The 72,089-nt window shown below is 45.6% G+C and overlaps 2 protein-coding genes across 3 annotated transcripts in view; one reads left to right on the top strand and one right to left on the bottom strand.

Annotated features, from left to right (window-relative positions):
- Window positions 1-6,198, top strand: part of lamp5 (lysosomal associated membrane protein family member 5) — a 7,614-nt gene extending 1,416 nt beyond the window's left edge. The window contains exons 2-7 of one of the 2 annotated variants that reach the window (XM_056295118.1): window positions 1,973-2,020; window positions 2,436-2,682; window positions 3,126-3,257; window positions 3,389-3,485; window positions 4,327-4,515; window positions 6,023-6,198. In XM_056295118.1, the coding sequence (XP_056151093.1) occupies window positions 1,973-2,020; window positions 2,436-2,682; window positions 3,126-3,257; window positions 3,389-3,485; window positions 4,327-4,515; window positions 6,023-6,198 (889 nt within the window). Of the gene's footprint in view, window positions 1-1,637; window positions 1,696-1,972; window positions 2,021-2,435; window positions 2,683-3,125; window positions 3,258-3,388; window positions 3,486-4,326; window positions 4,516-6,022 lie in introns of those variants that run through there. The other variant, XM_056295119.1, reaches the window with a different exon arrangement.
- A 5,590-nt stretch (window positions 6,199-11,788) lies between these two features.
- On the bottom strand, window positions 11,789-59,155 carry pak5 (p21 protein (Cdc42/Rac)-activated kinase 5). Its single transcript, XM_056294642.1, has 11 exons — window positions 58,937-59,155; window positions 57,172-57,216; window positions 37,405-38,244; window positions 31,683-31,892; window positions 31,363-31,504; window positions 30,177-30,331; window positions 25,858-25,991; window positions 15,763-15,889; window positions 14,871-14,996; window positions 14,216-14,350; window positions 11,789-11,944 (listed from the first exon to the last, which is right to left on the bottom strand). The coding sequence occupies exons 1-11, from the start codon at window positions 59,138-59,140 to the stop codon at window positions 11,789-11,791; spliced, it is 2,274 nt and encodes a 757-aa protein (XP_056150617.1). The 5' UTR covers window positions 59,141-59,155.
- Between the last annotated feature and the right edge of the window lie 12,934 nt (window positions 59,156-72,089).

Raw genomic sequence — 72,089 nt, 5'->3', positions numbered from 1 at the left:
AAGCACCCGCAGGTGGGCAGCAAGTCCAGCATCGACAGCATCAGCGCGGTGAAGTGCGAGTTTGACTTCCGAGTCCCAACACCGCCCACTTAAAGCCGTGCGCGTCGTGCGTAAAACGCTGACTGGCGACTTGGAAGCCCTGACTCTGATGCCCTTCATTAGAGCGTCGCGTGCGGCTTATGGAAGGGTCAAAGTTTAAAGGCTGTGTGGCTGATGTTTCTTCTTTCCTCTTCACGGCACGTCCTTTGTACAGCAGGGTGGGGATGGAGGGGGGGGGGGCTTGGCAACATCCATTTCATATGAGATTCATACTTCTTTCTGCGAGATAAAGCGGCCGTGTGAAAACTCTCACGGTATCTTTTAACGCATCAAAGTATATTTACATCCGTCTGCTCTTGTGTCACTTGGCTTATTTGTTTTCCACCAATAAATAATGCACTTTAAAAGAGCACGTCATGCTGCATTTGTGTCTGTATGAACACCTTTTTTTTTACGTCATCCCTAAACCTGAGCTCGCACTATGACTCCCATTTCTTACTGAGCGCCTTCCCCTTATGTGGATCCTGTGGGAGAGTTGCGGAGGTGCAACATCCATCACATCCCACCTGCCACACAGTGCTCAACTGTAAACTAAGCGTATACCGATACGCCTCCCAGAACAACCAATGTTCCCACACATGACGATAAATTCCAGCCTCAGGAATGTCGTGGATACCCCCCCCCCGTGAAGGTTTTCTTTGGGTTACCGAGTTTGTGTGTTGAAACACGCTGTCGTTGGTAGAAGACTACTTGGAATTTGGAAAGGCTGTCACTTGGTCTTCAAACGTGGCTGCAGCTGCCGAGTTCTTGTTGTTCACTTCACCTGCACACAGCCCGCCCCCTCCCTTCACACACATCAACACAAACTCTCGGTCTCTCTCTGTCTCTGTCTCTCACACACACACACACACACACACACACACACACACACACACACACACACACGGGGGGGGGGCACATTTCAATGCAAATACGCGTACACAGCACAGTGCGCTGTGTCCTCACGCCTGAGTTCACTCAGCAGTGGACCGCGTCGCCAAACCGCAATCAACACACAGTCACAGCTGCAGCCCTGCAGGATCGGACTGCGAAGGGGGAGAGGGGAGAGGGAGGGGTGTCGGCATTTTCCTTCAGACATACATCATTTCGGTTCGGCCTACACCTTTCTGCTGTGATGGAGACAACAGCACTGCGGGAATAGCTGGAGCTGCGCGCCGCCGTCCTTTGTTACGCCAAGCCAGATTCAGGCGGGACTTTACCAGTGACGGTGCACATTTGCCGATGCTGGTAATATGTAGAAGTCAGTGTCTCAGTTGACACCTGGTTAGACGCTTCAGTCGTGTCGTAGCCCTCGCAGGCGGCTGCTTCTCCAGTGGCGACCGGATGCTGTGACACGTCTACCTGGAGAAATTTGCTGCATTCATGATGATCTGAGCGTGACTCCTGGGCGCTGAGTAGAGGCATCCCTCCTCTCTCTTTTCTCCTTTCTTTTCCCGCCCCCTCCCTCTATCCATCTTTCTTTCACTCTCTTCTCAGCGTGGCTTCGCAGCACCGGCTACCCGTCAGCGAGCCTCTTTAGTGTCGGGGATCGGTTTGCGATGGAGCGGCTTGGTTTCAGAACCGCGGATAGCGCCCGAGTCCTGCTCTGCGTGTTGGGTAAGGGAAGCGCAGACATGAACGTGTTTGTCAATCAGTGTCGTGACTCCTCGCTGCAGCTCTGACTGTCAGTGCAGTGTGTGTGTGTGTGTGTGTGCGCGCGCGCGTGCGTGTATGTGTGTATCTCCAGAATTCCATTGAGTGTGTCTTGGTGGGGCATTATGAGTGTGTGTGTGTGTGTGTGTGTGTGTGTGTGTGAGAGAGAGAGAGCACGCGCGTGCGTGCGTGTACGTGTCTTCAGAATTCCATTGAGTGTGTCTTCGTGGGGCAGTATGAGTGTGCGTGCGTGTGCTCGCGCGTGCGTGTACGTGTGCGAGCCTTCCGAATCCCATTGAGATGCTGCAGCTCAGCCATTTCTCGCCTTCACGTCTCTAAATATTGGCGCGAGGCATTCAACTCATTGTGAGAGTTGGCATTTTCCATTCGTTTCAGTCGCTGTTCAGACTGATGCATCACTCGGTCGGCGGTGCGCCGCTGCTCCCCTGACACTGCAGGTTTTTAGTCTCCAGTGTATTCCAACCCAATTTCGTCTTGGTGTGAGGAATTAGAGGAGTTGGTGAATCTTTTTTTTTTTGGAGGGACAACAGAACTCCTGCCGAACTCCCATAACTCTTTCTGCTGACCCTGCATGTTTTAGAAGTGAGTGCCCTACGTTACGTGAGGGGTTGTGGCCCTTCATAGCTCAACACCATCCTTCACCGACAGCATTCTGTCTCACTCTCACCTTTGTTCCCCAAATGATCAACGCTATTCTGCCCTCCCCTATTCTGTGCATGTGCTATGCTGAAGATATCCTCTGTTTCGACAGGTCTCCTGGCTCGGTCTGTGGTTCTGGCGGAGCAGGAGGGAGAGAATTTGTCGGGTCTGTCCAACAACCCGGACAAAGGCATCTTCGCAGTCCGGGAAAACGGCACCACCTGCCTAATGGTGGAGTTCGCCGTGAGGTTCCTTGTGCCATATGACGTGCTCGCACTCAACGGGATAGACGTAAGGAATCCCCGCTCTTTGACGCGAGGCTAATGATGGTATCGGTGTAGGTTGAGAAGAAGGAATTTTGGCCTCCAAAAATACCGCGGACGTGTTCAATTTGGAGGGTTTTAAGCGAGTGTTGGTACCAAGTCTCGGGCGCGGAGGTACGCCACGCGTAAAACCGCGCACCAAGGGCGCACCGTATGCAAGCGATACACCATGCACATTTTGGTGTCTTAACATTCTTGACTTTATGAAGATCAGACAATTTCTATAATTTTGGACACCGCTTAATTGTTTAAGCGTCAGCAAATGCTTCACCGTCCGTGCGCAAAATGCTGATTAGTCGGGGGGGGGGGGATCCTCCAGCTGTTGTAGGATGTGACTATAATCATGTCCACACATGTCCCCCGGTGTTCACCTGTTCACGTAGGCCTCCTGTCCGTATTCTGTCTCTTTAGTTAATCACGGAGCAGGCGTCCCTGTCTCTCCCCCGTGGCGCAGAAATCGAGGGGAGGTGTGGGAGCACGGAATCGGAGATCCACATCTCTTGGAAGAGCAACACCTACGTGCTCCGCATCTATTTCTCTAAGGTGGGCGAATTGTCAAATTGTCCAAATGACTGTGTCCAAACATTTGAGTGTTGCTAACGCGGCACGCCAGCGCCGGTCCTCCGCTGTGGACCCGGCCTTGACGCGCGTGTCCGGTTGCGTGTGCGTTGCAGGAGTTCCGGGACAAGGGAGCGGAGCTGTGGGAGATCAGCAAGGTCCAGTTCGTGTACGACACCTCGGAGACGTCGCACTTCATCAATGCATACAACCGTAAGTCCCAACCCATGAGCGCGTAGGACCCAGCCTCTCCCTCCAGTCCCATTTAACATAACAGTAGAGCCCGCGTCCACTTCCAACTCGTGCAAGTGTTTATTGGTTTTTATTGCCAACGTGCAGCCTGTTGAAAATAGCATCATTGTTTTTTTAAACAGTTTTCTAGAAACGTTTTTGTGATCATTTTTAGTTATTCTTGGCAGCTTCTAACGCCATTTTACCAGCATATTATTATCATTATTATTACTGTTATTATTATCGTTGTTGTTGTCGAGTAATAATATTTAAATTGTTATGAAATGAGGACGTGAGTTCGTTTCAGGTGTATTAAAAGAAAACGCTCTGACAGATCCCCTTCTCCCTGAAATCCCCACTTTCCTTTTATACACAAGAGAGCAACTTTAGAGGGCTCGTCTGAAGATATTTTTACCACCCATGAATAGTTGGGTTTTTTTGTTGTTGTATTTTTCTATTTTACTTAATTATTTATCTATTGCCGCTGCGGCAGTATGAATCTCTCTCTCTCTCTCTCTCTCTCTCTCTCTCTCTCTCTCTCTCTCTCTCTCTCTCTCTCTCTCTCTCTCTCTCTCTCTCTCTCTCTCTCGGGTCTATGTATCTGAATCACTGTGGTGCATAAATTACATTTCAACACTTCTCCGCCATATTTTGTTCATCGCGTATTCTACAGTAGGCCTTCTCGCTGCGTGTATGAACTGAACCTCCTCCGTCTCTCTAACTTCCTCGTTCCTTTGCTCTGATACACGCACACGCACAGCTACATGACAACCCCGTCCTGCGTACTGCCTACTGACCAGGGTGTCTGTGTGTGTGTCTGCAGCTGGGAAGCACACAGCCAGCACCCACCGCCTCTCAGCTCTGCTGACCCCCGCCGGCCGCTCATACGTGTGTGCGGCCCAGCAGACCCTCACCCTCATCTCCAGCGACCACCAGAAAGGCGTCACCGTCTCCATGTATGACATCCAGATCCAACCCTTTGACATCACCTCTGACTTCATCTTCAGTGAACGTAAGATAACGCCGCCAAATGCCGGTTTGTGAGGAGCATTCATGACGTTAGACCTGGTCCAGCTTTAGTCTGCCGAACTGGCCAACGTGGAACTAACGTCCGGCCAAACATTACCCTTTAGTGTTACAAGTGCAGCATAAGCAGTGGCAATCGATGATGATGATGATGATTAGTGCTACGACAAAGCCTAGGGGTACTGAAAATATGAGTCCCTGAAGAATCAGTCCCTCTTGCCCCCCCCCCCCACACACACACACAGTCTTCCTCTCCTCATATGCAAAACCTACCAAACGGACACATGCAAAAAAATACACCTCTTGGGGGGGGGGGGGTTGCTGCAATGTGAGAAGAAGGGCTGCAGAGAGGATGGGAGACAGAGAGAGAGGTCATTAGGACTTTATGAGTTGCAGTTATATGCTTGCCCTCAATGCAGCTTTTATAGACGTACTTAGAATATGTACCTTGCTGTCCTCTGAAGCCAACCACCTTGGAGGAATCACCGACACTGAGGTGATGTAAACTGGGCTGCAACCCCCCCCCCCCATTATATTCTCTTGCCTGAGGACATTAAGGACGTTAAAGACAGATTATGAGTCAATGGGCCCCTGAGCATGGACCCCCCCCCCACACACACACACAGCACAGGTAAAGCTAACAGCACATTCACTTCAACAGGAATTACACAACACACTCAAATAAAGCCAAAAGCACATTAACAAAAATATACACCTTCCTCTACCACAAATCGTTCAGATCAAACCACCTTTAACATCACCAAAGACAAATCCTGTAAAAAAAAAAACCCAAAACAAAACAGCAACAGCAAGCTGTTTTTTAGATGACCCCCCACCCCCACATGCACACACCCAGAGCCCTAGAAAGAGAGAGTTACATCAACTCCGTAGACGTCAATGGGCCAATTATTTAACAGCAATGGCGGATCATGGGAGCCCCGGATAGTTCCAAACTGTGCGCATAGAATATGTGTCACGTTGGAATATATCTATATCTATATATAAATGTAAAAATCTGAAAATATTGGTTAGTAGTTACCAGAAATCGCGGCTAAGCAGTTCATTTAAATGACCCGCCAAGCTTCGTTCGGAACTATTCGGCGGCTACATGAACCACGTGACCCTCTCGCGTTCTGACCCCTCATTGACGCAACTCTCTCTATCTAGGGCTCTGCACACACCTAACTCTCTTGGGTCCCTGAGCCTGTATACCTAGTAGGACCGTTCATCAATCCATCCATGATAACTGATGTAATTCTACTTTAAATTATCAATATAAGTTTTGACTGTACGCTGCCACAATCTCACTAATCACACCAAGAACAGCTATACTCAAAAAGCGCCCGGGCACGTGCACGCTGGCGCATTTGCGCACTCATTGCGCAGACTGACAAGGACCGCGTGTGCGTGCGTGCGTGTGTGTGTGTGTGTGTGTGTGTGTGTGTGTGTGTGTGTGTGTGTGTGTGTGTGTGTGTTTTTCCCCGTTTCTGCAGCTTACAAGTGTATCACCGACCAGAGGGAACGGCTGGAGGAAACTCTTCCCCTTGTCCTGGGCTTAATTCTGGGGCTCATCATCGTCATCACGATCTCCGTCTACCACTTCCACCTGAAGCTGACGGCGAGCCAGCCTCAGCTGCCCAGAGACCGCTCCATGTACAAGAACATGTAAGCCGTCCCAGCATGGGCATCGACCACTCGCCGATTCACCCAGCTCTCTCCAAAGCCAACCCTGAGAAAGGACATTGCGCCTACTCCGGATTTTTTAAAGCCCCCCCACCCCCACCACCAAAAAAATAATCAGCGATTACAGTGTTCCACAACGGATTGATTGGTTAATTGGTTAGTTGGATGGCTGAGAATACGTAGGACTGACTTGACATTGCGAGTTGTAAGCTAAAGTGTGTGGTGACGGGAGTGTTAAAAAAAACGGGGCTCAAAGTTGATCATTTCACTCATTTTTACGGAATCCTCCTCTTTACACAAGTTTCCGAATTTGCATAAACGTCTGCTCGCGCCTTCACTTTGTCCGTTCTCTCTCTCTGTCCCCGAGATTGCTGCTACATAACTTTCAATAGGCCTATACATGGTGGTTCGATATTTGCTATTATGATATATTTATTTTTCAACAAAATGTTTTATCGTTTCTGATTTCGATCAGTGTTGACAGTGGATAGTCCCGTGCTGTGTGTGTGTGTGCAGGTGTTTTCAGTGCCATTCCAGAGTTATTGATACGTTGCAATACATCTGACAAATCTCTTTATCTGTCACCCGGTCTATGAAACATATTCAAAATAGCTGAAGAAATGCCTGGAAAGAAAGAAAAAAAAATATCCATAGAACTTGCAAAGAAAACATTTTGAAAAAAATTATTTCGCAGCACAAGTGCAAAGAGGTTATTGGAGAAATAATAGTGTATATGTATTATATTTTCGACAAAGTCTATGCATAAACCTCTATCGATGCAAACTTGTGCAGCAGTTCTGTTCGATTAAATAAATCCAACTGGTATCATCTCTTCAACCCTGTCACATTATTTTTAAAGTTTATCGTCTTATGCCGGAATAAAAAAAATATATAAAATAAAATAAATCTCAAGAGAAAATGCTTTTTTTGTGATCGATGCACCTGTCAGGGGGAAGATGAAGTAAGTATTGATCTTGTTGTTTGACTTCATAGGAAACATGATGTGAGCAAGTCTAATTGAAAAGCTACACTACACCACCTAACATCATACGTCATACAAATCACCTCCCGTCCGGCGTTTCCACGTTTGTCAACGCTGAATTTTGTTTCGATTTTGCAAAGCGAGCCAACATCGCGACGCTGGTTCTGTAACCACTCTACAGCTTTGGGTTATAACGTTGTTGTTTTCAACGTCGAAACTACAACTGACGTTATTTCAACCACATGTCAGTGGCGATTTCAGTGGCGAAGACAACGCGTGTACTTCAGTTTGTTCGTTTGTTGTGCAGTTATTCGACGATCAAACATGGGCAGAGTCAAGGTTTTCGACGTGTGTCCGTTTCTTCGCGTTAGTGTACCGGTAATGTAAAGATTTTACTGCTATTTGTGGCTCAACAAAAAGTCCCGCACATTATGATCGGCTCTGTGCGTAACTGTAGTCCGCTGACTTCCGGTTTCGACCGTGGCGGTCATATCAGTTTCCGTTTTTTTTGCCGTATGCTATCGTCAATGGCATATTCGCGACGCCTACAAGATTTACCACGGACACGGATAAATGTCAACAACGTATACAGAATTTTTTGACGCGCTTTCAACTGCAGCCACCAGCAAAGGGGTGAAAGGTTTCAAGCTGTACATGTCGAGTTACATCCACAATTACAAGGGTGAGTAATCAAAAACTCTACGAAGAAAAACAACAAGTTTACAAACATCAAGCTAGGCTATAAGCTAGGCTAGAATATAGGCTTAATTACTCACCCTTGTAATTCTGTCGACGTCGTTGACATTTATCCGTGGTAAATCTTGGAGGCACCGTGAACAACGTGCCACTGACGTTAGCGTACTAACAGGAAACTGGTATGACTGCCGCGGACTAGTTAAGCAGAGCGCCGCTCTCAAAGCGCGATTGTCCGTCCTTGTGGGGCCACCGTAGTTTATGTTATCGCCATTTTGCAGCGTCAATTTCAGGTGATTTATATTGCTTTTGGTATCAAGGACTGTTATTTTGATTTGTACGAATCCTTTAACACGTTTGTGATGCTACCGCAAACAAGTCTATAGCATGAAGCTGGCCTGTTCAGGGGGGAGGCTGCCTGACTTTGTGGACATCATCTTTTGGGACAAGAGCAAGAAGGAAAGCAATAGCGGGGTATATTCAGTACTTGGGTTGCATATGGGATTTCAAGCAGAAGCGGAGGACTTAAATCTCGGTGGTCTCATGACCAATACAGTGACACATGGAACCTTTCAGTAGTGTTAAAAGGTAGACACATGGAGCAAATCTGAATCGTGCCATTCAAGTTTTTTTTCCCTTTTCGTGCCACTCAAGTCATCGGGGTCGACCCTGTGTCCGGTGACATCATCATTTGAGATTTACCTATGTGGTGGTGTTGAGACCCTGGCAGAGGGTCATCTTTTGTATGGAATCGAAAAAATAGGTGCAGCAGAATGGCATTGCCAAATGGGTGACCTTTCATGAGGCTTTACTGACAACCAGGGTCATTGTTGACAGCGCAATAGCCACATGTATAAATCTGACGACTACTTCTGCAGTGTCACTACCATACTTTCAAATTAGGTGACAGTTGGGCAATAATGTGGCAACCCCCATCCAGTTGCATCCATGCCATTCAGGGTTAGTCACAGAATCTTAAATGTTATCCTCCTAAGGGCATCTGCATGCTCTGCTGGTAATCCAGGCATGCAGATTATTATCTGGCTGTCCAAGAACGCAAGGCTGCAGCCCATATGTCATTCAATCATTACTTCACGTATATCTCAGCAAAGACCTGTTTACTGAAGGTGAACCTTCATATATATTTGTTATATTTAGAGTGGTGCAAGTCCTCAAGAGAACACAGTACCACTGCTACCATCCTATATGACAGATGTGCCTCATGGATTCACTCACATTTGGCACCAGGCCTCACACAGATGTGTTAATGTTAAACTAAAGTAATAACGGACCTGCTCATCAAATTTAACATTTCCTTGCACACCTAGTTGTAATTCATACCTAGGTTTAGGCTCCAGCTCCAGCATATAGGTTTGGAATGAGTGCATGTGGCATAGATCTTATAAGAGAATCTCGACCATGGTCAGTGTGATCCGCATTGATGCCCTGCAGTCCAACTGGCCCAGGTATTTGTTTTTACTGCTGGCTTATTTACTGGGCCAGTGGCAGAGGTATCTTCCTCCTGAGAAAGAAGCCCAATTCTCTCGCCGAGCGAAATCAATATCCCATTATAGTGCCTTAGAGGAAAAAGGCTTTAAGTCAAGAAAGAGAAATAACCTCATATATTATGGCAGTGCCAATCCATGGACCTGTCTTTCCAGCCCTCGCTTCAGAGGTGGAGTTTGGGTCGGAGTAGGTCGGTTAGCGACAGAAGTTTTATTTCAAGAAGGGATGCAGAGGACCCAGAAAACCAAGAGGAGTAAGGCGCTGATGAATGAAAGGAACTCCTGTGATAAATTTGAAATTGCGATATTTCAACAAAATCTTAGCTTGGCATGAGATATAGAGGGAGAGAGTGAGAGAGAGAGAAAGATAGGGGGGGGGATGAAGGAAAAATCCATGCACCACATCTCAAAATGTTTTTATGGGCGTTTTTTTTGTTTTGTTTTTTTAATTGAAACCAGCTTCACTGATAACAAACATGCAATATCACTATACAAGCCAACACAGATAAGTATTACTCATTCAAGTCTTGACACTCTGTCAAGGATAAGCTGGCAGCAGACACACATACACACACACACACACACACACACATGCACTCACATGTGCACACACACACGCATGCCCTCACGTGCACACACACACACTCTTGGACAGTGCAGCAGTACAAACACATTCCCCCTCTTTTACCTCTTTCTTTCTGACTCACCACACAAACACACAAACTCACACGCGTGCACACACACACACTAGGACAGTGCAGCAGTACAAACACATTCCCTCTCTTTTACTCTTTCTGACTCACACAAACACACACACACGCGCACACACACATAAATAGGGTCGCTCACATTTGTATTTACATATCACAGTGAATGATGGATAAAAAAATGATGCGAGAAGGGGGATTACTCCATTCTCCCGTGGCCAATCAGAGATGAGAATGGCAGCACAGTTTGGGTGATAGGGGAGTGTGTGTCTGAATGGGGCGGGATAAGGAGTGAGATGATGACAGCGAGGATGTGAGTAGAAAACGAGATCTTTTTTATCAGCATCCCAAGATCTGGGTGACAGGCGGGAGTCTCGGGTAGGTGCCCACCGGCACCTTTTGCAACAGGGGGAAAACGTCCTTTATAAAGGAAAACAGGCCAGTAGAAGAAGTGACGGTCTTTCTTTCGGTCAAATCCACTCAATATGTGCTACATTTCAACAATGTGGCTTGAATACAGTATCAATACAGGTCACAGTTAAATAAATAAGTCTGGGCTATCTATTGCTGGAGTGATATAGCAACCGGTATCGATGTGCGCCGACACGCATTTTGAGATGTAAAATTCAACAAAAAGGGAAAAAAGGCCACACTACCCAAAATTAAACCCTCAATTCGAAAAAATAAATACTTTAAAAACATCATACAAAAATCCTCACAATACCCTTTTCCCAACATTTAATGGAAGTTCTGTCTACAAATGTAAGATAATAAATATATTCATTATTTTTTTTTTATAACAGTTAAGTTTAGGTTGGTTTATTTGGGATAGCTCTTAAATCTTTAAGCAAAAAAATGGATTATAAACAGTAGGAAAGTTCTCTGCAGAAACTCTGAGTTCTATGTAATACTGCTCATATCACAATGGCTACGACACGATAAAATACTGCAAATTATCAAAACTGTACAGAAAAACTTACAGGTTTCTCTAAAATACATTTTTACCGTTAGTTTGTGAGAAGAGAGAAGTGGAATATATAGGAGAGCTCGGTTCGATTAACGGCCCTGTCCTTCAAATGGACCGGGCAAACACAGCGGCCACCACTAAGTCGGTCATCTCAAACGGTCAATCCCTCCTCCACTTCCACTCTCTCTCTCTCTCTTACTCGATTGTCCCATCGTCTGCTGCTCTGGAGCAGAGCGCACATTTCAAGGGTCTTTCCACATGGCTACAAGGCAGTGTCAGCCACTCATCGAACCCCTGTGAAGTTCAAGTCGATGGCTACTACGTCTCTACGGGGAGCTGAGACTCACAGTCCGGGGAGAGAGAAGCCTGTGGCAGGGCGAACCAGCGTACACATTTCTACTGGACATGTTAACGCTCTTGTGAGTTCCCCTAGCACAGTACACTCTACTCCAGTCCTTGTTTTTTTGTTTGTTTTGTTTTTAAATAGTGAATGATTTTTTTTTTGTCCTGTCTTGTATTCTTTTTAGTTTTTTTTTTCTCATAGATATTCCTTCAGCTAATCTACTTCACGGTTACAAGTGCTGAGTGTTACTTTAGTGGCGCACCACCGGTCGGTGGGTGTTTTGGCTTGGGAGAGGGTGTCAACGCCCTGGTGGTGGTGGTGGTAGTGGTGGTGGCGGTGGCAGTCATGGTGGTGGGATTCTGGTTGAGTTAGGGCGGCATCAGCGGTGGCGATAGTGCCTCATGAGAGGGACGATACAGGAGGGGGGTCCCGCTAGCTTGAGGAAAGGATGCTGGAGGAGCTCCTGGGCCGTGGCTCTCTGTGAGGGCTCCCTCACCAGCATCAGGTCCAGGAACGCCCTCAGTACTGCAGAGACCTTAATGTAGAGGAAGACAGAACATTTTGCAACGTTAATTAGTTCGTTCTCGTGTCCTTCATTGCGCAGTATAGCAAAATATACAATTGGATGCTGACATTTATGTGCTTGGACGCTATTAGATAAACAAAACTAGTGACATTAGAGGGAGCAACAAAGTGTGTACATGACATGGATAGATTAAAGCTACTACAAGGAGTTTTGGCTTTTCATTGAATTGGTGCGTCTTTCACGGAAGAACAACTTCATTGTCACGAAGATTTACTACATTCACCCTCTGGTAGATGGTGCAATGGTTTCGAAGAAAAGAGTGAGAGATGTAGTGGTGTTTGAGAAAAACAGGTGCTTGAAAGATGCAGTGACGAAGTAATCTATCTCTAATTGTGGCTCTGTAGCCTGCCTTTATAATGTAAATCATTTTGACAAATTTCATGGGGGAATCTGATGCAGGGAAAGGCTTTTAGAACCATTATATAGCTATATCTAATCTTCTCGCTGATGGTCTCACTTGATTATGTCACTCTAACCGAGAGAGGCATTATTTACCGTATTTCCCAGACTACATGTCACACTGGAGTATAAGTCGCACTTAGCAAAAAACGTGTTGTTTCTAGAAAAAAAAAAGTCCCTTTGGTGTATAAGTTGCATTTATATGGTGGTACAGTATTTTTATTTGAGTCGCAAGATTGAACAGTGCCATCTAGTGGCCTTAGTTGAAATGCCGTGTATTCCTCAGACAAAATTACATTGATAAGTCGCTTTGGAATATAAGTCGCAGGACCAGCCAGACAAAAAAAACTAAAAACCAAAAACATCCCCCCCCCCCAAAACAAAAACAAAACAGCGACTTATAGTCAGGGAAATACGATAGAATTAAATTAAATTGAAACTGATAATTCCTCGTGGCAGCTTTAACAACAGCATCAATTCTCAGCTTCAATAAAGTTTCAAGGCTGGTATGAGGTAATGCGGAGAGGTTTATTACATGCAGGTAGCCTTGCTGAGTCTGCTACGAGTTGATGTCGAGGTGGTTCTAGGACACTGGATGCCCCTGTTAAGCTGAAACCTGGGATTTTTCTCCATAAACAAATTGTTATTTATTTTGCACCATGAAATCAGGTTACATCAGTAAGTTGCATTTTTACAACCGCTGTTGACATTTTTTTCTCCCCAAATGTACCCGTCCAATTAACCCACTCTTCCGCGCCATCCCGATCTCTGCTCCACCCCCTCTTCTGATCCGGGGCGGGCTGCAGACTACCACATGCCTCCTCCGATACATGTGGAGTCACCAGCTGTTTTTCACCTGACAGTTAGGAGTTTCGCCAGGGGGACGTAGTGTGTGGGAGGATCACGCTATTCCCCCCAGTTCCCCCTCCCCCCCGAACAGGTGTCCCAACCGACCAGAGGAGGCGTTAGTGCAGCGACCAGGACACAATACCCACATCTGGCCTCCCACCCCCAGACACAGCCAATTGTGTCTGTAGGGATGCCCGACCAAGCCTGAGATAACATGGAGATTTGAACCGGGATCCCCGTGTTGGTAAGCAACGGAAGAGACCACTACGCTACCCGGGCGCCCCCGTTGTTAACATTTTTAACCAGGTAGGACAAACACTGGTGCAGTGGCAAACAAATTTCTACTCAAACAGGAAGTAGAACCAAAACGTGATGATAATATGGCGACGCTTCTGTTGGACAGATAATCTACTAATTGTACAATCAATATAACAGTACAGCAGTGTTCCCATGTAGTTGTTATACATTAGATCGACTGTGTTAGCTTCAGTCTGAGGATGGCATATTTTCCGGGGGGGGGGGGGGACTGTTTACTGCTGAGCTGATGGCACATAATCAACAATAGCTGCTACACCTTATTTGTAGTTCACACTGCTATAGGGAGAGGCAGATCAGGGAAATCAATGATTTCAGCTTGTCTTGTCAGCGTCCTGAAGTATCACTACCAGTTCATTTAGATAGTTTAGTCAGTGATGCTGCCTATGAAATGGGTCAGCAGATACAACATAGCCTGATGTCTTCGATGGTAACCACTCACAGTTTAGAAGTACTTTGGGTCAGAACAAAGTTTAAAGCTGTCTTGAATCTGAATGCTAACTCTTAAGTACGGCACAGGGATCATCCTTTCACATTTCTATGTGTTGCTAAATGTTTCTGGGAACATGAATCGGTAGCTCATACATATCCCTGTGCTAGCCTGTGCTCATGTTTCCTTTCAGGTAAACATGTTCAAGATGTCACAGGCCCTCTTACCTTGTGAGACTCTTTTAGCCGAGGGGGAAGGTTGTCTCTTATCCTCCTCATGGCCTGCAGAGGGGGCTCGTTGAAGTAAGGGGGCTCGCCATCCACCATCTCGATCACCATGATGCCTAAAGACCATATATCCACCTGGAAACACACATAAAACCAATTATTCTATCCACTAGCATAAGAGAGGCAAGATTGAGATGGTTTGGACATGTGCGAAGGAGAGATGCTGGGTATATCTGGAGAAGGATGTTGAATATGGAGCTACCAGGCAAGAGGAAAAGAGGAAGGACAAAGAGAAGGTTTATGGATGTGGTGAGGGAGGACATTCAGGTGGCTGGTGTGACAGGGAAGATGCAGGGGACAGGAAGAGATGGAAATGGATGATCCGCTGTGGCAACCCCTAACGGGAGCACCCAAAAATAGTAGTTGTAGTAGTAGTAGTAGTAGTAGTAGTAGTAGTAGTAGTTGTAGTAGTGTTCTATCCAATGGCAACAATCTAATGTTGCATTAGATAAAAAAAATCAACTCCAAATCACTGTATTTCAGCTTGGTGTGTTTGCGTTAACTATAGAAATATTTATCTCAATCTCACTCACTCTGTGTGGTTTTGTGTGTGTGTTTGTGTGTGTGTGTGTGTGTGTGTGTTCATGCTTCTAACCTCAGTTCCATAAGGTAGTCTAGAGATAACCTCTGGTGCCATCCAGTAGGGTGTGCCCACCAGGGACTTCCTCTTGGGTACTTCTTTGGAAACTTGGGCACAGAAACCAAAGTCTGACAGCTTGATCTGCACAGGAAAAGAAAAACAACATATGCTCAGTTTAAGCTTTTCCCTTGCTGCCGGTCAAATCTGTGGGGTGGGTGAAGAATTTCTTAGGGTTACTTAAAGACATGAGGAAGAGGTGCTGACGTTGTTGTCAGATTCTAGGAGTTCAAAACATCAGCAATTTACATTGAGAAGTGTACTGACCCCTTATGATGAGGAGCTTCCATAGAAGACACTAATCCTGCGTATTAGCGGTTAATTATCCCTCAATTAATCATGTCTTATCAGCTAGTTAAGAGGCATTAGGCAGGATTTAATTACTGGGGCCTATGAGGTAATTGATGATGATGAGTCTGGGGCACTGGCTGTTGATGAGAAGTGAGACTGGCACCAACTGAGAAGGTTAGTGTGTGTGTGTGTGTGTGTGTGTGTGTGAAACAAACTAAATGACTCATTGCCTCCACATTCCACAGATTTTTGCATTCAAAAACTACAGGAGATGAGCACACCGAGTTTGTTGGATTACATAAAATGGTATCTTCTAAGGACGTTCAAAAATGGTAGATGTCGGCAAAAATACTGCGCAGCAGCTACTTTTCACTTTGAATTTATTTGTCTTGGTCAGATTAGTTGTTGTTATTCACATCACTAAACAACAAAGGTCAAGATTCAAGTAGAACACATGCGCCTTCAAAAGCCAACCATGTTAACATCCAGATGTAGAGTATGGTCCAGTATGTGTGGTGTACACACTGTTACACACACGAGTACACACTGTTGACCTTACCCTGCCATCGCTGGTAAGGAGAATGGAGTCACTCTTGATATCACGGTGTATGACGCCCTGGGTGTGGAGGTAGGAGAGAGCCCTCAGCACTGATACACACACCGTGGCAATCTGCTCCTCATTCATCCTGTCAGAAAATGGAGACACACACACACACACACACACACACACACACTTATGAATTACCATGGAAGGACAAAGTTAACAAGCTCACAAAGAAAACTTTGTGAATGTTAAATTGAGATTATTTACATCAATATCATATGAACATTAAGAAACAAAGAAATACAGCATTTTTGAGTCTCCTGTTGAGCATCGACATCAACAGGAATGACTTTAGCGGGTGTTTACTCCTTTAGCAGTCATTTATTCCTTTAGCGGTTGTTTACTCCTTTAGTGGTTGTTTACATCTTTAGCAGATGTGTACTCCTTTAGCGGCTGTTTATTCTGTTTGCAGATGTTTACTCCTTTAGTGGTTGTTTATTCCTTTAGCGGTTGTTTTTTTCTTTAGTGATTGTGTATTCTGTTAGCAGTTGTTTACTCCTTTAGTGGTTGTTTACTCCTTTAGTGGTTGTTTACATCTTTAGCACATGTGTACTCCTTTAGTGGATGTTTATTCTGTTAGCAGTTGTTTATTCCTTTAGCGGTTGTTCATTCCTTTAGCGGTTGTTTATTCCTTTAGTGGATGTTTATTCTGTTAGCGGTTATTTACTCCTTTAGTGGATGTTTACTCCTTTAAAGGTTTTTTTGTTCCTTTAGCAGTTGTTTATTCTTTTAGCGGTTGTTTGTTGCTTTAGCGGATGTTTATTCTGTTAGCAGATGTTTACTCCTTTAGTGGTTGTTTATTCCTTTAGCGGTTGTTTTTTTCTTTAGTGATTGTTTATTCTGTTAGCAGCTGTTTACTCCTTTAGTGGATGTTTATTCTGTTTGCAGCTGTTTACTCCTTTAGTGGACGTTTATTCTGTTAGCAGCTGTTTACTCCTTTAGTGGATGTTTATTCTGTTAGCAGCTGTTTACTCCTTTAGTGGATGTTTATTCTGTTTGCAGCTGTTTACTCCTTTAGTGGACGTTTATTCTGTTAGCAGCTGTTTACTCCTTTAGTGGATGTTTATTCTGTTTGCAGCTGTTTACTCCTTTAGTGGACGTTTATTCTGTTAGCAGCTGTTTACTCCTTTAGTGGATGTTTATTCTGTTAGCAGTTGTTTACTCCTTTAGTGGATGTTTATTCCTTTAACGGATGTTTACTCCTTTAGCGGTTGTTTGTTCTGTAGTAGTTGTTTGTTCCTTTAGCGGATGCTTATTCCTTTAGCGGTTGTTTATTCCTTTAGCAGTTGTTTATTCCTTTAGTGGATGTTTACTCCTTTAGCGGTTGTTTGTTTCTTTAGCAGTTGTTTATTCCTTTAGCGGTTGTTTATTGCTTTAGCGGGTGTTTATTATGCTAATCTTCCTAAAACCCTTCAGGGTTATAAGCAGGGAGAAGAGTACTAAAGGTAAACATGGCAAACTTGAGACTAGTAAATTGAACCCTTTTTTTTTACTTTTTATGAGTTGGCTAGCCACGTGACCGTGTCTCCTTATTATAAACAACTAATTATAGCCCAAAATTTAACCTTCAAAAATGTGAAATTAATGCTGACGTGCTGAAATGAGAAATATCAAAAAGGTGATTCTGAGCTGTAGACTTTGACTAGTCATTACAATTATGCTCAAATTCGCTAGATAATTTTGGTTTATTCTTAATCTGCCCACTCGTCTTTCCACTGTTTATTGTGGGCCCCAACAACACACGAGATATTGTTTTTCATCCAAAATTGCTAAGAAATACATTAAAAATTGTCATCCCGTTGCTCACTGAATCATTTGATAAAAGTATGGAGCCAGTTGGTGTTCCAGCACTTCTTGGAGCTCACCACTTTTTTTTCTTTTTTTTTTAAAATACATTTATTTCTGATTTTTCCCTTTTTTTCTCCCAATTTAGTGGCCAATCAATCCCTATTTTAGTTCAAACACCTACTCTTGTACTGCATGTGTTCGCCAACTGCATTTCTCCGGGCGGCAGTCTCGAAGGAGACGCCTCGCCACTTCCGTGACAAGGAGACTCCAGGCCGAACCACTGCTTTTTCCGACACACACAGAGACACATTCATGTGACGAACACAAGCCGACTCCGCCCCCCTCCCGAAGACAGCGTTGCCAATTATTGCTGCTTCATCGTGTACGGCCTAGTCGGATCTGACGAGACCGGGGCGTGAACCCCAGTCCCCAGTGGGCAACTGCATCGACTTTTAAGAAAACTACAAATCTGACTGTCAGCACATGGACAAGCTCTTGTGGCATCATCAATATGAGTCCTGTTAAAGACATTCCTGTCATTCTTAAATGCTTGCAGTCGAATAAAGAAATCCTGTTTTGAAATATTCTGAAGTTGTTTCAGCCATGATGTCCAAACTAGGCAAGCAGTGGGGTCCCATATGGAAAGATGGAGCAGGCAGTGCGTCTGGCTGAGCTCACACACGATAACACAGCTCCACTGAACATTAACATCAAAACCCAGCTGGCAGGCCTATCCACAGTGCCTTCAGCTGCCTTCGCACGCACACACGTGCACACACGCACAAACACACGCACACAAAATACATATAGGATGTGCGTTCATACGCATGTTTTTACAATCTAGAATACATGGTCACACACACGCACACATTTGGTAGTACATAAACGGCAGTACACAAATGGCATGCGTTTCTGCATACACACTTTTCATACGTGGCGGAGCACAGGGCACAACGATATGCTCACACACAGTTTATATCGTCTCTGACTCACTCTCTAACACACTCTCCTCTCAAGCTTACTTGCACACACAGACACACCTTCAATCCGAAGTCAATTCATCTCGCTTTGTGCTTCAGTCCTGTCTCACTCCACAGGATCCTATTGTCTTAGAAGTCATTTGCGCAATTGTCATTAACAGGAACAGCCCTGAGGCCACACACACACACACACACACACACACACACACACACACACACACACACACACAAGCACATGCACAAACCTACTGCAGATTGCAGCAGATTTTGTTGTCACACATGTATGCATTCACATTCACAACTGATAGATGCGCCTTGTGCAAGTGCAAAACAACGGGCCACCTAAAAGTGAATGGGCTGGAGATGTGCCCACTTACACAATGATAATTCTCCTCTTACTGGCCCTTCCCAACTCTATCTCACAAAAACACATCTGCCCTCAATCACAGAGAAAACAAAGAACTGCTGAAATAGAAAAAAGTTTAGAACGTGTATGTGTAGGCCGACGCATACTTGGCCAAATAAACTGATTCTGAACAGAGTGAAAAACAAGCCTAATGAGCCTTTAAATGTTGTCAAGGTTAGAGGGGCTGCACGCACACACAAACATAAACATGCATACGCACACACACACAGGCACTCGTAAACACATGCAAGTGCATGCACATAAACACAACTGCATACATATATGTATGTTGTTGCTGCCAAACTAGTACATCTTTGTGTAGTGTGAGCCACTAACATTAACATTTTCTGAAGTATTATAGTTAAAATTTAAAACAGTTAAATGACTGAGAACAAAGATACTTGCAATGCTGAGGCACATTTGGCCATTTCCAACCTTCTCTATAGATGTGTTTGTATCTGTGTGTGTGTTTGTTTGTGTCTTGTGTGTGTGTGTGCCTGAGTGTGAGAGAGTGGGCTCTTATGCATGAGCGTGAAAAGTAACATGTGTTTGCAAAAACCCTGCAGGCTGAAATTAGCTTGCACAACAAGACAAGCTCAAATCATTTTCACATCAAAAGGCTGAATGGACACAGAAGTGAAGGACTGAGTTCATCGAGGGCAAACACATCCACCTATTTTCAGCGGCTGATTTCCTGTGCTGATGACCAATATGTTTTGAGTGGTTTTACCACATTCAGGACTCAAATTTGCAAATTCTGTTTGTCCTGCCTTTCTTCTTTTGCTTGTTCCGATTGTTGACAGTCATGTTATATTGCATTTGCATTGCAATTTTTTAAGTGTTCAAAGAAGTGCCTTGTCTGGGATCTTGACACCTCCTTCCTTCACCAATTTGTAGCATTCAGGGGCGTCTGGGTAGCGTGGCGGTCTATTCCGTTGCCTACCAACATAGGGATCGCCGGTTCGAATCCCTGTGTGACCTTCGGCTTGGTCGGGCGTCCCTACAGACACAATTGGCCGTGTCTGCGGATGGGAAGTCGGATGTGTGTATGTGTCCTGGTTGCTGCACTAGCGCCTCCTCTGGTTGACTGGGGTGCCTGTTTGGGGGGGAGAGGAAATTGGGGGGAATAGCGTGATCCTCAATTGCGCTACACCCCCCTGACAAAACTCCTCATTGTCAGGTGAAAAGAAGTGGCTGGCGACTCCACATGTATAAGAGGGGGCATGTAGTAGTCTGCAGCCCTCCCCGGGTTAATTACCCCCGCTCGGAAGAGTGGGGGTAATTGGCTGGATACAACTGGGGAGAAAAAAGGGGAAGAAATGTGTAGCCTCCATAATGCAATGGCTGCCAATGTGCGCCAGAGTAATTGTTGTACCATAAATCAGTCAATTAAGCTTGGATGGATGGATAGGTAGTATTGATGGCATTGGGTCAGCTGGAAGAACGTCAGGCATTCCCCTACTGTTTACAAAAGGAAACCTGGGATCTTTTACAACTACCGCAAGTGAGTCTTAACATCTCAGCCAAAGGTGTTCCCTATCAACTGGAATGGGCACTGTTGGTGACAGGTACACCGTCACTCAAAAGTACACAACCAAGGACTCAAACTCTCAACCTTCCAACCTCAAGCCCAAACTCAACCCATGATGCCCCGCTGCCAATGAAAAACTAAAATTAAGGCATCTAGGTGGCGTGGCGGTCTATTCCATTGCCTACCAACATGGGGATCGGCGGTTCGAGTCCCCCCTCCAGCCCCTCCACAGACACAATTGGCCGTGTCTGTGGATGGGAAGCTGGATGTGGGTATGTGTTCTGGTTGCTGCACTTGCGCCTCCTCTGGTCAGTCGGGGTGCCTGTTTGGGGGGAGGGGGAACTGGGTGGAATAGCGTGAACCTCCCACGCACTAAGTCCCCCTGGTGAAACGCCTCACTGTTAGGTGAAAAGAAGCAGCTGGTGACTCCACATGTATTGGAGGAGGCATGTGGTAGTCTGCAGCCCTCCCTGGATTGGCAGAGGGGATGGAGCAACGACCGGGACGGTTCGGAAGAGTGAGATAATTGGCTGGATACAATTGGGGAGGGAAAGGGGGGGGGTGTAAAAGAAGAAAAAAAAACTAAAATTAAACCATGTAATCTCTACCATGTAAAATCAAGTCTGCTGAAAAAGAAGGCACGCAATGCAAATCTCATTGTAACCTAGATGGAGCAAAACTTTGTGCAAAGCTTTAGTGACTCTCACACCCGCATTTAGAGCGGCTCAAAATTAAATGAACTCGTCTGGGTCATTTGACTGAATGAGTGCATGCGTTTTGAAAAAGAGAGGAAAAGTGAGAGACGTTGAGAACATATGTGCCCAATGTCCCGTTTGCCTGCATAGGATTCCCATTAGCACCTCGAAACGCTGATGGGGTATCACACATGCGAAGACATGCAGACAAACATCTGTGTGGGGGAGTGTGTCTGTTTTTAAACATTTCACAGCGACAGCAATGCTCGGCCTCACTAAAGCATGCTATTAGCATCCGACGCCGCATAGTGCTCAAGATGACACTCCGCCCAAATGACTGTAATTAAACACTCGGCTTAAAGTAAGCTTAAAGCAACGAGGCGGTAGCTTACAAAAGGAAGAGAAAGGCAGGGAAGCAGTTTGGAAAAGTTGGAGAACAATAAACCTAAAATGAACAACAATGCTGGGGAACAGCCCATCTGTTTGTGCCTTGCGGTCACCCTGCGAAGCCAACTTTAATTTCATGTTGTCTGAGGTTCTTTGTGCCGATGTGCCAATCTGCTTTGGAGTAAATGAGTCTACCATTATGATTATGAAATAAAAAACTTACAAGCTACAATCCTGAAGGTTTACCTGCCGAAAACTGTATCCTTTTATACTTTTGATTACTAGCGTACAGGTAGCCCCCGAGTTACGATCGAGTTTCATTTTTGAGTCTGTTCTTATGTCGAATTTGTATGTAAGTCGGAACCGTTACGTACAGTTCACATCTAGCATCAATTAGAAATGTTTGTCTTAGTATAGAGTATATATTTTACCTAAAACATTATAAATATAATAATGAGGTAATAATAAATCTAACTACAATACAGTATTTATAATTGAGAGAGAGAATGTGTGTATAGGTATAAAAAACTTTAAAGAAACACCCCCCCCCTTTTCTCCCCAATTGTATCTGGCTAATTACCCCACTCTTCCGAGCTGTCCCGGTCACTGCTCCACCCCCTCTGCTGATCCGGGGAGGGCTGCAGACTACCACATGGCTCCTCCTATACATGTGGAGTGGCCAGCCGCTTTTCACCCGACAGTGAGGAGTTTCGCCAGTGGGACGCAGTGCGTGGGCGGATCACGCTATCCCCCCAGTCACCCATAGGAACTGGCTCATCCGCATCTCACACAGCAGATTCTAAAATCCAAATTCATCGGCCTTCCCACCCCCAACCTATCAGACCTCAATAGCAAAGCCATGATACACACAGCACCAACCATAACTCAGGATCTCGTCATCCCCTTAACCCAATCTCCACCTGCTTCCATCTGGTTGCAGGTACAGGTCCCTCACCTGCGGACAGGCCGCTTTAAAAGGAGCTTTGTTCCCCCTGCCATTGAAGTTCTGAACTTACTAAACCTCTAAACCTTTAAACTATGTACATCATGTGGTAGCGCGTATATGTGTACATGCATTCACTGTATGTGAGGCTCTGTGCAAAGGGTGAAAACAAATCTCTTGTAGGACAATAAGCATATATAGCCCACATGTTGGAAAATATAGGAATTATAAATGCTTGAGGGCGGCATGGTGGTGTAGTTGTTAGAGCGGTCGCCTCACAGCAAGAAGGTTCTGGGTTCAAGGCCCAGGGTAGTCCAACCTTGGGGGTCATCCCAGGTCATCCTCTGTGTGGAGTTTACATGTTCTCCCCGTGTCTGTGTGAGTTTCCTCCGGGTGCTCCGGTTTCCTCCCACAGTCCAAAGACATGTAGGTCAGGTGAATCGGCCGTACTAAATTGCCCCTAAGTATGAATGTGTGTGTGTGTGTGTGTGTGTGTGTGTGTGTGTGTGTGTGTGTACACGTTTAGCTATCCTTGTGCGGACCAAATGTCCACACAAGGATAGCAAAACCTGACAGGACGTACCTTGGAGGTCCGCACAAGGAAAAGGGTCTATTTTAGGGTTAGGAGTTGGTTTTAGGGTTACGGTTAGAATTAGGGTTAGGTTAAGGTTAGGGTTAGGCATGTAGTTTGCATGGGTAACGTTAGGGTTAAGGGCTAGGAAATGAATGTAGTCAACGAGGGGTCCGCACAAGGATAGTGAAACACAACTGTGTGTGTGTGTGTGTATGTATGTATGTATGTCGGCCCTGTGTGGTGGCCTGGCGGCCTGTCCAAGGTGTCTCCCCGCCTGCCACCCAATGACTGCTGGGATAGGCTCTAGCATCCCTGTGACTCAGAGCAGGATAAGCGGTTTGGATAATGGCTGGATAAATGCTTTAGTGGCTCATGTAAATGGTTAATGTGGGGGGGGGAATGCTATGGTGCATAGCAATTTTACACCTTCACCTTTGCAACCAAACATGGATAAATAGTGTGTTGTGGTGAAAAAACAAGCAGACCGGGTTCATAGTAGACCTTTACCAACAGATATTATGACATCACCAGTTACAGTAAAACTCAACCATGTGTTATTTGTGGGCTGGTTGTGGCAGAGGGGAAGTGCTGACACAACAGTACAGGCAGCTTTGTTTTACTTCGAATGGTCAATCAAGACTGCATTTACGAGTATCACCGTTAGTGTCAGTGTGTTTAACAAAAATATTTCAAGGAATTGTTGGCTAGCCTTGCTAGCCAGGTGTGAACTTCATATCAATACATGCCAATTGACATCACTCCATTTATTCCGGTGACATATCTCTTGCATTTTACACGTATTGAAAAAAAGCAGTTCAGGCCTTAACTTTCATCCCCTTCTTCCAGGAATGAGCTCCTTGCTGTTGTTAAGAAAATTAACTCTACCTCAGTTTTGTCGTCCAGACACAGGTCCCATTTACCCAATACTGCCGGCTTTACACACCTTTACACCCAGCTTTATCTATCCACCAAGCCTACCTCCACTCTTCCGCCCACTTCCCTTTCTGACTGCTTACTAGAAATTAAATCCTGGTTTTGATACCACTTCCTCAAACTTGATAGCGATAAAACTGAAGTCCTCCTAGTAGGCACTAAATCTACTTTGGCCAAACCTGATAGTCTTTCTCTGACTATGACAATTCTATAGTTCTTCGGTCGCCTCAGGTTAAGAGTCTGGATGTCATCCTGGACAGCACACTATCTTTTGAAGCTCACATCAACAATGTTACTCGGTCTGCATACTTCCACCTACACAATATTAACTGTCTTTGGCTGTCACTTACACCCAAAAGCACAGCCATACTCACTCTCACCTTGGTTATATCCCGTATTGACTACTGTAATTCTATCCTCTTTGGTCTTCCCCTCAAGTGTCTTCATAAACTTCAATTGGTCCAGAATTCAGCTGCCTGTATCATTACCAGAACTCCTTCCATAGATCATACCACTCCTGTTCTTCAGCAACTCCATTGGCTCCCTGTTAAATACCATATTGACTTCAAGATCCTGTTCCTCACCTTTAAGGCTCTTAATAGCCTAGCTCCTTCATATCTTTCTGAACTCCTTCATATCCACATGCCCTCCCGCACTCTCAGATCCTCTTCTGCTCTCCAACTCACTACACCATCGGCCCGCTTGACTACCATGGGGTCTAGAGCCTTCAGTCATTCTGCCCCCCCACCTATGGGACTCTTTCCCACAAGACATTCACAACACTGATTTTCTTTCAACCTTCAAATCCCATCTCAAAACGTACCTTTTCAAACTGGCATATTCAGTCTGATACATGCTTCATTGAGTTTTGTGCAGATGATGAGTTCATACTTATCTGTTGTATTAACTTTTTATTGTCTACCCTGCCTTGTTTTTATTTTATGCTGTGTGATACAGTGCTGCTTGTTTTTTTTACTGTGTTCTGTAAAGTGTCCTTGAGTGCTCTGAAAGGCGCCCATAAATAAAACATATTATTATTATTATTATTATTATTATTAGTAGACTTCCTCAAGTGTCCACTTTAACGGCCTTTCTTGTTCCCTGCTCATTTCCCTGCAGTCCAGCATTCACTCACACTGTTGTGGACTGCCTTTGTATAGTTCCGCGCTCAGGAATGTGCATTTGTGTACCCCCACATTCATTGCATACTTTGTATGCAGCCACATATTGTATACACGTGTACAAATTAAAAATCCTTTCCGAGTTCCAAACATATGATGTGCAATATCTTGTTTGTTTGTTTTTTGTTACCCTCGTTTCCATCTTTTTATGTGCATTGTGTTTTTCAAAAAGCATATCATGATTGCAAAAAATGCTCCGAGAACCTGGTTTGAATACTGAACATGTAAAATGTAACCCCCTAAAAACCAGGTATGATGTTTCTCATGGCTGTCTTAACAAAAAAAAAAAATCTGACCTTGGTTGCACGTGGTCACACAGAATGACAGGGTGGCATATAGTGAGATTAATTTGTTATGAACCCAAAAGGTTAATGGAAAAGTAAATATATCCATCGTTGTCAACCTAACCTTGGCTAAGACATGGAAGCCATGTCCGTTCCAGGGTTGCTCGCTACAAATGGCTGACCCTGCACTTTGACCTCGGGAAACGTACACATCTCTCAGAGCTGTATGCGAGTCACAAATTAATCATTACACCGTGTGAAATATGTTAATTAGGGGCCTGAATAGCTCTCCATGGAATTAGATGTTTCTGTTGCTAGTCCCGCCCACAGAGTCACATGATTGGTTACCTGGTGTGAGTGACAATGTCAGTGAGGGCGCCGCCCTCCAGGAATTCCATGACGACCCAGAGCTCGTCTCCCACCAGGTAGCTGTTGTACATGTCAACCACGTTCTCATGGTGGTAGTCCCGCATGATCACCACCTGGTACACATACACCACCAAACACACACACACACACACACACACACACACACACACACACACACACACACACACACAGGAAACTTCAATATAACAAGGAAAGGAAATGAACTTCTAGCAAATGTGTGTCCCTAGTTAGTTTTTCTTTGGAGGTGATGCGAAAGAGATTTCTGTCAAACATTTTTTACGATCAAGAGCTAACTTATATATAATATGAACAAGGCTCAGCGTTTTCGGTTTTTATTTTTCAAAGCCGTCCAGCATGCCGAATTTCACCACAAGAGGGCACTGTTACATAACCTCACACGAACAGGAACAACCTTTGGATCCGCGGAAACATAAAATCCGGGTGAAAATCAGTTTACAAATCTGGGTACTTTTCAGTGAAAACTGGTAAAAAGCCGACAACACCGAGTCCTGAATATGAACTACAAATCACTTCTTTTCATATGAAGGTCATTGAATATATTTCTAAAATAACGATTGTGAGATTATACAAAGTATTTGCCCTAAACAGTATTGCCATTGTATTCATATCAATAACCTAATTCAAATTTATTAGAATATGTGAACGAGGTCTAATGAAATAACCATTGGATGTTATAACAATTTAAGTTTTTTTTCTCCCTCTTTTCTAATATTTAAATGTAATGGGGGCTTAACCATAAACGGATAGGTCCCAAACACTAACAGGATAACATAAAGCACATTAGTTTGAAATTAAACACCCACTGCTTCTCATCTGTAAGCAAGTGCACAGATGTGTTATCATTCATCTTTAAGCAAACGGGCGCACACATACACACAAACACACACACACACATAAAACCCAGAATAATGTATGTAAAATGGTATCATATATGGCAGTGGCAGCTGGCCAGTACAGGGCACTGTGGTGCTGCCCCCTTCAAACATCAAGAGATGAAAATCTACTTAAACATCCATCCATCCATTATCTTAACCGCTTATCCTGCTCTCAGGGTCGCGGGATGCTGGAGCTTATTCCAGCAGTCATTGGGCAGCAGGCGGGGAGACACCCTGGACAGGCCGCCAGGCCATCACAGGGTCGACACACACACACACACTCATGTTCATACCTAGGGACAATTTAGTATGGCAGATTCACCTGACTTACATGTCTTTGAACTGTGGGAGGAAACCGGCGCCCCCGGAGGAAACCCACGCAGACACGGGGAGAACATGCAAAGTCCACACAGAGGACGACCCAGGTTGACCCTACAAGGTTGGACTACCCCGGGGCTCGAACCAAGGACCTTCTTGCTGTGAGGCAACCACGCTAACCACTGCACCACCGTGCTGCCCTACTTAAACATGTTAAATATAATTTAGTTGTATAATGCAACTAATTATGAAATAAAAGTGTTTTTCAGTCTGCGAGCGCTTGTCAGCAGCCATTAAATATTGGTTCCAAATGGTATTTGGTTGATTTCTGTCTGAGTCCACATACTTCCTGGATGAGGGGCGCCGGCCGAACCATACCTTATGCAAGCCCTTAAACCTTTGGCGAGCAGGTGACCTGTGGCTGCTGTCTAATTGGTTTCTTCAGATTTTCCATGGGGCGCAGTTCTGAGCACCCCAGACACTCCCACTTTTATTGGCAGCGAATTGGTATTGTTTTTATGTTTTTTGATCTAATGTGTTTGGACAATTCTTGTGGCTGTCAATCATGTTCACACCCACCACGGCAGGTCGTCTCGACTGTCAATCATCCACCGTCTATGAACCCTGATAAAATCTATAGGCTACATTGTCCTTCTTAATAACTCTGTGACTGTGTGGACATTAAAGCAGCTGTCAGGTGTGCTGTGCCAAGGTAAATTGCACCCCCCCACTGCAAAAAAAATTTTTTTTAGCAACAGCTGCCACTGATATTTGGTAAATTGATCAAAACAATGTGCAGTTTACCCATAGCTCAAATCTATCTCTGATAGTATAAGTTAACTAAATAACAAATTCTGTATGCATAATCAAGCTATATTAATATTCAGTGGAAGTTTATAAAAATAAACCAAATAGATGTCAGGTGTAAGGACCAGGTCAGGCCTTGTGCTTTTACTTGTTGACTGAATGGCAAGGAAATAAGTTACGGGTTGTTTCTACAGACATGGAGTAGTAAGCAGAAAATCCAAATTATGTGATTTTTTTTTTTTTTTTTTTTTTGTATGCCCGGTTATTCTGTAAGCAGCAGCTTCTTGGAGAGAGCGACAATCTCAGGCGAGAGCTGAATATTTCGTAACACCATGTTGGGTGTATGTTCAGTGAATCGTAGGAGCTCCAATCTCAGATGGGACGTGGGAGTTGGGTGGAAAGCTTTATTTGTGTGGGTCAGGCTGACACAGTAGCACGCAGCAGGACTGAAGAGGCACAATTCGACCAGATATCTCCGAACCCTAAAGCACTCCTCTGGCCCAGGCTCCCACACAACACACCATGCAGAACAACAAACGCGAGACGGATCTAAACGCCACTCTGGTGTGCTGAAACTACTAAGTCCATCAACACCTAGTGTTAAACCTTACTACCCTTGTGTGTCTGGGGAGCTAGGTATACTATCACCTCTCGGACTTCTCAGAGGGCATTCAGGTAGCGTGGCAGTCTATTCCATTGCCTACCAACACGGGGATCGGCGGTTCGAATCCCCGTGTTACCTCCGGCTTGGTCGGATATCCCTACAGACACAATTGGCCGTGTCTGCAGGTGGGAAGCTGGATGTGGGTATGTGTCCTGGTTGCTGCACTAGCGCCTCCTTTGGTCGGTCGGGGTGCCTGTTCTGGGGGGAGGGGGAACTGGGGATAACAGCGTGACCCTCCCACATGCTACGTCCCCCCCGGCAAAATTCCTCACTGTCAGGTGAAAAGAAGCAGCTGGCGACTCCACGTGTATCGGAGGAGGCATGTGGTAGTCTGCAGCCCTCCCCAGATCGGAAGAGGGGGTGGAGCAGCGACCGGGACGGCTTGGAAGAGTTGGGTAATTAGCCGAATACAATTGGGGAGAAAAAGGGGTGAAAAAAATCGAGAAAAAAAAAGACTTCTCACAGAGACACCCCCCCCCCCCACCACACACACACACTGCTACTTTTCTCATGAATGGCTCCCCACTTGATTGTTAGTGTCATTATCAGATCTCACTTCTTACTAATAAAGTCAAATAATCTGCTTTAGGATATTTCCTCCCTAACTGATATGATATCTGCTACAGCCAGCTAGACTCGCTGCTGATATGATTGTTCTCTGTGTAGACAGCGGGGAGATTGTTAAGTGTGTGGCCCCAGTGCAGAAAGAAACAAGGCAGAATACAAACCGCTGGAAAATGTCGGCAGAAAAGCTGTGATTGATATACAACCCACGATCTGAGAAACCTTCAGTCAGTGCTCTCTGGTCAGTTACTGGCCCACACAAAAAAAACAACAAACGAACAAAACTCCTGCTCCTGCTTAATGTGCATATCCCATGTCTACACCCCCAAAATGGAAGGGGGTGCTAATTTTGTTAAACTGATTAAATCTTTCTTAATTGATTAATTAATTGTCAATATTCAATTAATCCATTAAAATCAATTAATCTTAATTATTAATTGCTTTATTTTGTTTTGAGTGAGTGTAACTAATTTGGTTCAGAATTATTTTTTAGTTGACATAAATTTAGTGTGAACATAGGTAGACGGCCCATCATGACACCCCCCTGCCCCCCCCCATCCCCGTGGCAGAAATGTTTCCTGTTTTTCCACCCAAATGGGCGGTCTCAGTCAGTAATGGTTTAGAAAAAAATACCAGTGCCCACTTAGGTTGCTAAATTAAGCACATACACACGCACGTGCGCGCACCCACTCACGCCCACACACACACACACACACACACACACACAATAGCTAGAAAATAACCTTTTTTCACTGGTTGAGTCTTTCCCATTAGACTGATGGACAATGAGATGTATCATTTGCTATTTTTAGGTGGGTACATGGTAATTGCCTGCCCACAGAGGTAGGTGTATGCCATATGCCAGTGTATACTGGAAGATCGTCTACACCTCTGCTTAGGTATAAATATGGCTGAGATAAGCTGACTTCCGTTTCTCTGGAGTGAGGGAGTGCAGCTCCAAGTCAGTGACTATGCTGTTCCCCAACCCGCAATCCCATCTAAACCCATCTCTGCCAGCCTTTCAGCACCTCGTTAAAGAGCAGCTCTCTCCTCTGTTGTTTCCTCAGGTCCATCTTCTTCACCGCCACCTGCTTGCCGCTGTGTTTCTCGCTGGCAATGCACACAATGCCGGTGGAGCCCTCGCCTATCTTGATGAAGCTGTCCAGGTACTCCCGAGGATCGCCTGATGGCCACAAGGACATTGTTAATGATTTACCATGAGACAAAATTTAATACTGAACCTGGTGTATTGATGCATGCTCAACCAGGTAAGGAAATCACAGCAAGTTGAATCAGTTCATCTGGACACAACGTTTATTGAGAGAAATGTTTCGTCACTCATCTAAGTGACCTCTGCAGTCTAAACTGGACTGCAGGTATCCCCACCCTTATAAACAATACAGCGGCATAACGACCAACAAGAGTTACAATGACCATATGTACTGTTCACAGAGGATTGGGGAATAGTTACAATCACAGCATTGTAAGATGGTGACAGATGTACTTTTAGGCCCCACCTCGGTTCAGGGATGGTCATTCCCTCTTCACATAGATGGCCTCTTTGACTCCCCATTCAAACCAGTGAATAGTACACATGGCCAATGTAATGCTAGTTAATGGCCACACCCATATTTGCATATGAAACTGATCGCTGGTTTCGGTCGTTATGCGACTGTATTGTTTATAAGGGTGGGGATACCTGCAGTCCAGTTGAGACTAAAGAGGTCACTTAGATGAGTGATGAAATGTTTCTCTCAATAAACGTTGTGTCCAGATGAACTGATTCAACTTTTTTTAATGTTCTTACCTGGATTATTGAGCATGCATAAAGACATACAGTGTAAGATATCCATAAAACAATGGTTAATGCTGTACTTTCTCCTCCATTTTCAATGCCTTCTTGTTTTACTGTGGCATCATATTGAAACTATGCCAAAGCTGTGACATTTGACTCGCAAAGCATACTTCAGTCTCTGTATCGAGACATGGCGGGTGTTCCAGAGAACTATGGTTATTAATGACAATATCCAACACAGGTTAGGTAGTGATGAAGGTTAGGGTTTGGTAGTGGTAAAGGTTAGGTTTAGGGTTAGGTAGTGGTGAACCTGCTGTGTCACACATACAGATATCGAAGGGCATGTTGCAGGTCATGAATGGACACTTGGGCAAAAAGCGTGGGTACGTGAGTAAGGGCCCCCATGGCTGATTTCTCACCCGGGTTGACCACCAGTTGTAGTGCTGCTCTGAACTGCTCATGGGAGACCCTGGAGGGCTGAGTATCTGAACTAGAGCCCCAGGAAGGAGGAGGGTAGGCCCCTGGGGGAATGTAGGGTGATGATGGCTGTGAGTAGGCCCCCTGGACAGAAAATGGACACACACACATACACACACACAGCACAGTCAGACAGGGATAGAAAAGTGCATGAAAATACAAAACATGCTACATTTCATATGTTTCGATACAGCACATTGGTCAAAATACGGCGCATCCACATCTACGTACATACAAATAAATCCAAACTCAGTGAACCTACCTGAGGGGTGTACGGTGGGCTGGGCTGGGAAGGGGGGTGGTGGTAAGGCGAGGGTTTGTAATGGTGGAAGACGGGCGGGTAGGGCAGGTGTGCCGGGGGGTAACCAGGAGGCTTGGTGTGGCTCTGAGGTAGCTTGAGAGGCCCGCGGGGGTAGGTGTCTCCACCTGGAACCTGGGGACTTCCATCGCGTGACGGTCGGTCGTAGTCGCCCTGGGATGGAGGGCACAAATGGGTCAGATACTCAGGAACGGTCTTGGATCCAGCTTGTTTTATTTGGATCAGACAGACTTCAGCCACACAGGAGATCACACTGTGTATTTTGATATGACGTTTAGCAACAAAGACTTGAAACCCCGCTTCTCTTGAAATAAAAGTGAAATTCAGCTGATTGGGCGAAATAACTTCTCTTGATATGCATTTTAACTTGCAGCAATTTTGTCGCGACACGAGTCGCTATCAAAACAGAGAGGGTAAGGCTAATCTCTATCTTAGAAACTGACTTTAAAATCTGATACCGGCTGACTTGCATTGGAAACAAGTGAAACCATCACAACCCACTGACAGATTTATTTATTTGTTTATTTATTAGGGATTTCCCCCGCTTTTTCTCCCCAATTGTACCTGTCCAATTACCCCACTCTTCAGAGCCGTCCCGGTTGCTGCTCCAACCCCTCTGCTGATCCGGGGAGGGCTGCAGACTACCACATGCCTCCGCTTCTTTTCACCTGACAGTGAGGAGTTTTGCCAGGGGGACATAGCGCGTGGGAGGATCACGCTATTCCCCCAGCCCCCCCCCCAACAGGCACCCCAACTGACCAGAGGAGGCGCTAGTGCAGCGACCACGACACACCCACATCCGGCTTCTCGCCCGCAGACACGGCCAGCTGTGTCTGTAGGGATGCCCAACCAAGCCGGAGGTAACACAGGGATTCGAACCAGCGATCCCCATATTGATAGGCAACGGAATATACTGCTATGCCACCCGGACACCCCTATACAATTTATTTATACAAGAAAATCCTTAACTGTCTTGAAAATAACTGACTGTCTTGTAAGATAGCTGCAGTGCAGGTGTGTTTGGTGTGACCCAAGGCTTTTGTGCATGTCGTACTGAATATGTTGAATGGAGATAGTCCATCAGTGACTCTGGGAAAACAATATTCTCCGCATGGATCGGCATACAGTCTGTCAAAAATGTAACTTGCATGCGTCTTGCCTATGCAGTACATTAACATATAACACGTCTCTTAGGAAAACACCCTGGCCCAACCCCCCCCCCCCCACCACCTGAACAGTGACATGTCAGCTCCGCTCCTTGGTATGTCTGTGGGTGCATTAGCCCTTGGACAGATCTAATGGAGGACATTTAATCCTCAGGACAGGGACCATACTTTATCATTAGAGTCCCACACTGCTCCTCAAACACTCATTCATCATGCAGGAGCACAAGGGGGACCCAGATCTGGGACGCATGATCCTGTCGCACCACTTGCTTAAGCCCTATCTCACACAGTTACACTCAGCGAAGCCCTTCTGTACTGCAGACTTCAACCTGCAGGACAAAAGGTTGCTTTCCATCAGCTAAAATCAATTTCATTTGAGTTTCTTTAAAAGCAACACAAACAGCAAAGAAGGCTGCCAGAGTTAAACACACATTAGGATAATTGTCAAGTGGGGAAAAGTAAAGTGAAAACAAGACTTTTGCCTGAATTGGCTGTGGGAGAAAATACTTCTGTCTCACATGCAATGGCTGTAGCTGAGCAGAACATTTGTGACTGGCATTGGAAAATATAAGCGAATATGAACGTATGCAGCAAAAGAAGAAGTGGTGGATGAGAAGTGGGAGTACCGGCGGAAGGAATACTTATAGTCCGAGGTAAAGTAAACAGAAGAGTATGATGCGGAGGAGTAATGGAGTGACAGAGGAACAAGCTGCCTCCACCCTGAGATGTGCTGACTAAATTAAATTACCTTTGCCACCCCCCCACCCCCTGCTCTCTCCAAAGACACACTGCAACCAGCAAACAGGACATGAATTATTTTCTCATAAACACCCGAGAGACTGAGAGGATAATAGAAATCTCTCTCTCTCCCTCTCTTTGTCTAACACACAAACATGCACACACACACGGACACATACACACATATGCACGCACGCATGCACCCACACACACGCATGCACACACACACATACACACACACACAGAGCAAGAGGAGGAGCCCTGATGTGTTAGGATGGTGTACAATTACACGGCATGAACTCCTTTAATCAATCACTTTCAGGCAGGCGGTAGGGGGGTGCTGCTGGGATGGCCCAGTCTCGGGCCCCCCTATCGTTGGCCAGCACCGCTGGCTGGCTGTCAGCCAAGGGTCTCCTGATCCATGTTGGTTAAACGCGCATTAATCTGAGTTTGGCAGGGTAATCAACAACCTAACTCAACTGTGAAATTGAATTCCGCGGTGGAACATCGTTCGGCCAGTTTTATGCTAAGGCTGCAGAAAGGGAAAGTGCCGCAACATCAATTTGTCACCGAGAGCTGCGGAACTGAGCTCGTGCTCACCACACAACACAGTGTGTGTGTTTGTGTGTGTGTGTGTGTGTGGCAAAGCCCCAACACTGTCTACTACAAAATCCCCACCGGCTCACAACAACAGCAAGGAAAAGGGAAGATTCAGTTCGGTGCCGTGAGTGAGCTGAATGAAAGAAAGGAAGGAGAAGGCAGAGAGGGAGAGAGAAGAGGGGGCGGCGGGTTTGTTACAAGCTCCATGAGCCAAGAAGAATAGTGAGTCTTAAGCTGCCAGATAACTTATTGTACTCTTTGTTTTTACTTAGCAGTGCCACAAATCTCTTATAAGCATCACAATGCAAATTAATGTGCTCCGTTTCCTAAGACCTTTTACTTCAGCCTATTCACCACCTTCCTTTCACTTCAAATACCATTGCATTTGAATGTAACATGTGTCTGTTACCAATACATTTCTGAATTGGTAACAGACACTATAAAATACAATACAATACGATGCTATACCTTACTATTCTGTACTATTCTGTACTTTTTTTGATTTTATGCTGTCTGATACAGTGCTGCTTGTTTTGTACTGTGTTTTGTAAGGTGTCCTTGAACGCTCTGAAAGGCACCCACAAATAAAATGTATTATCATTACTGTACTATACTATGCTACACTACACTAAACTACACTATACTATTTCTGTACGATATTATATTACACTATACTATACTATTTCTGTACTACACTATACTATACTATTTCTGTACTATACTATACTATTTCTGTACTATACTGTACTATTTTGTACTATACTATACTATACTATACTATACTACACTACACTATTTCTCTGCTATGCTATACTATACTATTCTGTACTATACTATACCACACTATACTATTTCTGTACTATACTATACTACACTAGACTATTTCTGTTCTATACTATACTATGCTATACTATACTATGCACATTTTGTAACCGCTAACTGAAGTGACCTGTGATTGTTCACAAAGTTAGCAATATTAACCTTTTCACAGTTATATACAGTAAATAAAAAACAGATGATTCATTTTGATTTATTCACAGAAATATGTAAATTGGCTAAGAACCTACAAGCCAGGGATGAGTATGCATGCCACCAGCGTGTTCCTCCCACACATCACAGCCCCGTTTCTCCCTATATATTCATTTTATATTCTGTATTTCAGTGCTAGAAACCATTCCTGCCCAAGCAAAACCAATGAGGAAAAAAAAATCATTCGGGAGAAAAATGACCTCCTACAGCACTTCCAATACTGTTACTCTTGCATTCTTGGCAACTATTTTCTGTGTGTGTGTGTGTGTGTGTGTGTGTGTGTGTGTGTGTGTGTGTGTGTGTGTGTGTGTGTGTGTGCATTTCTCCTGAGCACCTATTTACTGAGGCATACAGGTTAAATGGTTTTTCATCAAGGCACCCTGGGATCTACATCAGCAAACACTCTTCTCAGCTTCTGGCCTCGTGGTGTGTGTGAAGGGGGTGTAGTGGATGGATGTAATAGCACTACACACTAGTACTATTATGGACCTAATGGTATATTGTAATAGTAAGACTTTTCAGGATGCTATCAGCGAAAGAATAGGGATTTTATTGGAGACACCACCGGATCCGATATCAGCTCTGGTATTGAGTTACCTGGCTGACTACATCTGTAGTCTCCCCTGTACTGCATGCAGTGTATGCCAACATCCTGCATGTAGCATGTTCATTCAAATGAGAGGACACAAATGACTTGTGCTTCAAAATGGAAGGTTACATTACACAGCCTCCAGTTCGTGGAAAGCTTTGCTGTCGTGTCTGTCGTCCTTCAGTGGAGTCATCTCTCAGCTTCTTGTAGGATTGTAGGGGTACGATCACATATTGATCACATGGCTCACACAAAGAGTTGCTTTTGGCCATGAAACGTGGCCAACATTTTACCAACACTTCTAGCAACATCATTGTGTTTTCGGATCTATTTTTTTGTGATGACTTTATTTCTTATAAGTCATTATGTGAGCCAAAACAGCTATTGTCCCCATCAGTAATCTCAATATTAATGTTGCCAATCTGCATAGGTTCATACATGTTGTTCTTGTTGGATGTATGCAGGCTGTTATGTGGTCGTGTCGGCATGGTCTGCTCTGAATACACTGGGGTTTCCTTCACATCACAAATAAGAGGTTGTTACATTTCTGGGAGTGTCCTGTGAGACAATGAGCATTAATTAAGGGCTTTACTTTTAAGACAAGATAAGCTTTCTTGTACCCAAAGGACAGTTTACTGTGATTTCAGCTCTCTCCATCGCTCTAGCTCTCCCTCACACCTCTCCTTCATGCACCTCCTCTTCCTCTCCTTCTCTCTGTCTTTCCATCACCTTTTACACATTCTCCTCTATTCTCTCCCTCGCAGTGCTGCCTGGATGATGGTCAGCATGCAGCCATTAATTGACTTGCACTGAGAGAGAGTTACTGCTGTAAAGAGCTAATTGTGTCTGTGGCAGAGCCTGCTACAACCAGGTAGAGTAGATTGATAGCTGACACCTCTATCCAGCAGGAAGGCCAGTCAAATGGAGAGAGTAAGAGAGATAAGATGTACAGAGAGAGAGAGAGAGAGAGAGAGAGAGAGAGAGAGAGAGAGAGAGAGAGAGAGAGGATTTACAGAGATGTACAGAGAGATAAGAGCGAGATGTACAGAGAAAGAGAGGGATGTACAGAGAGAGTAAATAAGAGAGGATATGTATAGAGAGAGAAGATGTACAGGCAAAGATACAGAGAGAAAGAGAGAGATGTACAGAGAGGTGTACAGAGAGAGTAAGAGATATACAGAGAGAGAGCGAGAGAGAGAGAGAGAGAGAGAGGGTAAATAGGCAAGAGCAACACATCTGTGTAATTTTCTCTGCAATGTTTTTTTTTGCTCTGTTTTTTTTAAAATGCGTTTCCCGATGAGTCACTGTAATTTGGTGGCTTACATGCTCCCCTTTGGAAATGTGCCCACTATCATCTTCAGCCCTGGAATTTCTGAGATTTAAAAAAAAGGTCTTATATAAGAAACTATTCAAACCTGTGCTAAAACATTTTTTTATGTCCTAGACAGCAAATGCAAACTCAGAGTGAGGCTAGTATATAGAGGGATAGATGGGAGTTTGCACCAGAGGAGTGTGTGTGCTAATGTAATTATTGTACATATACCTTTGCTAGAATCTGGGAGTTGGTAAGACTCTCTGAGAGGCGGGGGTAGGTGTAGGAGCTGTAGGGATGGGCCTGAGGAGGGTTCTTAAAAGCCCCACTGATCCCATAGGGCAGACTGGGCTCCTGTAGCCCAGAGCCCGACCGGGACCGCTGTCGAATGGCCGGTGTGGGGCTGGTCTGCGTCACGTAAGAACTCTTGGGTCGCTTCTCATAGTCGTCCCGCAGTCCTCCATAGCTCCACTCACTGTCTGGATAGTTGATCTGCTCACTGTGGAGTGAAGCGCGAGACGGTGTGCCCACCGATGTGTCCCGGTAGTCCTGACTGGACGAGCCGCCGACAGATGCCCGGTAGTAACCGCTGGAGCCCACCCCGCTGCCCACCGTGGAGGCCACCTCATCAGCTGAGCGGCCTTTGCTCTCCAGGTAGGTATGGTAGTCTGGAGGAAGCTTGGCATAGTCTGATTTTTGGGGCATGGCATCTGGATAGAAGGGGCTGCGGATAGGGTGCGAGTGTCCGTTCTGCTTGGGGAAGCGGTAGTGCCTCCCAACAGCCCAGTCTCCATCTATGGAGAAGCCTGGCTTGCCAGGCTCCAAGGAGAAGTCCCTGCTGGAGGTGTCCAAGTCACAGGAGTAGCGGGAGTAGTAGTGGTTGAAGCCATTCTCCTCTGGTGGGTTAAGATGGCTGCCACCAGGGGGTTTAGAGCTGGTGCCAGCCTGGTGGGGGCCTGGTGGGCTTTCCTTACGCAGGGAGTTGGAGCGCGTCACTGAGATGTTGTCAAACTCCTCCAGGAGGCCATTGATAGAGGCGTCCTTGGGAGGCCGGTTCCCTCGGACAATAGTCTAAAGGAGAGACAAACACAGTGACAGTCAGCACACAAGAGAACTTGCTGGCTGATGGTTTAATGGATGTCTTGCAAATAGCCCTGATACCTTGGGTTGCAGTACATTCAATTTCAGTTCAGCCATTTGTGGCTGAAAGCTGAAGGAGATGAATTGGAATTCCTGTTCAGTCAAATCCAATTAAATTTCAGTGCTTCAATATTCGAGATGGAATTTCAATTCATGAGTATCAGGGCTTTGTGACAAGTATGAAATTAATCATCACTTGCAAGAAATGAATGCTAGTATCAGTCATCTAAAAGAATGGCAGGCATCATTCTACACAACCGCTGGTTGTTGTGAGTTAGGATGCAGCTTTAACAGTCATGGAGATAAATGGAGAGATACCTTGGACGTTAAGAGGAAACCAGTGGTAGACTGAAGGAAGCTAATTCCTGCCCCATTTCCCTCGCAACAGATTAGCTTCATTTTCAGTGGGCTGATCAGGATAAATTAATAGTCGTGATGTTTGGCGGGGTGCTCAAGAGACGCACGAACACGCAGGCAAACGTGTCCCGGTGCATGCGCGCACACATATATACAGAGTGGGAGAGAGTGAGAGAGAGAGAGAGAGAGAGAGAGAGAGAGAGAGAGAGAGAGAGAGAGAGAGAGAGAGAGAGAGAGAGAGAGAGAGAGACAAAGAAAGAAACACACGTGCTTACATCTGCTTCAAAGCGAATGAAGCTTAAGCAACGGGGGCACTGTTCATCCCCTCCTACCCGGTGCTAAACCCTTTACACGGCTGTGTCGTGAGTCACAAGGAGCTGCACTACAGCGGTCGTCAAAAAAAAAGAAAAAAAAGAAAAAGCATTGCCTGGGAGAAATCAAATGCTTCCAGAAAGTGTTTGTACATGTGTGTGTGTGTGTGTGTGTGTGTGTAAAAGCGTGTGCGCAGGTATGTATGGATGCTGCACTACATTATGCTGTCTCTACTGTACATACTACTGTACATACTGTAATGGTGTTTGGCCTGGTACTCAGCACATCATTGCAGGGAAGTACATGAGAGTAGGGGCAGAAGCCAGTGATACAGGTACTATCTATCTGTGTCCTTCCCCCAATCGGCTTTCTGGGGCACAAAAATTGTCCATCAGAACAATGGAAGGGAAGCTTGTCGTCGATAGCTGAGCAGAAGCAGATGCTATAAACTCGGTTGTGCGATCTATTTTCTATTTTTTTTAACCCACCCCCTTTTTTTCCCTCCTCATTTGTACCCTGCCAATTACCCCACTCTTCCGAGTTGTCCCGATCTCTGCTCCACCCCCTCTGCCGATCCGAGGAGGGCTGCAGACTACTACATGCCTCCTCCGATACATGTGGAGTCGCCAGCCACTTCTTTTCACCTGACAGTGCGGCGTTTCGCCAGAGGGACGTAGCGCATGGGAGGATCACGCTATTCCCCCCAGTTCCCCTCCCCCCTGAATAGGCACCCCGACTGACCAGAGGGAGCGCTAGTGAGGCGACCAGGACACATACCCACATCCGGCTTCCCACCCCCAGACACCCCGATAGTGCGCTTTACTTTCTCTTGGGCAATTTATCAGAGGGCTTTTCCAGACCACCTAAAGACAAATGTCCATATCCCTACAGAAAGCCAAACATTTTACCTTACACTGTTGCATAAGGCCTTTTAATGTTCTGCCCTTGCAGTATGGCCTCTGAATGAGTTGTAAAAATGCTGGACTTAGCTGCTGACTGTTTTATGACGCGAGAGCCCTTCTGTATGCTGCTGATAATAGCATCAGCTGGCATCTCCGAGTTTTACAAGCCTAGAAAAACCTATACCTATTGACTAGCACACACTTATCAACTTGTACAGGAACGTGAGATGCAAACTGCAATACCTTACACAAGACAGTACTGATTTGTCTTTTCCGCCTCTTCAGGTGTTTCGTTTGACACTATGCCTAGGCCTTACAGTGTCACGTCAGCATGTTCTTAGATGCACTTTGACAGCTCTCTCGCTGCCCTGTCTGTCACGCCGCTGTCATACGTGTCTCTCGCTGTAGTTTGCCCATGTCACATGTGCTGAGCCAGACCCAGAGAGAGAGCCGGGATAATCATCATCTCTCAACTATGCTTTGCTGACAGAGGGACACATCCTGGACGGCTCTACTCTGCAGCCTGCCCCCCAACACATAGTACATATAAAATCCCAACATATAATGAATCTATAATATTATATATGAATATGTAAATAAAATATATGTAGGAAATCTTACATAGGCTACGTTGCCCCAAGACATTGGTTCTTACAACTGAGTATCTAAAACTAGCAAGCAGTAGCTTCATCCTGTGATACAATGGAATAAGCATCGCTTGCAATACCACTTTGGCTGTATCCATCACTATTCACACAAAACATGTACTGCATATACGCTGTTCATTACGGCTGGGTGGAGAGTCACTATACAAAGTAAACTGTGATTAGCTGATACTTGGGGCATCAACTGGTGAATTATCCTCTGCACCAACCGAGATGTAGATACAATGCAGCATTTGGACACCGTCTGTCCTGAGGATGAAACCTGCATGTCTTCCTCTATTAGTCAGGCTCTGTATCCACAGCCGTCCCTTTTTCTATGAACACTCTCATACATCAATTCATCAAGCTCATTCCTTTCCATCCTTATGTTGCACTTTCACATATCAACAACTTTTACTTCATGTACCCCCCCCCTCCCTCTTTCTCTCTCTCTCTCTCCCTCCCTCCTGCCATGTTCTTCTTGCACTCCTTTGTTGGAAAGCTATGCTGCTGGGTGCTGTGAACTGGAACCCGAGGTGTAATGGCCTATAAACCAGTGAATAAAGTTTGGCTGAGAGGCTCAGGGGTTAGGGGAGAGCAGGACGAATGGTCTTTTAAACAGGTCACTGGGTAGACATCCATCACTCTCTGGACAGATTTTATTCGGTCCAGGCTTCGGCTGAAATGTAAAGAACGACAACAATACTAACACGGTACAATAAACTAACGATGATATATTTATAGTAGGCAGTCTTAGTAATAGTGGTAGTGCAGTTGTAATTTATCACAGTTACATTATCAATTTTAATGTTTTTTATGATATCATTACCACTATTCTGATATTTCATCTAAAATGTCGGACGGATATGTCTCTGAATCCTAAAGATGGCCGGATCCCAGTCCCGTGTGTTAAACTGGGCAAACGCAGGCGATTCAAACTTGCTTTAATCAGGCAGACAACACTAGGGACTGTCAGTTATCCAATAAAACATCATTTCTATTTGGTTCATAATCAATGAGCATGTGTCAAGGAGCCTGATGGGTGTAGAAGAGAGTGAGCGAGCGAGCGAGAGAGCGAGCGAGGGGTGGCGAGTGAAACTGAGAAGGTGCAGAGAGTGCAGAGGGGAGAGAGAGAGAGACAAGGTTAATTGTGTGCCAAATCACTGTCAAGCGGTCGGCATCAGGCCTAAAAATCTTTCCATTAATTTGAATTAGGTGGCTGAATCTAGCCTCCTTATTCCCCCTGCTCTCCCCTTCTCCTCTGCCCTTATAGCTTTGGGAGTGCCGTGCACAGGCTGTGTTGGGCGGCTGCCGTGACAGCAGCCATATTTCACCAGCGAGTGGCGTTGGCCTGTCCTGTAGTGATAAGCTGTAATAGATCTACTCTCTCCACTCACCAAGGCCTGCTCAAGGTAAGCACAGGAGAGGAGAGGAGAGGAGAGGAGAGGAGAGGAGAGGAGAGGAGAGGAGAGGGGAAGAGAGGACAAGAGAAGAGACGAGGAGGTGAGAAAGGAAAGAATTCTAGGTGACAGGAACTGAGAGAGTGAGGGAGGAAAAAAAAGAGGCCAGTGGAAGTAGTATAGAGGAGTGGAAATGAGAGAGCGGGAAGGGGGGGAAGAAAGTCGAGTGAGTGTGTGTGTGTGTGTGTGTGTGTGTGTGTGTGTGTGTGTGTGTGTGTGTGTGTGTGTGTGTGTGTGTGTGTGTGTGTGTGTGTGTGTAGAGGGGCTGAATGAAATAACCATTACGGGTAATGGGTAAGAAAAAAGGGAAGGAGGTATATATGAGAGACAAAACAACAGTGTGAGGTGTTGGAAGGGGAGAGAGAGAGAGCGAGGCAGAGAGAGAGAGAGAGAGAGAGAGAAAAGTCCGGGGCAGGGTGGGGGGGGGTGGTGATGGGCCGGGGTGGGGTAGCAGTGAAAAATGAGGGTCATTGGGAGATAAGGGGGGATTAACCTTGCTGGTAATGAAGGGGGGCGTGATGGGAGGATGGAGGGAGGAATACGGGGAGCGATAATTAATGAGCTTGCCCTTCCTGCGACTCCTCACAAGAACCCCTGGTTTTAGAGGCTGCGCTTCACTGGACAGCAGGGTCCCGGGACGACAGAGGGGCCAGAGGAGGAGGAGGAGGAGGAGGAGGAAGAGGAGGCATTCTGCTCCTCTGGTGAAACTACACTCGCATGTCACGCTGCTATTGTTCTGTAACCATTTTTTTTATCAGATACATTTGCTGCATAAAAAGGACCTCTACACCTTTCCTACATCGGTGTGATGATGATATCATGTGATGCTCAATGCAAGTTGTGTGTCTGCTATGTGACCTTGTCTTAGGCACACCGTATGCTCTGGTGTGCTCTGGTATGCTCTGGTATGCTCAGATGACAGTTTTAACAACACAAAAGTTTGTGGTTGAATAAAAAAGAAAACAGAACCGCAATGATATATATATATAATTTTGGTCTGAGTGTGATGAGCGTGTTTCTTTTTTAAGTGTTTCACTCTGAAAACACCAAATATTCCTTGTCACACACACTCACACACACACACACACACACACACCCTTACATCAGACCTCCTCAACACACCCACTGTCAATAAATGCCTTCCCACACACTCCAACTCAGCCGCTACAGGCTGGCAGTACATTAGCATTATCATCGTGTGGACGTGGTCTGGCTTGTGTGGACGGGTGTCTGGCTTGGCTGTGGCGAGTCTGCCGGTGTGCCCTGTTAAAACATGGAAGTATGCTGCCTCAGGACTCACCAGCAAGGCAACAGGGGGATGTGTGAAGTCTCTTGGTACAGCTTATAATGCTCATCAGGTTATCACCGCCATCGCCTCCTCACACTGCACCAACCTCCGTTTCTCTCTCTCTCTCTCTACCCCTTATTCTTTCTCTGCTGTCTCTCACTGTTTCTCATTTTCACCCCTCTTTCCCTTTCTCTCTCTCTCTCTCCTTTTTTCTTGATCCGCCTCTACCGCAAATGCTCCCTCCTTTATTGGATAGCAGACAGAATCTGTAGAATCTCGTCACGACTCACACTGCAGAGAATACTAAGTCTCTCTCTTTCTCTCTCTTGCTCTCTCTCTCTCTCACACACACACACACACACACACACACACACACACACACACACACACACACACACACACAGACACGCGCGCGCGTGTGTGTGTGCTACTGCCTCTTGCAGCACAGTAGGGCTGCTGCATCTGTTATCAATTCGTGGACAGTAGGTTATTCGTTGCCGTCTAAGAGCGATCATATCAGCGGGCCGTTGAGACTGGGGACAACGGGACCGATGGACTCTCCTGTAAGAGGCTGTTGATATGGGACAGACATGATCGCCAGTATTGATTCATGTATAATCAGGCATGGCAGCTACCAGGCATAATGCATCAGCCAAGAACAAAGGTGTCGTGGCTTGCATCATCTATTGGTGGAGATAGGCAGAACAGCCGGAGGGATGATAGTATCGCCGGGCTGCGTCGCTTGTTCACAGCTTTTTGTCTCTGACCGAGACGATATATCAGTTTAACAAATTCAAAGCACACAGCAAATACGAGGGAGATGCAGTATAACATATGATCCAATGACTTTTCTCTTCCCCTATCTAAATATCCTCTGAAAGAGCAGTTAAAGTGTGGGGGGCCTGTACTCTATCGCCCTCTGTTGGATGGGAGTGGTAAAAAGCAATTTGGCAATGAGTAAAACTTTATTGCCATTCGTAAGAGACTGAAAGGTAAAGCAGGGTCATGATAAAGTTATATTGATGGCGTAGTCCAAAAAGTTTTTGAGTTAACATGGAAGAAAAGACAAGCGTTTGACCCGAGCAAAGCTTTTGAGGCAATTCTAACACTCTCACATACAACTGACTGCAAAGATAAAAAGACTGTTGGCTAAATCTTTAAAAATTCAAGGAGGTGCTACCGGTTTCATAAGGACTCACTGTTTCAGTCAGCCAGGGACTATTAAGTGTCTTGAAACAGAGATATCCATACAATTGTCAAATTCAGCATTAGACTGTTTTTATTGGCTTTCTTGGACCCGGGGTTAAGGTAAATTATCATGTGTAAGGACATGTGCACTCTAGATTTAAATAGTAAAAAGTTAAAAATGAAATACATGTAATCACATTTGCAAAGGAATTATCCATCCATCCCATCCATCATCCAAACCGCTTACCCTGCTCTCAGGGTGGCGGGGATGCTGGAGCCTATCCCAGCAGTCATTGGGCGGCAGGCGGGAAGACACCCTGGGCAGGCCGCCAGTCCATCACAGGGCCAACACACACACACAAACACACACAAACACACACACACACACACACACACACACACACACACACACACACACACACACACACACACACACACACACACCCCTAGGGACAGCTTCAGTACGGCCGAGTCACCTGACCTACATGTCTGTGGACCGTGGGAGGAAACCGGAGCACCCAGAGGAAACCCAGACATGCCTTAGTGTGTGAAAAGCAAAAAGGGCATTGCTTTTCTCAATACTTAAGCTGTATTGCCCCCTACTGGTATGTAACTGGTAATGCATGTCCAATGCAAGGTTAAAAAACTACATTTAAATCATTTCTGTTTAAATCACATTGAAAAAAAAGGGCACAGCACGGCATGGCTGCAGAGGAGATCCCCTCAGACGCAGATGTAGGCTCTGAATTGTTGATTTAAGTGACTTTTCTTGACCTCACAAATCAGTCATACATGAGGACAGAAGAGCAGGCAAACCGTTTAACCCGCCGCCACCTGTCACGCGTAAACTGTAAGGTTTGATGAAACGTGTTCACCGGGTGCTTACAAGTTATTAGCTGGGCTGCTGATGAGGTTTCAGTGATTTCCAGCAGGATTAATCAAGATGAGGGGTTTGAAGCATTTACTAGGCTGTGAGCTGACCCGTTTCCTCAGGGGCTCCTGCTGCCTGTCAGTTACAGTGTCTAATAACCACCATGTCATCGCCATGTTGTGGAGGAGGGCGCTGTGAAGGGCCTGTGGAGAGAGGCTGCACGCTTGGGAGGGGGAGAATAACAGGACACCATGACAATGTGCTGATAGGCTGCTCGTCAGGGAGTGGGAGTTAATGGTGGAAATCAAATCCTTTAAATGTGCCTTTATCTTAAAGGAGACAACTGTACTGAAGCTCAAGTACTACTTTACAGCAAATGGCTGCCTACATGCGTACGTGTACATGCCAATATATATATATATATATGTGTGTGTGTGTGTGTGTGTGTGGGTGTGTTAGTGTATGTATGTATGTGTATATATATAGGTGTGTGTGTGTGTGGGTGTGTTAGTGTTAGTGTATGTATGTGTATATATATACATACGTGTGTGTGTGTGTGTGGGTGTGTTAGTGTTAGTGTATGTATGTATGTGTATATATATAGGTGTGTGTGTGTGTTAGTGTTAGTGTATGTATGTGTATATATATATATATATACGTGTGTGTGTGTGTGTGTGTGTGTGTGTGTGGGCGTGTTAGTGTTAGTATGTATGTGTATATATATATGTGTGTGTGTGTGTGTGGGCGTGTTAGTGTTAGTATGTATGTGTGTATATATATATATATATATATGTGTGTGTGTGTGTGTGTGTGTGTTAGTGTTAGTATGTATGTGTATATATATATATGTGTGTGTGTGTGTGTTAGTGTTAGTATGTATGTGTATATATATATATGTGTGTGTGTGTGTGTGTGTGTGTGGGGGTGTGTTAGTGTTAGTATGTATGTGTATATATATATGTGTGTGTGTGTGTGTGTGTGTGTATATATATATATATGTGCGTGTGTGTGTGTGTGAGTGTGTGTAGTCTGGGGAGACTCTCACATGAGCCAAAGTGCTGGCAGTGGTGGGCTTTAGCTGCTTAGTTGTGTTTTTCCGATGTGACGCCTTCAACTCATCAGCACCCAGCACCCCCCTACCCCTCAGCCCAGCAGCTGAGACAACTCTGACCCAGTTTCCTATGACCTTGCCTGGGTAAAGCCTCCAACCACCGGCTCCAGGATCCGTGAATCACATAAGGCCTTAATGAGTGGGGAATCTCTAACGGTGTCAGGGATTAACTTCAGAAATCATCAGATGCAAACATCCAGCTGGACCATATCATGTCCTTGGTCATGAGCCCATCACACTAGCAAAGCCCAGATACCCCAGATACCCCTGTTTTCCACTTCTCAGCGTAGGGTTGAATTTAGGCTGATCCGGAAAGACAGAGGTGACGAGTCGAATCACTCAGCTGCAGCTGGGTTTTGACCAGTTGATCGAAAGTTCTCAGTGACTCCATCACCGTTAAGAGAAACTTTCAGATCTGAGCGAGGAGGAGGAGGACCGATGGGTTGAAAGAGGGAGAGGCGGGGATCAATTTCGCCCCAGTCAGCTATCTTCGTTTTAACTAAGCGGCGGCCCGACAGGCAGCGGCACATCAACACACATTCATTAATCACCCGTGTTCGTTAATCTCAGCCTCGTCTCCCAGCTGCCCCACCCGACACACACACACACACTGCTGTCCCATCACTTGTTCACCTCCTCTCCGCGTCTTTCCTATTTCACCCTTTCATATTAGACAGGTCTATATTCCTCTCTTCTTCATTTTCATTCTGTCTTTACCAATTTCATTTCCCCTATCCTACCTTTCTTGCCCTCTCTCTGTCTCTCTCTCTTACAGATTTAATATGCAAACACACACACACACACACACACAATATGCCTCCTACTCTCTATCTTACTCTTCTGATCTTCAAGGTCGGTGACTGAGGGATACACTTAAGTCATATCATGAATATGGATGACACCGGGCATACATTATTAACGTACAACAGGATTAAGTCAATATTCAATAAGGCCACTGCAGGAGTGAGTGCTGACAGGACAGAAGGAGGGAATGATGCATAATATGTATATTATAAGATTACATCTCAAGCCTGGTGGAGATCCTGTTTTTATTCATCCTTCGTTGCATTTCCAAAGTATGTAGGTAACGTAAGGCGATAGAAAGCATGTGTCCTGAAGAAAGCATATTTAGTGTAAAAAAACAAAACAATGTTAATGAACTAAGATGTCAGCTAATGCTCTGAGTAACGCTATCATCGGTATTACAGCGTTGATTTTCTTGTCTTGTGTGCCTCGTTGACATGAGATACACAAGAATGGTCAGAATAAATACTATGGATTTATAAAGAGGGGCCTTATGGTGAGCTTGTCGTCAAGACCCCCCCCCCTTTTTTTCTTTTAGATCAAATGGATGACTGCAAACACTGTTGCATTATAAAACCGCCAGGTAGCGCTATGGGTTCCACTGCTGCAAACCAAAAGCTGCAGTTCTCTGTTTGGCCACACGATGGTACTGCAGATCTGCCAATGAATTAGATGTAGCTCAAGACTAGGTGGCAATTAATATCTTCTGATCGGAAATAGAGTCAGGCTCATTACTGCCAGAAGCAATGATCTATTTTTTTCTTTCCTTGTTGCTTAATTCAAAATTGTTACCGTCAAGTCAAGTCAATTTTATTTGTATAGCCCAATATCACAAATTACAAATTTGCCTCAGTGGGCTTTACAGCAACACAACATCCTGTCCTTAGACCCTCTCACCGGATAAGCGACGACTCCCTAAAAATCCCCTTTAACAGGGAGAAAAGATAGGAAGAGACCTCAGGGAGAGCAACAGAGGAGGGATCTCTCTCCCAAGACGGACAACGTGCAATGGATGTTGTGTTTACACAATTTACACAATACAACATTGAAAGAGGATAAACAGAATGATAATGGACTTATAAAATGTATGAAGACTATGATGCGCGCCGTCACTTAGCTTACTTCCTCAAGCCTGAAAGATACTTTCAAGATAATTTGGCCTTAACCTGACAGGAGGACATAGTGATACCAGAGTCTCTACCGTCTCTGACGACACCAACAAGTCATCTTCATGGTAACCACACTTTCATTATTGAAATCAAAACGGAAATTTGTTACCCAACTTCTGGGAAATGCGATTACAGTAGTGTAACATGCTGATTAAGAGACAATTGGCAAAACATTGATACATTTATATGCACTTTATTTTGTGTTGTGAGAAAATAGCTTAAGCTCAATATTGGAACTTCTCCTTTTATAGATGCTATAGCTTACCTCAGCAAGATAGGAGACGCTATAACACCATGAAAGAGCATTTAAGGACGGACAAGAAATAGAAAGAAGCGTTTTTTTTTTTTAGAAAGCACTGCAACTCTAGCTAACTCGGTTTAACTTCACCTCAGTGACATGATGCTTTTTTTTCTTTCGTTCTTTTTTCTTCTTTTTTTTTTGCGTGTTCAAAATTCAATGTTTTCAGCATCACGAAATCCTCACATAACGCTCCTTCATAGCAACACCATAATCTCAGCGAGAAGGGGACTTGCAGAAGCGACCACAGGCAACGACTTGCAAAGAACTACTTTCAATCCATCATGAACCGTCAGCTTCTAAAGTATGACCCCCGCCAATCACCTCAGATCATTTGCCTCAGTAATCACCCTTTTTAACATTTACAGCATCGGTGTCCTTCCAAAACCAAAGGACTTCTCTGAAGGACGCTTGTTAGCCGGGATGTTCTTAGCAGCTCTAGCCAGGTTTGGCACGTGTTGCTGAAAAGCCAACCTCCCTCATTGGCTGTGATTCTGAAGTCTCCAAGAGGGGTGCTTTGGAGAGGGAGACTGCGAGTGGAAGCGGTGATAGAACGCAAAGCGAGAGAGGAAGAGGAGGCACGGGAGGATAGCAGGAAACGGAGCAAAGAGAGGCCTAAATTGATGTTGTCCTCTTCAGTTGACTGCCAAGAAATACAGATGCTCACTCCATCTGAGTGTGTGTGTGTGTGTGTGTGTGTGTGTGTGTGTGTGTGTGTGTGTGTGTGTGTGTGTGTGTGTGTGTGTGTGTGTGTGTGTGTGTGTGTGCGTGTGTCAATCTAGAGTTTTCCTCGACAATGATTTCTATTCTGACCAGAATCCAAGAAAAACATAGCAAAACAGGGTACAAAACAATACAATCAAACCCGAAAGGACCATTTAAAATCCAACACAAAGCGTATCATCTCCATTCACTGACGTAGGCACTAACACAGAGCTAGAGAATAAAGATACAGTGTGTCAAGTTGCATGTCTTTGTATTGATGAATGAGACCTCACAATGGGAGACAACAACCACATGGAAAACTGCTTCTCTCAGCTGTGCTGCCACAATGCGGGGTCACCGTCGGCCACTGCAAAAAAATGCAATCTGAAGCTCCCAATACTGGACGCCACATAACTGATATTGTCAGTAGCACTTGTTTGCCGCCCGGTTGGTGACATACACGGTCATGAGTCAGCAAGAAGAGTTGCCTCCTCAGTCGTGTAACAAAGCCTGGACCTCCGGTCGATGACTAGAATAAATAGTGGTCATCGTAGTAAAGATGAAGTACACCTTTATGACTGTATAGGCTTAATTTGATGGGAAAGATAAAAAAATATTTTTTTTTTAAATAGACCGTATTGGGCATCCTAAAATGAACACGAAAGCGACCTTTACTGACTCAACTGACACAAAGATGCTTTTTATTTCACCGCAAAGCATCGCAGAAGTCACCAAAACAGGCGTCAGGCACATTTTTACAGCTGGAAATTTAAAAAAACTTAGTGATATAACTAGATAAATGAGTGATAAACAGTAATAAACTGACATCCTCTCCCTTCTGTTGCTTGTAAGAGAGTGGAGTTGAATAAAAGAGGACTTGACCATGCAGAGTACCACGTGTGCCTCTCTCCTTTATTGCACGATGAGAGACATTTTCTTTTCTGCAGGATTGCTTTACTTTTGCATTTTCACCTTGATATCCCCGTCTGTGTTTGACACCCACAGTGTTTGATGTCTCAAATAGTCTCTCGAGCAGGCGGCCAAATTAATGCGATATCAGAACACACCATGCCAAAAGAGCTGCTGCTAGGTGGAGGGTTATAGTCTAAACCAATGAAAAGTATTCTTTGTGTAGAAATTCCATCCATCCATTATCCAAACCGCTTATCCTGCTCTTAGGGTCGCGGGGATGCCGGAGCCTATCCCAGCAGTCATTGGGCGGCAGGCGGGGAGACACCCTGGACAGGCCACCAGGCCATCACAGGGCCCACACACACACACACATTCACACCTAGGGACAATTTTAGTACGGCCGATTCACCTGACCTACATGTCTTTGGACTGTGGGAGGAAACTGGAGCAGCCGGAGGAAACCCATGCAGACATGGGGAGAACATGCAAACTCCACACAGAGGACGACCCAGGATGACCCCCAAATTTGGACTACCCCGGGGCTCGAACCCAGGACCTTCTTGCTGTGAGGCGACCGCGGTACCCACTGTGCCACTGTTAAGAAATGGTTTGGGTAAAATTCTGTTTGGAGTGATGTGGAAAAGTCATACTGGAAGAAGACTACAGAAAATTCTGCACACGACACCAGGAAATGATCAGATACCAGGACATTTCATATCCCGGGTTGAAATTTAATTTGTCCAGGTCACATGAGGTAAATCCAAAAAGAAACCACGACAGGTGGCGACCCTAGTCGGCAGTTAGCAGCGATATCACAGATAATGTCCAAACGAAGAGAGACAAGAGAAGCCACTTGCTTAAAGACTTCATTTTGAGACAAATGACAAAACATTTAGAGAAGACAGATTCGTCCAACATGTTTTTGACTGTGCTGACCTTCATCAGAATGACACACGCGGGAACAAGTAAGTTTATTAAATCCGACATCTTAAGGATTCTGAACCAGCTCCCCATCTATGCACTCGTCTAGACTGTATTCATTCGCAGTTCTGGCGGGTTCACTACCTTGGAAAGCATCCAGTATCATTACCACCCACCTCAATAAAAATGTCTCCTCAAATTAGCAACTCTCTTCACCATGTCACTACCTTAACACTACACTTCCCTGTTAAATAAAGTGATGGTTTAGTATTTCTGCCGTCGCACCGGTGGGTGAGTGACCCTGTTTAAAAAGATCCCTCTCTCTACATAGTACACATACCTGTGCAGCCAAGCTACAAAAATAACTCCCATAGACGCGAGTGCAGCAGAACCATGAAGGAGAAACCCAGTGAACTACAAGCACTTCATGCAGTCATAGTTTTCAAACTGTCACAAATCACTATTAAAATCATGGCAAAAATAGTCTCAGGCTTCAAACATAGTCAAACACTTCACCTGTTAAATTCCTGCATATCACCAATGACCATGTCAGCACAGAACTGGAAGAAACTATAAACGTGAAGTTGCCTTCCATGAAACTTATCCCAGGCGCTACAGATAGCGATCACATTTACTAAGCATGATAAACTTGGTAACACTGCAAAAATAACAAGCTAAGACCTGTTGCACAGATAAATCTGCAAAATCAGCAACAGCACGCAGGCTGTGATAGCCAGAAACATTTCAGCATTGGGAACTGCACCTGTAAGTGTTTATGAATCTTCTCTGACTGGGACTTTCCAGTTTTTTCAGTCTGGCTCTGCTCCTTCCTCTCTGGCCCAGTCCCCACTCCCACTCCCAGCACCTGCCCCCGCCCCCGCCACGGTCCCAGTCCCGGTCCCGGCCCCGGCCCACGCTGCCTGTTCCCTGGTCCTCTCAGCCAGTCTCTACTCCTGCTCACTTCAGTCTGGATCTTTGCTGATCCTTGCCCCCCCGCCATAAGTGAGTCTGCCCAGCTGCTGCGGCATCCAGCCTGGACCCACTGAATCCCCACACTGCCCTCTGTGCCTGCAGCCCCCCACCCTCCCGCCAACCTCGCGATCAAGTTTCCTTCTCTGTCACCTGCCAAGGATGATGGGGGCAGGGCACCGGCTCGCTAAAAGACTGCTGTGCTATCACTCATCCGCTGACATTTACAGTAGCACCGCACCAGTTATGGCCCCTCTCTGTGTTACACCTCTTGGCAGGTGGTAACTCCTCTCACTGTTCCAGTCTACTTCCTCTTACAACCTCTCAATCCCTCACACTGTAACAACCTCAATAATGTCTGAATTGAACGATCCACGCAGCTCATCATACTGTATTTGTATTCTAACTGTATGCAGAGCTCAGGAGCATGCTGCTTGGTCCCGTATAGCTACTGCAAGGCATCAACACCACCAGGCGTTGGAGGATTCGTTTCTGACTGGAGCCACTCACGGCTGAAACACACGAACTCATGGCAACGGAATATTATTTCATGTTTTGCATGATTTGTATGCGTGATTACCCAGTGGCACGCAACCCAAGTCAGATCTTAAACTACATCCATGTTGGTGTCAATGCCATGCAGCACTATTCAAACCCTGCGTGCCACACTCTCAACACACCACATGGTTCCTTCTTAGTCACGCCAGACTGGTGAGACTGATTGCTTCATGAGAGAACCAATGTATTCCTTATTGCCACCTACGCCTTGTTCATCACCTTTCTTGTCATCATCTTTCTCGGTTTTTTTGCTCTTTTTCCAGGGGGAATTGGGTGAGTGCCACATGCATTTCAGCAGAAACATATTCGCACTGGCTCTACATTCTTATAACCTTGTTGTATGTGAGGTAAAGATGCAGAGAGTGAGCTTTAATTTCAGCACGGAGGATGAAAAGTTCAAGAACCAAGCCATGGGTGAGCAGTTACACAATCATCACTTATAACAGCTCTAAATCCAGAGGGGTTGACACATTGAATGAAAAACCTGAATGCGTGACCCCTACAGTGAGGGGGTCCGGGGGCTCTGTTATGCTGTGGGGGGGGGTATTTTCCTGGCATGATTTGGGTCCACTTGTTCCCTCAGAGGGAAGGGTCACTGCAAATCAATACAAAGTTATTCTGAGTGATCACCTTTATCCTATGATGAGACATCTCTATCCTGATGGGAGTGGTCTCTTCCAGGATGACAATGCCCTCACCCACAGGGCAATAGAGGTCACTGAATGGTTTGACGAGGATAAAAATTATATGGATCATATGCTATGGCCTTCACAGTCACCACATCTCAACCCAGTTGAACACCTATGGGATGTTTTTGGACCGACGTGTTAGACAGCGCTCTCCACCACCATCATCATCAAAACACCGAACGAGGGAATATCTTTTGGAAGAACGGTGTCCATCCCTCCAGTAGAGTTCAGAGACTCGCAGAATCTATGACAAGCAGCACTGAAGCTGTTCTGGAGGTTCCTGGTGGGCCAACACCTCACTAAGACACTTTATGTTGGCGTTTCCTTTCATTTGTCACCAGTCTGTTATTCTATATTCGTATATGTATTTGCATTAACTCATTTGGCGGATGCTTTTTATCCAAAGCGACTCACAAGAGAGTCCGCAATCAGCAAATGTCCCTTGTGAAGTGAACTCCAGCACTGTTCTGCCACCGTCTGAGCTGCACGTCTGTGTTTACACTGAGACTACATGAGCGACGTCGTCTCCACAGGTACCGAGCAAGAAACCCACAGAAATTCACACTATGACTTCATGTGATTGTGAGTAATTGTATCAACAATGTAAGAAGAGGGACTATAGGTGCACTAAAGGTAATGCAAATTAAAGATTTTTTTAAGAGCCTTCAGTGCAGTTTTCGACAGTATTTATTCTCATTCATTATGTTCACAAAACTATGGCGGGCAGGAACAGGGTCTTGAAGCGCTTTCCAAATAAGCCTACATGGAAGCTTGGCGGTTTTTGTTTTTTGTTTTTTTGTTTTTTTGGGAATTTCTCATGTAATCAAAAAATTATAATTAATATCCTGGCAGGAGGAAATGACAACTCTGGAACCGAGCCGAACCACAGAAAGTTTGTTGTGAAATGTGAAAAGTGCAGGGGTGTCAAAAAAGTTTGGATCACGTTGATATAAGTTTACTTTCCCCAAAGTTTCTGTACAACACTGATAGCAATTTCTGTGTTAAGATGGATTTTGACTTTAAACACAGCACCATCTCTTAGCAGGAATAATGCATCATACTGTCTGCTTGAGAACTTGGCCGAGCTCCCGTTATGGAGCGCCACTCGATGGTCCGTATGACCTTGGACGGTAGATGTAAACTGCTATGCTGAGTTACACAGAGGGCCAAGACCACCTTCCACTTGTTTATCCAAAACCGCTCGTCTCCTCGAATTTCTTCTCTTTGCACTCCTTTCTTAGGGGTATCTTCCTGTGGGCAGAGGAAGGCAGTAAGGGGGGGGGGGGGTTGCAGTTCCTGCTCTTACACTCAGTGCTACTAGTTTCCATGTGGTGCTAGAAAGATCAGGGTCAAAAGGGTGGAAAAGTCAGTCCTACACATTGACATATGCACACCTAGAAACCTGTACACCTACACAAACACACACACACACACACACACACACATGCCAGCACAGATGTTCATGCATGTATAAACATGCAAACATGCTCTCAAAAACACACACACACACATCCAAATACACATGTAGTCGCTCACCACTAGTACTAACACTCCTTACTCAGATACCAAGATGTAGACAGAATTTTGCAAAACCCAGTTGCTGTAAATGTGCAAAGAATTGCACCAATACTGTGTACTCATTCACTATTTCAAATGCATACCTCCAACACACACACACACACACACACAGTCTCTCTCTCCCTCACACACACACACACACACGCGCGCGCGTGCGTGCGTGTGTGCAAGCACAGACCTGAGCACACAATCCTACCAAACTGTCAGGCTGCAGAAGCTTTACGACCACCGCGTTTTAAATGGAAATGGTTTGGAAATGCTGTCAGAGCAAGACGTTAACCCACCGCTGGATTAGCATGTGCACTGAGAGCTGGTGGGGGAGAGGAGGGGGGAAGAACACTGACGAGAGTCAAGGCTTTGGGCAATACTAACACTCAGCCGAGATGAGCAGTCTGACAACAAGGCTACAAGCCCTGTGAATAAACTATGAAAGCACAAGCCAGAGGGCAATGATGGTAGTTATATCCACATGACGGCTGCGCTGACCTCTCCAACCACCGTGCGCACGCACACGCACACACGCACACGCACGCACACACACACACACGCACGCACGCACGCACGCACGCACACACACACACGCACGCACGCACGCACGCACGCACGCACGCACGCACGCACGCACGCACGCACGCACACACACACACACACACACACACACACGCCACACGTGTGGGCCATTTATTTTGTATTGGTGTTCTGTACTGCAGAAGACTGCTTCAGTCCTACAGAGAAAGCACACACACACACACACACACACACACACACACACACACACGCAGTGAATAATATACGGGGGATAGAGCTGGGGGTCAGACATTAGTCTGTCATCCAGAGGCAGATTAATGTCAATCAAGTGTCAGGACAACCAATAGAGAGGGGTATCAGGCCATGGGTGAGACACTATTAATAACCTAAGCCAGCTTGGGAGTCAGAGACACACACTCACCCACTGCATCCACACAAAGACACTCACACTCACACACTGCATCCACGTAAGGACACGAAGAAGCCACAAAATCACATGCTCACACACACAGACACACACACACACACAGAAGCATAGACGTGTACACACTTACCCACATACGTTTCATAACAAAGGGACGGAAAGAAAGAAGGAGGCGGGGAAGCCCAACGGTTCACGGAAGAGTTACACAATCTAACGCGTTCACCTTTTATCCCTCGAACACAAACAACATGATTCAGCTTTGCCCGTATACTGTAAGATTTATAGGGGCCGTATGAAACATTTACAGCGACCCGTTGTCGGCAGTGTACTAGCACAGGGAAACAGTGTAGCTTGGCGGGCCGGCCGGGCGGGCCGGGCCGTATCGTGCCTTCACGACTGAGAGGCTGCATCATGTTTGATTCATTCCAGTGACGAAGAGCGTTCGATGAGGGTGTATAAGAGGGGATGACAATCGAAGGGGAGACGGGAGACAGGAGGTAATGAGTTGACGTGAGGGTAGAGGAGCATAGACTGTATGAAAGTATATACAGTCTATGTAGAGGAGACAGAGGGAGCGCCCCCCGCTAGGCCCGATTTGAACTGGATCGAAAGGTCGGATCACAGGAAGGGTTTTTAAGACATGCAAACCCCACATGATCCATTTTTTTCCCTCTACAAAGTGGAAGATCTACAGCAGAGCGAGATCGACTTGTCGTGGCAACATGCACTTCACATCTCAGTACCCATCATCAACATGATTATCATCATCCTCATCCTCATCATCAGCGGCGCTGATGACACAACTCCATAAACAAGGGGAGAAACAAGGGGACATTCCGCCACAGCTAATGTCGTCATTTTGGGGGAGGCTCATGCACAGGAACACACACACAGCAGAGTCATGGTGAGGCAGAATTGGCAGAACAGTGTGGTTATGTCACATGTGGAGTCATTCTCCATGTTTTTCCCCCCACGGCAGCTGACACACACACACCACCTCCACCTGAATGCACGGCGGCAGGGGGAGGATGCAGCGGAGGAGGGATGCAGCAACAGAAAAAAAAGGAAAAGAGCGAGTTGTGATTGTGTGAAGTCGAAAAAACAAAAAAAGGGGGGAGGGGGAGAGGGGGGCAGGAAAAAACAAAAACAGAAGGGAAGTAGAAGTCATACTTTTAGCAACGGCGTTTCAGGTGACCGGACTTTCTTGGGAGATATCTGTGAAGAGAGCAAGAGAATTATTTTCTTGTTTACCCCCTCTTCAGAGATATCTCCTGTGGCATATTGGTGTTCTAGGCTTTACAGGACGTTTTCTGGACACCTCCCTTCGTCTTTTCCTTTTCCTGTCACTCGGCGGCACCTTGAAGTGGCTCCTCACAAGTTCAGCACAACTTTCCTCATCAAATGTTGCTAATTTACCAAGCCCTGCTGTCTCGAAACTCTCAAACGCAGCCAAATGGGGCCGCACTGCTAAATGTGCTCAACACAATGTCAAGTTTTGAGTCGAGGGGACGTTTTGTTTAAAACTGACACGCTGATGTTGCCTGCAGCTTTTAAAGCAAATCATAAAGGTCAACGGAAATGGTGTCATTGCAAGCAAGTGTTGTAACGCACATGGGACAAAGGGTGTCAGGGCTGAAGGCTGAAGGACAGTGGCCTGCTTGGGCGGCCAGAGGATGGGCCACACATGCAACCATGACGGGACTACAGACAGCTGGCAGGGCGTTTGAGGAGGGACGTCATGGATTTGGACTGCGTTAGACCTTGTGTACAGCAATGTGAAGCCTAATACAGCCTGGATGTGATAATGCCCCACAATGCAGAGGCGCAGTATGTTAGGGCTATGCTTGAGGAAAGAGTGCAAATGAGCAAGTCTTTGAATCGTTCGGGCTGTGGTATGCTGCTATCGGCTCTGGTCTTCTCATTTGCAGGTCAGAGAAAATCTTGAGAAAAACCAAGGAACAACAACACATCAGAGGAGACACTCAGAGGGGTCAGAGACAAAAGGAGACATATGGTCACATACACAGAGGAGGGGAAATGAGTATCTTTCTGCAACCGCACGGAAAAGAAACTACCAGAAAATACGTTGTGTGGTATGTGTGCCTGGTAGCTTGGATGTCGTCGAACAGATAAATCGGTTGCCTTTAGATTTGTTCAAAAATTCATGTCATAATTGTATTTTACAATACAGTCTAGAAGTATAACCCAAAAAACCACAGAAGATAATCTTATATAATTTTTTTTGCAATGCACTGCAATACAATCTAAAGTAATGAGATCAAACCGACTGGGGAAATGTAAGTAGTGTGAGCTGGCGGCCTGGTGCAGGAGGGTTACTCATTTTCCCTCTGAAGAAAGACTGCAGAGTTCAAGATGTGAACGGATTGTGACGAAGTGGATAAGTAGTGTGGTCAGAGACAAAGACAGTGAGAGAGAGAGAGAGAGAGAGAGAGAGAGAGAGAGAGAGAGAGAGAGAGAGAGAGAGAGAGAGAGAGAGAGAGAGAGAGAGAGAGAGAGAGAGAGAGAGAGAGAGAGAGAGAGAGAGAGAGAGAGAGAGAGAGAGAGAGAGAGAGAGAGAGCAGGGTCAAACAGAGGAGTAACAGGGGACAGTGGAGGCATTACTGTTCGGTAAGAGATCAGAAAGAAGAATGTTGTTGACATAAATAAATAAAGGGAGAGAAAGTAGGAAAACCATTACACAGACAGACAGACAGACAGATAGACTGACAGACAGACATAGATAGAGCGAGAGAGAGAGAACAAGAGCGAGAGAAACAATATGCCAAACTGCTCCAAACAAGGATATCACAAACATGCAAAAAACAAACAAAAAAGGTGGCGAAACACAGGATCAGAGACAGAGGAGATGATGAAGACGATGAAGACATGTGCCAGGTGTTCAGGGCCCGACACATCGTGCACATCCACACTCTACCTTCATCGGCGCCAGCTGAATGGGGGTGATGTAAGAAGGGTCGACCATGGGCTTGGGCCGGTTGGCGGTGTCTGCCAGGAGGCTCTGCCATTGTTGGGGCAGGCCGGTGAACTTTTGTTCCCGTGGGTCGAAGCCCGTGTGGACCCGGTGCTCAAAGTTAGACGGAGCCGAGATCTCCAGCCGCTTCTTTTTCTTTCCAAACATGCTGGAAAACCCGGACAAACCTGACACATGCACACACACACACACACACACACACACACACACAAACAAAAAAGAAGGCCGTTGGATGCATAAGAGCAGCTATGATGATTGACAGGACTTTGGTTATCGCGTTATACTAAATGCCGATACTACTGTAAGGTTTAAGATTGAGTTCAGGATTAAACAATGTTCTAGTTATTTTAAAAATGGAGAATGCATGGGTAATATCACACGTATTGTTAGTCAATGTTTAGTGATTACACCGGTTTTGATCGCTTTGTTTTATAGTTCCGAGGGGTGTTCCTGGTGGGAGCACTTTTAGTGAGGGACGCGCGAGCACGTTGAGAGCGGGCGTAGTAACAAGCGAAGGGTATAAAGTGAATATCTGCCGTTTGGCCGGAGAAATAAAAAGTCAGCGGAACCCGACTGGTTTATCTTCGCGCCGGAGACTGTGAAGGAGAAATATATGTGTGTGTGTGTATATATATATAGAGAGAGAGAGAGAGAGAGAGAGAGAGAGAGAGAGAGAGAGAGAGAGAGAGAGAGAGAGAGAGAGAGAGAGAAACCATAGGATTACTGCTGAAAAAGTAACTATGTTGTTGCCATTGTTCCTTTGAGGTTGCCTCCCTAGTTGATGGCAAAGTAGGCCCCTTGTAGTTTGCTTATCAAGCTGGCAAGGGTGTGGAGGATGCAAAAACTCCTTATCCTTGAGAAAGTGTTGTAACGTACACGAATAAGTAGACACGTTAGCCCTTGGCTAACAGATCGGACCTTTTAGTCGACTGGTTAACGTTGTCGCCCGCGGTGCAGAAGATATGGGTTCGCGTCCCGGCTGTGGCGGTCCCCCCCCCCCGAATTTGCTGCGGTATATAAGCACTGGAGAAACCCAGTTCTCATGTGAGACTTATTTACTGACTTCTCTTCGGCTTTTAACAAGGTGCAACCTCACATTTTGATCGAGCGGCTTGCTTCTCATTTTAAGTTACCTGATCGGCTTTTAATGTTGCTTTTAGACGTTTTAACAGACAGAGCCCCGCAGGTTTTAGTTAATGGAGTTATGACCAATGTCCTGGTCTCAAACGTGGGCTCACCCCAGGGTTGCGTTCTTTCCCCCTCTGCTTTTTATTTGGTATACAGACAGCTGCAGGTCCTCTAAAGAGGGTATCTACCCGGCGAAATTCTCTGATGACGCCGCACTTTTGTCTCTTCTTCAGGGCTTGGAGTCACATCACGGTTGTGCCCTACCTGCCTTTGTTGATTGGTGCGACAGTAACTTCCTTGACCTTAATGTGTCAAAAACTAACACTGATTGTAGGAAGAACAGTGATAAACACAAAGCTGGCACTATCCATGGCGAGGCTGTTCTAACTGTTGACACTCGTAAGCACTTGGGAACTGTGTTCAACTCCCAACCCAAGTTCGATGTGAACACAGATTCAATTGTCGAGCGTGGGCAACAAAGAATTCACTTACTGCGGAAGCGTCACTCCTTTAATGTCTGTAACACCATCTCGTTTATTTTCTACCAGTCATTTACTGGAAATATTTTAACGTTTTCCTTTATCTGTTGGTCTAATGGGTTGTCTGTGAAGGACAGGAATAGCCTAAACAGTATAGTTCAGGTCTGCACCCAAATAATCGGGAGTCCAGCAGAGAGACGTGCGCTCCCCCTGGGAGAAACGTGTGGCCCAGAAAGCAAAAGGAATTATTAGCCAATCTGACCACGTCCTGTCCAGTGAAGTCACTGTAATGCCCTCAGGCCGACGCTATAGAGCGCCCCCTAGGAAAACGAATCGCTATTCTAATTCCTTCTGCTAGCAGGCTGTTAAACACCGAGAGTGCTCATTTCAAATGAATGCTTTCCATTGTTTTAGACCACAATAGTTGCTTTATACCTTGTTTGTTTTTCACATGGCTTGTGGGCCTGTATGTTCACTGAATGTAATGCGCAATGCATCTTAGGACGCTTCATTTATTGATTTACTTATTTATTCTATTCTTTTAACCTATGTGAATTTTTATCCTTCGCCTGGTCCCCGTGCGAGTCTGCATGCAAGGCCAGACGAGGGGGACAGTGTGCCTCTCTTGCCCATGTACTGGTCTGTCTATTGTCTCTGAAATACTGATGACTGCCACTTGTCTGTTGAGTTTTGTGTTTGGTCTGGGTAGATTGTAAAACTGAATTGCCCTTCTGGGATAAATAAAGTTGTCTGAATCTGAATCTGAACAAACATCTCCCCCCCCCCCTCGTTATTTTGCTGCCTCGATTGTGACTTTTTGTTGAAGAAAAGTGCAATAAAATGTGTAATGATTATCATCAAGTGTAGTAGAGGATTATGGTCGTAACCTATCCTCCATCTCACTGTGTCTGTAAAAATAGACAACACAGGTAGACAAAACCGAGTAACATCATAAAACACACACGCACACACAGACAGGCATGCTGACTGTATATTTGAGTTAAGCTGTAACAGAAAATGTTTAGTCTTTGTTTATTTCACCATTACACACCCTGGGTGAATGGCCTCATGGATTATCATTACAGTTAACGAGGCCTCCAGGTTTTAGCCAAACGAGAAAAAAAAACAGTTAACTTTAATCCACAGCCAATTCTTTGGCACGACGATGAAAGCCATCTGCTTAAATCAACCAACTCGAAGCCATCTCCATCTCGCTGACATGGATGCTGTGGCTCTTTCTCACTGATGGGAACAATCAGTCTCAATCTGAATCAGTTCCCCTGACCAGAAAGAAGCAATCATCATCTTCAGGTCACTGTGTGGATGCCTCGTCAAGTTGTGAGTTGACAGCATCACACCGCGCGGTCGTTTCCATCTAATCTAATGAACGCGGGCTGTCTGTTATAGAAGGGTGGAGCTGAGTAAGCGGGCCTGAAAGGATGAGGATTTGCCAAAGCCACCCTTTTTCCTTTAACCCGACTTTACAGGCGCTGCCATGTTGTTCACTGTGTTCCACTGCAAAAAAGAGAAAAAAGAAGCAAGCTTCTCAAGGTATTTCACCTTGTTTCAAGTCTCCAAATGCATATTTCAAGATACTGCTCGCAAAGTTTTCTGACCTCCGCTGGTAGACTGCATAGCTTGTTTCAAGAGAGTGCACTCGTTTCATGCTAATGGGACTTTTTTTCAAGATGTTTCTGCTGAAAAAATAAATAAATAAATAAAATTTCTTGTTTTAAGATTTCTTTTAGCAAAAATCCCTCAAAACAAGTCTTATAATCATGAAACAAGTGCACTTTCTAGAAATAGGAAATATTATCTGACTGTTGGCTTAAGACATTTTACGATCAGTATCTTGAAATAAGCGTTACGAGCCTTAAAACAAGATAAAATACCTTGACGAGCTAGTATTGTTCCAGCGATAAAGGACATCCTCAAGTGGTAGTTTTTTCATACAACAGTTATCACCCAATGTGCAGTAGCTAAAATGTCTTTATATCATACATGAAAAATGATAGATGAGAAAAAACATGAAAAATTGCTGTCTGGTGCCAAATTCGTTACCATTTGAATTGACAGCGACGAATGATCCGCTGTGGCGACCCCTAACGGGAGCAGCCGAAAGTAGTAGTAGTAGTTGAATTGACAGCGAACAGAGAATTAGGTAAGTGCAAACACGGTTCAGTTGGCTCATATTCACCTGACCTGTCATCGAGTCTTACATTCTTATGTTTGGTGTCAGTGTCACGGGTGTGAGATATCTTCACTTGTTTCTATTGCAATTTTACTGTTTGGAGTATTTTTTCCTTTTTTTTAAACCAGTGTCATCTCTTGTTACTAGTGCAGTGATCTGCCTTACTCTGCTTTGTGTCGAGACATTGACACCTGTTTTCTTAAAACATGTGAATGTACTTATCTGACCCAACGGGAGTTAAAGCTTGTTTGAGGGGGAAAAAGTTTGTTTTGCTTATTTTATGATAACTGATGGTGATACACAGCTCTGAATCAAGAGGCTGGGAGTACAGGCAGAATCAGATGCAGCCAATGTAGCTCAGCCCCCCCCCTTCCCCCCCACACACACATACCCTATCCTCCCCACCCCACACACACACATATACACCCTATCCCCTCCCACACACACCCTATCCTCCCCACCCCACACATACACATACACCCTATCCCCCCCCACGCACACACCCTACCCGCCCCACATACACATACACCCTATCCCCCACACACACACCCCTATCCCCCCTCCCCCACACACACACACCCTACCCTACCCCGCCCCACACACACACATACTCTATCCTCCCCACCCCACACACACACATACACTCTATCCCCTCCCACACACACCCTATCCTCCCCACCCCACACATACACATATACCCTACCCCCCCACACACAACCTGTTTCCCCCACACACACCCTATCCCCCCCCCACACACACACACACCCTACCCTACCCACCCCACACACACACACACACACACACACACACACACACACACACACACACACATTCCAAAAGGAATTGTTATGAAATCGTGCAGCATTCATGCAGACTGGATGGATGGATGGATGGGATGGAGGGACTTCTTTAAGGGCTACCAGTGTCCGCAAGCAAATTGTCCATATCTCTGGTGACCTTTGAGAATGAGTATTATTGAAACAAACATGCAGTCATGTTGACAGTGTTGGTTGGGGAGTGAAAGGAACCTATTATGTCTTGTTCCCCCGGGGGACGTTGTATTCGGGGAAAAACAAAGCCATCTTTCTTCCAATCTGTCTTCTCTTCATCTCTCTCTCCCTCTGATTTTCTCGCTCTCTCTCGCTCTCTCTCCTTGTATGAGTTTGCCCTCCCTATCCTCACACACACACACACACACACAAATATATGAACAAGATATCTCTACTTAGGAAAACACGCATCATGGTTGAAGTCCAGCATGAGTCACATAAGGAGGGATGTTTTTGTTTTTTTCTGGGTCATTATTATTTGAGGAAGGCTGTGTTAACACAAACAGGTACATAAACATGTAATTTAGTATATAAAAATAATATCAAATGTCACTGGCAGTATTGTATTGTTACTCTTATGTCCTTGTGATGTAAGGTCGACTGAGTAAAAAAATGTGGACTAGCATTTTAGTTGTCAGAGACGTCTGCAAAACAGCGTGCAAAATCTTTTGGGGTTGAGAGAATGTGGGTGTCCACAGGATGCTTCATGAACAGGCTGCAATGATGGAAAGCGTATTTGTAAACCTAACAATGAACAGAGATTTATTGGACTTGCTCCTTAATAGGACAGATCTATCTAGACCAAAGTGAACGCCCGTGAAGAAGCCCTGGAAGGAGCCTGATAGTGATCTCTCTCTTTCAGTTTCCATCTCTGCCTTGCAGGAGAGCCAGACAAGCCAAATTAGTGAACTCGAACAGGAACGATCGGAGAGATGCATGGAGAGGAGGGGTGCAGGAGAACAGAGGATGGGAAGGCCGGGGCAGCACGCCCAGGAGGTGAAGGAGACGGAGCAAAGAAGAGACAAAGGGAAGGAGGCAAAGAGGGAAAGAGAAAGGGATTTAGGATGGGAGGGTGGGAAGCCGAGAGGACTACAAGGCCCTTGAGATGCCCAATAGAGGAAAGAACGGCAAAACACAGCATAGTGTGCATCACACAGTACGCTGCAGCCAGTGTAAGTTTAGCACCGGATCGAAAGGATGTTATGTCATAGGTAGCAACCTGAACCCACGGGCAAGTCCACACTACGCCAACATCTATGTTGAATTCACTGCTGCCATTACTTTGCATTGTAATGAGCGAGAGATACACAATCTATCCTGGGACACTGTATGAAATTCACTGCGACTGCATTGTGCGATTATCTTCTACTAGTAGACCGAACCGTGTGTAATAACAACACTTTGACGGACACACAAATTGCAAAAGGAGTAAAGACCGCTACACTATACTACTGTAGCATGCTATAGCCCTTAACGATGGAGATGATGGTGCATTGCTTACAGAGCTCCCTGTTTAGCTGCCATCCACGCACTGAATCATGCACTTACAGGAATACCCGAAAATGAGTTTGAAATGTCCAAACTGTCCAGAGAAGAAGAAAAATAAATAAATAAATAAAACAGAACTGCTTTTAGTTCAGTTGCTTTTCAACGGGCAACATATCGACTTGAGCTAGTCCTCAGGCAGACACAACTGATTTTCAAAAGGCGCAACAAAACCCCCGTAAATTAAGTTTTAACCTGCGCCATCATATTGCCCGGCTCATAAACCCACATTACACATGTGCTTTCAACAGGTCGTCAGAAGATATTTAGTATGTTGCTCCATTCCTCATTAGCCAAAGTGTCAATCATCTCTGAGCCGCTGCACCTACGCCAACAACCCTCCTTCCTATTGGCCGGTTGCCAGCTTAACCGCAAATTGGCCCGAGGTATCGGGCCCCTGTTACTATTTCTGGAGCCTCAAAACAAAGTGCCCTCCGGAAGATGAAATGGTGGTATGCGTCCCGAAATAAAGCGGACGAAGACGACGTGAAGGGCCGAGCTCAAAGATGTCCTCTGGCTCCAGGACACCTCGGGGAGCCTGTCTGATCAAATATGTGGGCAAGTATTTAGTGAATGTGAAGTATAAACTGTACATGTACGCTGCTTCGGCTGTGTCTGGCACACTGGGTAAACCACTTCAAACTAGGAGACTTCAGGTTCAATCCCCACAAACAGCCCGTGTCCGGGCAAAGGGCCAAAGAGACCGGACCCCTACCTGCACATTCACTGCAAGACACTCAAGATAAGAGTATCTGCTAAATGCCCCAAACAGGACTGCTATTGACTTCTATATTCCTGACGGTCACCTGAACAGTGGATAAACTAGGTTTGATAGCAGCCTGGCAATGAACTCCTACGTTCCTTGACAGGTTAAAAACGCCCCACAACACCAAAAGCAGAGTTTAAGCACCAGTTAATACAAAGCAGAAGGTAAAGCGTATTCCCAGTGCAATTCCCATGATGTCGTATCTAAATGAGGACCACTTTTCACATGGCAAAGAAACGGACAGTATTCAGACTGGTATCTCCACAACATCATTTAACCCTTTCCATCGACTGACAGAATAAAAAAAATTAAAGGTAGCATTGATACATAAAGAGTACTGGTCTATTTTATGCTTGTGTGTGTGTGTGTCCTGTCAGGAGCCATGGCAGCGATTGAAACCCCTGACCTAGATGGCGTGTCTTGGGAATGAGATTATTAAGGCTAGCAGGGCTTAAGTCTGTCAGGCCAGGCCCGACTGCTAAGTGTTACAGGAACACACCCACCACACACTCACAAATACACCACACACACACAACCCCCCCCCCGCCCCCGCCTCAATTTGGGGAGAGGAATGGTTTTCACTTTGCACGGCTGCCGTCTTGCAGCCACTGAAGCAGCTCTCCCGGTCCTGGACTGAGATAGACTCCAAGTGCAGGGGCCTTTGGGAACTGCCTCCATGGGCAGGCCAAAGGAACTACTTAATGCACAACCTCTCTTGGCTGCCACACAAGCGCCTCTTGAGCTTTTAATTTATGGGCAGATCGCAAAGTACTTTGTGAAGTTTAAAAAGCAATGCCTAGGTTATTCTCCCGAACAATCTCGCTCTGACGAGAAACCGCACCTGGTAATGAATCGTGGAGCTTATCGGACTCGAACCTCATCATTTGAGGTAACGCTGCAGCTCATTGTGCTTTTTTTATGTTCTATATATTTTTAATATAGTATGTTTGTATGCAGGAATGTATGTATATATATGTGTGCATATGTGTTTTGTCTGATTGGTTGTAGATTCTCTGGAGAGGAATTCACCTGCTGCAGCATTGCAGCATCACCTTTCCAGAACAAACAAGTACAGAGCCCCTATGGTGTTTAATGATACACCGTGAAGACACTATCTTTAGGCTGTTACAAGAGCATGACCTAATCCCCATATGAGCCAGGAGCCTTACATGCACCAGACACAAAATACAAAGCCACGAAATCACATGATCACACACACACACACACACACACACACACACACACACACACACACACACACACACACACCTAAAGGGCCAACCTTACCCAGGGCAGAGATCCTGACTCCCGGGCTGGTTTGTCTCTTGACCATCTGTCCCCATCTGAGCCTCTGCAGGCGTTTCCCTCTTTGCCCAAACAGGCCTCAGCACGGACACATTTTCCCTGAAGCCTCCCCAAAGCTAAAGCTAAAACAGGTGCCACGCAAGTCTGCGTGTGTTTTCATGTGTGAGTGTGCGTGTGTGCATGCATGCGCGTGTGTGTGTATGCATGCACTGTATGTCTGAGGCTGAGGGTCTGTCTTTGCATTAAAACCCTTGAACACATTTGAACTGGCAATTATATACGTGCAGCATTCATGTCGGCACTTTGTAGTTTGTGTGCGTGCGTGCGTGCGTGCGTGCGTGCGTGCGTGTGTGCGTGTGTGTGTGTGCGCGTCTATTTTTGGTTCTCAGGCACATGTCAAAGTGAGCCGTAAAATGGCTAGTAACTGGGTTACAGCTCCCCCTTGCATTGCATGGTGCATTTGTGCAAATACCACATTAATTTTGTATCCCTTAGATTCTCACTTGAAAACATAATTTTTTTATTTGGGGCACCCGAGTGCTCGCTGACGCACAAACATGCTAATAGACTTCAGAAATGATTAAAAATGCAACGTGAAAAGGACACAAAATTCCCCCTGAAAAGTAGTGGGAGGGTCAGCGTTGTCTTTCCTTTTTACTGCTAAAAGGCAGAGTGGGCCACCCTGATCCAATTAAAAGGTCAGCTCTTTCAAGGGAGTGGGGGGACAGAACTTGCTGTCCCATTTCTGCCCCGGAAATCCTTTTGGGTCAGTGTTTCTGAGCACAGGCAAACTTGGTTAGCGCAACAGAAACTTAATCAAGTCTTAAAAAGTCAAGCGCTATTAGATTACAGCTGGATATTCTCTTTGTCCCATTCGCCCCGCCGGCGATATGCAGAAGTAGTTAAATCTTAAAACTGTCTCACATCGAATCAGATCAAATCAAAGTTTGTTTGTCACATTCACATTATACAAGTAAAGACGTCCTGAAATGTTCCTTTAAGTGTACAAAAAAAAAAGAAAATAAAGTGGGCCAGGCATTAAGAAGTACAGTAATAAGTCAAGTATATGTCAGGTATGTTTCAACAAAAGTAGATATAAGTACATGGGGTATACGGTAAGTGCATGGCTGTGTAATAAATAGAGACGTGTTTGGTTTTAACCGCTCCATAAGGAATAACTCCACCGTGCTAAAGCACTGGCGGCTCCACATAGTCCCCAAAACGGGAATAATGGTGTCTATTCAGCTAGAGATTAACTCAATTGAACACAGCGCCCTCATCAATAATCAATACTATTCACCAGAGTTGACTGGTGGTTTCTGCGTCCTCCGCCTCTATTCTGTCCTGCCTTTCTCTCCTGCTCGGCACTGCTCCGTCCTGCCCCATCTGAATTCACTTGTTCTCTCTAGATGTTATTCCCTTTAGGAGATTTAATTGCCCCCCCCCCAAAAAAAGAAAAACTAAATAAAAAATGAAACCATGTTTACATGGACCTGTACTTCAGATCCCATTCCCGCGAGCTGTATTTCTCCGCTGTAAACAACTCTGAGGCTACACCTCGTCTATCCGGGGGAGGCTTGTTGCCACCATGCTGCTGTGTGCACCGTACCATCACCGGGCCGAGTCAGACCCATCGGTGTGCACATGCGTGAGATATCTCATTTTTGTCCTGTATGTGCTATCTCAGCTAGTATTTTGTAGTCGGACGATCACATGAATCGCCTGTGCTCTTACCTGGCAATAAATTCATGGTGTCTTTCAACCAATCAAAGTGCTCCGAGTAAGCCATGAGTGCTTCTAGATGGTCCGATACAACCGTTCCCCCTCAGCTGCTGTATTTTGACGTCAAATGTGCAATCCTATTGCATCTGTGCTATATCCGTTACACTCTCCCAACATCCTCCTATCAACACCGGGGTCACGACACACAGGGAGCCTCCGGACCCTTGGTATCTAAAAGATGTATATCCAATACTATCCCCCCCCCCCCCCGAGCGTTCAAAAATCCAATGAAGTCATCCAATCGACAGAGCAGGTCAGCTCCAGGGCCCTCCGCAGCCCCTGGTGAATTAGTATCACCGCCAGCCCGCCCCTGTTATTATGACTGTCCCCGCTTGCACACTCTGATAACTCCCAGCGCAGGATGCGTCGGGCATGGAAAAGTGCCTACGCCAGCAGCCCGGGCCAAGCCACAGCCAGACACAGCCTGCGCCAGGACCCCGCTCCCTTTCCCTTTCACCTCCACTTTCACTCAGTAAGACCGGCCACGGTCCCAAAGCAAAGCCTCGCAACCTTCGCCGTCCTCCCTTTGCTCATCAGCCTGTCAACAGGGCGGCCCGCCGCTGGTGTCAGCAGGGCAACAACAAGAGAGCCTATGTGTGTGTTCTCGCCCTGCACGGATGCTGTTTGTGCACAACATTTAACAAGCATTACACGCCCACCGCTGATGCCAACATTCGTGGACATCCGCTTCCATGTTACGCTCTATACCACCGCTCGCCCCTTCCACCAGATCTCACAGAAGGAAAGTGACAGAATCAGAGAGAGTGAGACAAATGGGGTGAGAAAGAAGGAGGGATGAAATGGAAGAGGGGGGAAAAAAGCAAACAGCTGGTCCAGTCAGTGGTTGTGACAAAGTCTGGCTGTTTGCCGACACCGAAGGGACACTGGGCAGTGACAGCCACCCCACTAAAACGCACACACACACACACACACACACACACACGCACACACATACATATGCACTAGCATGCACATACAAATGTGTGTGCACAAACAAGCAAACAAACAACATGCCGTTCATCATTCGACAGCCCTGCTGGAATCACATTCTATATCATATTCCTCTCACCCCTCCGGCCACCTGACTGAGAGAGAGAGAGAGAACATGAGCGAGAGAGGGTTGATGAAGAGATGAGAGAGAGGATTACGAAGAGTTTGAGAGGGTGCGGAGAGTGTGGAGAAGAAATTTGGGGGGTGCTGGCTAACAGATTTGAAAAAAGCAACCACACCCCTCCACGACTTTCACCAGATATATAAATACACACGCCACTTTGGGAGAGAAGACTATCTCGCCCAGCCCCCCCCCTCTCTCTGTGTTACACACACACACACACATGCTATGCAGAGGGGTAACTACTGTGCAGGTGGAGAGCTGCTGGGGCAGCTGTGGACTAAATAGAGAACAGGCCGACTAGAATTACAGCAGTTAAGGCTGCTTTGGGCCGCGCCGCGACATTCACGCTCGCAGAATATCATTACAGCTCTGTAAACACAGAAGACCGACGGCCGCCTCAAAACTGTCACCCCGCACAAGTGACTGACATGAATGGTCGTTAGCGTTCAGCGTTTCGGTGCAAAGTATAGGCTTGCGCAGGGAAGCACCTCCATGATATGTAACATCTGGAAGGCCACGGCTCCAGCTAGGGAGTGCGGTTTTAAAGACTTTCACTCATCTCTCCGCTATCGGGGGGAAACGATCGGAATAAGTTGTCGCCATCTTCTTGATGCGGCGGCATAACAGATGAATATAGCTGAGGGGGGGGGGCGACTCTGGGAGGTACTGAGAGATCAGCGGCCTTATCTTAATGAGATCTCCACAGTTCTGAGGACAGAGTTGTGTGTGTGTGTGTGTGTGTGTGTGTGTGTGTGTGTGTCCTCACACAGGGTTTTATGTGTGTGCATAACAAAGTTTGAGAGGAAGGGATGAAGACAGAAAGTATGTTTTTCAGTGTGTGCGTGCTTGTGTGTTTAGCGAATGCATGCATAGCCTTGTGCAAGCGTGTGTCTCCGACATTAAAACCACACCCAGCCAAATGGTGACCTCAAGCCAAGTCCCCGATACCGCTCTGTATTATTCAGGCAGGGGGGATTCTTGTGGATTTCTACCTTGATCCTCAATGTAAAGTCCTCGGCATTTTTGATATTTCGGTACTCTGGGGCGCCACTTAAAAGCACATCGCATTCAAACGTTGTCGCATAATGCAATTCAGAAACGGACAGGCTAGTGTTTTCAATTTGCCACCTTAGAGACCGGGATTTCATTACACGAATAAAAGCTGACAATATAACCCATCACCATCGCTATCAACCTGTGTGTCCCTGCATAAACCCCTGCGTCGGAGTCGGAGCAGAGAGATTAATTTCCCCGCTTTTAATCTAATGCATTTGTGTTAGGGGAAATTTTGTTTGCGTGCACGCCGAGAGACTTGGGCGGACGGGCATGAATCCGTTTGCAGGCAAGGTTTCTCACTTTGCTCTCGCAGTGTTTCATTTGTTTGTCACCCATGTCAAATAAGAGTGAAATATTGTGTTTAGCGGCCACAAACTCTGCGAGGGTAAATGAGTCTGGACGTCTCCCAGCTCCTCGCTGGTCGCTGGTGGTAAGCCTCAAGCGCCAGGCCTGCACACTTTAAACTGCAGGTAGAAATCACAGGAAGCACGGCTTTTTTAATTGGGGGAGGGAGACGGGACAATATTAAAAATATTCAAACAGCTTTCTGATTATTTCCAAGCCGTTGTTATTCAGCTGACATTATGTTGCATCATAACACAGCCGGAGGTATCTATTATTAAACCACACAGTGGTTAAAAAAAACCTTTTGCATGCGCTCTTTACATTTTAGTTTTTTCACAAACCCAATTCTGGTCCAAGCTCCAACTGTGAGAATGGCAGCAGTAAATCCTACTTCATTCTTTTTGTTTTTTGTTTTTTAAAATTTATTTATTTATTTATTGTCCCCCCCACCCTTTTCTTCCCAATTGTATCTGGCCAATTACCCCACTCTTCCTGTCCCGGTCGCTGCTCCACCCCCTCTGGTGATCCACGGAGGGCTGCAGACTACCACATGCC

Source organism: Lampris incognitus, chromosome 15 (genome assembly GCF_029633865.1).
Source record: "Lampris incognitus isolate fLamInc1 chromosome 15, fLamInc1.hap2, whole genome shotgun sequence".
NCBI lineage: Eukaryota > Metazoa > Chordata > Actinopteri > Lampriformes > Lampridae > Lampris > Lampris incognitus.
This window is presented reverse-complemented; position numbering and strand designations above follow the sequence as displayed.

Bases quoted from the DNA above. Each gene is read 5' to 3' on its own strand.
- pak5 (XM_056294642.1), bottom strand. From the start codon at position 59,140: ATGTTTGGAAAGAAAAAGAAGCGGCTGGAGATCTCGGCTCCGTCTAAC. The intron at 31,505-31,682 runs GTAGGTTCACTG...TTTTCTGTCCAG, and splicing joins GCCCACCGTACACCCCTCAG to GGGGCCTACTCACAGCCATC. The intron at 11,945-14,215 runs GTAAGAGGGCCT...CTCTACATTAAG, and splicing joins GGCTAAAAGAGTCTCACAAG to GTCTCTGCAGTACTGAGGGC.